The 72089-nt window shown below is 42.2% G+C and overlaps 2 protein-coding genes across 4 annotated transcripts in view; both read right to left on the bottom strand.

Moving 5' to 3' along the window:
* Positions 1 to 36801, bottom strand: part of nrn1la (neuritin 1-like a) — a 118435-nt gene extending 81634 nt beyond the window's left edge. The window contains exon 1 of the mRNA XM_047384411.1: positions 36458 to 36801. Coding sequence (XP_047240367.1) covers positions 36458 to 36515 — 58 coding nt within the window. The 5' untranslated portion in view covers positions 36516 to 36801. The remainder of the gene's footprint in view (positions 1 to 36457) is intronic.
* Positions 36802 to 38973: 2172 nt separating this feature from the next.
* edc4 (enhancer of mRNA decapping 4) lies at positions 38974 to 70609 on the bottom strand. 3 transcript variants are annotated; one of them, XM_047346611.1, is made up of 30 exons: positions 70336 to 70609; positions 66965 to 67109; positions 66754 to 66865; positions 66469 to 66568; positions 65839 to 66025; positions 65525 to 65672; positions 65249 to 65353; positions 64056 to 64168; positions 63884 to 63967; positions 63689 to 63784; positions 63206 to 63305; positions 61994 to 62174; positions 61438 to 61504; positions 60740 to 60831; positions 60014 to 60186; positions 59816 to 59892; positions 59445 to 59559; positions 55934 to 56178; positions 55616 to 55843; positions 55232 to 55333; positions 54964 to 55107; positions 54468 to 54504; positions 53105 to 53252; positions 52800 to 52955; positions 50653 to 50768; positions 50408 to 50573; positions 47987 to 48173; positions 47223 to 47442; positions 43941 to 44104; positions 38974 to 40607 (listed from the first exon to the last, which is right to left on the bottom strand). In XM_047346611.1, the coding sequence occupies exons 1-30, from the start codon at positions 70421 to 70423 to the stop codon at positions 40424 to 40426; spliced, it is 4080 nt and encodes a 1359-aa protein (XP_047202567.1). In that variant the 5' UTR covers positions 70424 to 70609; the 3' UTR covers positions 38974 to 40423. The 3 variants fall into 3 exon arrangements, with proteins under 3 accessions (XP_047202567.1, XP_047202558.1, XP_047202549.1); XM_047346602.1 differs by having other exon boundaries at positions 55934 to 56220; positions 60014 to 60183; XM_047346593.1 differs by having other exon boundaries at positions 55934 to 56220; positions 70336 to 70608.
* Positions 70610 to 72089: the final 1480 nt, after the last annotated feature.

Here is a 72089-nt window from a genome sequence, read left to right as displayed (position 1 = left end):
AAGTATTTTCTCACTTCAAATATGTTATAGTCTTTTAAGAACACTTTGTTTTCTACTCATATCAGTTTTTTTTAATGTGCTGTTAAAATTGTAAATAAATTCTGACAATAAGAGTTATAAACAATTTGCATTTAATCTTAATTTAATTCAACATGCAGAAAAAATGTTATGAGCTGCTTTATATTGTTTTTTATTTATAAGTTAATAAATGGTTAAGTAACCCTATCTCTGTTTTAATTAGTTCCAGAAGGAAGTCTATACCAAGGTTTAGTGGCAGCTTTACTTTTTGGACCTTATGCAGAACTAACTCTGTGTACAAAATAAAAGTTTCTGCTAACTCTGCCAGAAGAAATCCCCTTTGCTGAGCCTCATTATTGCTGCAGCAACACAGCAGCTCAAGTAACATCCCTGCTCAGAGCAAAACGTCAGCAAGGGGCAAACATACGTGATGACTGGAGCTTCTGTTCTCTATATAGTGGAAAGAAATCCATATTATTTTCACCATCTGACCTCGTTAGCTTACCTCACATTTAAAAAACAGAAAGTTATAGTGACCAGTTCCCAATTTTCAGCAAACTATCCAGAATAATGTAGTGTGTTAAACCTTACAGTCCAACTTTTGATTCACTCCATTAAACACAAAGTCAATGTTTTCTATGTTATTAATCTTTCAAAGTGTCACGATGTGGAATTTTGGTTTGGTATTTGTTTACATTTATTCAGTCAGGTGTTTTTCTGTTTACTCCAGTGCATGGTTATTTCATGGTTCTATGTTTCAGGTGCGTTTTCCTTATAGGTTGTCTAGGTTCTGCTTTGCTCTGTGTTCTTATAGGTTTGATGATTGTCTGTTTAGATCAGTTCCTCCTGTTTTTAGTTATGAAGTTTATTTCCTGCCCTGTCCTTCTTGTCTCTGTTCTCTCCCCTGTGTTCTGCTTTCCTGGGTTTGTTTAGTTCGTTCCTCATCTAGCTCCTCATGTTCCTGTTACTCCTAATTTGGTTCACCTGCCTCTCAGTTTCCTAGTCTATCTACACCAGTGTCTGTTTTCCCTGATTACCTGCCTTATTGTTTCATGTCCACCTTCGTTTGTATTTAAGTTCATCTTTGTCATTTGTTCCATGCGGTGTCATTAGTCTTATTTAGCCTGTTTGTTCTTGCTGTGTTGGAGTTTGTCCTGCAATCCAGAAACCAGGACAGTTATCATGAACTTTGTTACCTGGATCACCTGTTAAGCCTGCACCGGAATTTGTAAGTTGGCTCACTTCATTAAAGCGTGATCATCTCACTAACTGTCTCTGCTCGTCCTGCACCTCTGGTCCACCACCAAATTGAACTATAACACAAAGTAAACAAAGCCTATTTAAACCTTTAAAATGCTGAAAATTTAAACATAACTACAGTTGTATTTTTGAACAGTTATTTATCGAAGCTCTAGTGCAACCTCTGATTGCTGCAGCCAAGTCTACTCCAACACCCTAACACTTGATTTAAGGGGAAGCAGGTAATATATTCCTCTGAAAGCCAATATTCAATTCCATTCAAAACAAGTTCAAATTTAAAAATACTTTATTAATCCTAAAGGGTAATTAAATGTTGTAGCTCATATAATCCTGGTTTCTTCAAAGAGTCGTTGTAGATGCTGATGGCTGTGGGCAGGGAGGATCTCCTGTAGGTCTGTCTTACAGTAGATCTGAAGAAACCTGACTGAAGACACTCTGTTGTTGTAGGACAGTCTGATGAAGAGGATGCTCAGGGTTCTCCATAATGTTATTCATTTTATGAAGAATCCTTCTTTGCACAATGATCTCCAGATGTTCCAGAGGAGTCCCCAGAACAGAGCCAGCCTTCTTTATCAGCTTGTTGAGTTTTTTTAAGTCCCTGGTTCTGATGCTGCTTCCCCAGCAGATGATGGGAGAAGAGATCATACTCTCCACAACAGACTTATAGAAAATATGCAGCATCTTGCTGCAAACACCAAAGGTCTTAAGCTTCTCCTAGAAGTACAGTCATAAATATATAAATGTTATATGTATATATAAACTTTAGAGAAAATAAAATTAAGGATAAAAGATAAAGTTATGCCTTTTGCTTTTGCTGACGAGCAACGTTTTATAGTTAGAGAGTTCGGTAAAAACTGATAATATATCTATCTTTTAATTCTATTTCTAGAATTGCGCCACTCAAGGTGGCAGCAGGTTGGAGTGGCTCTGTTCCTTTTCATTCTGAATAATTCTTTTTAAGAACTGAAATTCTTCTTGTGGTGGATAAAATAGATTTATTTGGACTATCCTCTCCAGTATCAGATGCTCTGCAGCTGAAAGGAATTCAGATGTGCCTATGGTCCAGCCCACCTCAATCAAATGGCTGAATTACCTCCTCGGTATGCAGTCAGGTTCTCCAGAGTCCAGCTAATGACAAAATTATTGGACTAAGGTGTGTTGAAGCAGAGACACTAGAATTAGAGGCACTGGAATTTGCAGGACACAGCCCTTTAGGCCTGGAGTTTGACACCTGTGATCTAAAACCTGCTGGGCAGTGTGCCTGGAGGGCCAGGGTTGAAAAACATTGAACTAGCATACCTGGCTGCAGCCATTTCTGAGCAAGTTTTGAACTGGTGGCAATCCAGTCTATTGGCTGAACCCTCCTTCAGAGACCACGAAACGTTTTTACAGCACCTGGACCTGTCATAGTTTGCTGGGATTTGGTTGGACCAACGTGCAGAACACAGCATAGAAGCCGCATTGTGAGAACTGGTAATGTATGGCATGGAACACAGGCAGGTATGCAGACATAGAGCTGGGAGTTAACAGTAGGATCCAGTGGGGAGTAATGAAAACCAGAAGGTATAAATACAGAGGCAAGATGGAGAATTGACCATTGAACTAAAGAAGCCAATCAGGAGAAATGTGGAGCAGATGGTGGCAGGGAGAATGCAGAGCAACTGAGGGAGGGAGGCTACATATCACAGAAGAGCAATAACAGAGAAATTCAGGAGAGTAACATTAATAACTAAACACAAGAATGAACAATTAACCTAATTTAAATAAAAAATAACTGGAATAACAGCACCCAAAGAACATAAACAGGGAGAAAATCTACTCTTACTCGCACATAATTACAAGAATTAACAGCAAAGAGAGAACATTAACAGCAGAAAAAGGAAACCAAAACTCCTCACACCAGAGGATCATGACAGGATCTCTTTTCTTGAAATAGAAGATTTGGGGACAACATTCCAGCAGCAAGAACCCTGCCTGTGAAGTTCTTTTGATGCAAAGTGATGATGGCCGTGTATGTTTCATTGGCGGTACCCATGGCTAAACAAAGGGGGAATGACTTTCAGTATCATTGCATTTTAAAGCAACCCATGTGATCCTAATTTAAACCATTCAGAATGACAGAGTGATTTCAGCTGCCCAGTCGTGATTAAAACGTTTCTCTGAGCTGACAGTCGGATCACTGAAATGATGCTGGCAGGACTAAAACGGAGCAAATGAGGTTTCGTTAACATTGCAATAAACTCCATTTCATCCGATCACTCTTTATAGAAGCAAGACCTGCCACCATAAAACTGGAGAAGTGAAAAAGATTTCTGTTCGTCTCTTAAACAATAAGATCATTGATAATAAACATGAACAGCTAGAGAAGTACTTTAGACCTCAGTAGCCTGTATCCCGCCCTACGTAGACATACCTGATTTTAATAAATTGTTTATTAAAAGGCTCTTGCAGAACTAATTGGCAGTCTGAGAAAAAGAAAATTGTCAAGTGTGAAACTGAAGTGTGCTGAAGCAGTGATAAATCTAAAACATGCAGGACAGCGAGGGCAAAGACAGGCATTTTCCAACCTGCATTATATTGCCAAAAGTATTCACTCACTTCTGTTACTTCCATGACCACAGGCATATAAAAACTAGCAATTAGGCGAGCAGACTACTTCTACAAACATTTATGAAAGACCAAGTCGATCTCAGTACTGCAATGGGAGGCCATCTGTGAAATAAGTCCAGTTGTGAAATTTCCTGGATGCCCAATATTCCACAGTCAGCTTTTAGTGGGATTATTACAAAGCATAGGTGAGTGGGTATGATAATAACTGTGCTATAAAGGGCTAAGCCACGTAAAATCACAGAGCGGGATGCTGAGGCACAGAGGTCACCAAGTTAACAGCTAAACGGAGTAGCTCAGGAACAGTGTGTAGAGAGGTTTATTCAATGGGTTTCCATGCCCAAGCAGCAGCATACAACCCCTACATCACCAAATGTAATGCAAAGCATTGGATGCAGGCATGTAAAGCATGCTGTCACGGGACTCTATAGAGAAGAGGAGACATGATCTCTGGAGTGACAAGTCATATCTCTCTGTCTTCCAATCCAATGGATGAGCCTGGGTTTGGCAGTTGCTATGGGAACAGCACCTACCTGATTGCATTATGCCAAGGATAAAGTTTGGTTGAGGGAGAACTAAGGGGTGGGGCTGTTTTACAGGAGTTGGGCCATTAGTTACACTTAAAAGAACTCTTAATGTTGCGATACAACATTTTGGCTTGCTGTTCCAAAATGACTGTTCCAATGTACAAAGTGAGGTCCATAAAGACATGAATGAGTTTGTGGTCGGGGTTTTACCTTTGGGATGAATTAGAGTGGAGATGCGAGTCATGCCCTCTCATCCAACAGCAGTGTCCGATCTCTTAAATGCATTTCCTAAATATTGGTCATAAATTCCCACAATCCTACTACTGCTTAAAAGTTGTTAGAGCTGCAAAGGGTGGGTCTACATGTGTATGAACGCAGACGAGTGAATACTTTTGGCAATGTAGCATATTGTAAAGGGGGTTGACAACATTTGTTATCGGAGAACAATGTGTGTCGACCATGATTTTGGATCTGTATATGCTACCACCTACTTTGAGATGTGCAGAAAACAGTTTTTATATGCTGTACAGTGCTCTGTTCAACCGGCCACACCTTCAAAAGCACCAGTCAAATCTGCAGCACTGGAGTCACGTTCGTCTCTTTTCTGGAGACACTGGATTCTTCTGGGAGGTCCCTGATGTGAAAAGACTGCAGCACAGCTCTAGGGTTAGTTGTAATACGTCTCCACCAGGTGATACTGTATATGTCTGTGGCATTCAGATCAATAAGTGAGTGCAAACTGCTGGAGCAAGAAGTGAGAGTCAAAAACCTTTTTTTTTTCTTCAGCAGCTGAGCTCCATGATCTTGTGTTCTGTTTTGTCCTTACTAATTGAAATACTTGTTTGCAGTTTAATCCCAATGTTCACAACAACCTCCGCTAACTATCACCAGATAAAATCCCAGTTTGGTGAAGGATTTACTGGGAAACAGCAGTTTAATAAGGCTCTGTCTTGGCTTTAAGCTGCTGGTGCATAGCCAATTATAATGACTGGAGGCCAAACTTATATTGCCACTTGACGAGCAAACGTCAAGAGCATGATTAAGGCAGGCTGGAACACAGACAGGCTGATACCGCTGCTAACAAAGTTAAAATAATAGCAGAGAATCTGAAATAAACCATACTGGTGGATCTTTGGCAATGCTTCTGCCTCAATCAGCTGCTCTGGAAGATAACCAAGCAATTAGGAGGCAACTGAAAAAGATTTATAATGTAAAAAATCCATTCAGTTAAAATGACTAAAGTAAATTACACTCCGATGTAATTAAATCAGCAAAATTGAATGCTGGACAAGCAGAACCATCCATCCACTGTGCATTTGAGAAGACATTTGACTTGCATTTGTTACAAAGTCATTTACACACAGTGATTTTCAACTACTGACATTAGATTTAAATGAGCTGCAGTTTATGAAAAATGGTGCATACACTTTGTGCCATTCAAATTGCAAAGTTAAGATTTATCCATGTCAAAAATATTCATCCATCCATCCATCCATCCATCCATCCGCTATACCTGCTTATTCTTAAAGGGTCACGGGGGGATTGGTGCCTGTCTCCAGCAGCCATTGGGCGAGAGGTAGGGTGCAGCCGGACACGTCTCTGGTCCATCACAGGGCAACAAACAACCATGCATGCACACACTCACACCTAAGGGCAATCTAGAGAGACCAATAAACCTAACAGGCAAATTCCATGCAGAATGACATCTTCATCGTTGGTGTTGAGTTCCTAGTCTTTAAGGTCTTGCAGGCCTTCTTGCCATCACTCTGATCTTTAGCTCCCTCCACAGATCCTCCATCAGCTTCAGTTCAGGACTCAGCTCTGGGCCGCTCCAAGACGTTGTTTTCAGTTCGTCATAAGAAACATCCCTCTATCCATCATCTATGCCTGCTTATCCAGAAACACACAGGACAAACAACCATGTACACACATACTTACACCCATTGCCAGTTTAGAGACCAGTTTAGGAGAACATGCAAACTCCACGCAGAAAGACAGGAGTCAAACCTTGCTGCATCAATGGCAACAATGGTACCAACCACACTGTCGTGCAGCCCCACAAAAAACATTTTGTTCAAATTAAAAGATTATTTTAAACCTAAAACTGCCAGGTGTATAAATACTTATGGGCCTAACACTATGCAACAAATCAAAGTGTTTACAGTAAAATGTACTGGAATCAGACGTTTAGAGAGAACAGAGACATTTTTACAAGCGCAGAATCACTCTGGTGAACATGTATGACTCTCGGTCTGAACCGTGGCATAACTTTAGGTTAAGGATTTAACCCCGGGTCTCCGAAACATGAGTGAGGTATCTCACTATGGGACAAGCCTCCAGCGCCTATCCCCCAGAAGCTCTATTACATTACGCCAGTCTTGACTGGCAGGCGGAAGTGACATCCGCTCCCATGGGAGGGACTTCCTTCCAGTATAAAAGCCGACGTCACGTAGGTGATCTTCAGTTTAATAAGCACATCTCTTCCGCGCTCCCTGCAAGGAGGGTGATCTGGTGAGATACCTCACTCATGTTTCAGAGAACCGTGGTTAAATCCTTAACCTAAAGTTCTCTTTCAATATTCGTTTCGGTATCTCATTATGGGATATGTCTGCTCCCGTATTGCCAGATAAGCTCACTCGAAGACCAACAGATGCATCTTGCATTCATGGCAATGTGGAACCCACACGCAGAACCGTGTGAGCCAGTGTGGGCCCGGTGACATCCAGTTTATAGAACCTAGTGAAGGTGTGAGGGGTCGCCCAGTTGGCAGCCTCACATATTTCCTCCACAGGTATACCCTGGAACAATGCCCAGGATGAGGCCACACCACGAGTGGAATGAGCCCGCAGACCTGCAGGGGGTGCAAGGCCTCTGCTCTCATAAGCCATAATAATAGCCCCCACTACCCAATGCGAAAGACGTTGCTTTGTGAGAGGCTTTCCTTTATGTGATGAAGCCCACGACACAAACAGCTGCTCTGATTTACGAAAATCTGCTGTTTTTTTCACATATAACCGCAGAGCTCGTACTGGGCAGAGCGTATGCAGTCGTTCCTGCTCCTGAGAGGAGAATGGTGGTGGGTAGAAAGCCATTAATTCAAGGGCACGGCATGGCAGAGCCGTAGCAACCTTAGGTATAAAGGCAGGATTAGGTTTCAGTAAAACCCTTGACTCACCCAGAGACTGCATGCAGGACGGGTTAACTGAGAGCGCTTGAATGTCACTCACACGCTTAGCAGAGACCAGAGCAATCAATAAGGCCGTTTTAAAGGAAAGCACTTTGAGCTCAACCTGCTGCAACGGTTCGAACGGGAAGCCGCCATGGCTCGCCGTGTAGCATCTGAAAAATCTCCGCTAGCCAATGTTTCCCTGGCCAGCAGGGAGCTATCAGAATGAGTGAGTGTTTTCCCTCTCGCACCCTGGCGGGAGTAGGAATGATCCAGTTCCAGTGGGGGAAAGGCGTACAGTAGGACCGGCGGCCATTTGTGCGCTAGAGCATCCAGTCCAAGCGGAGCTTGTTGCTCTGTCAGTGAGAAAAACATCGGACACTGAGCATTTTCCCCTGATGCGAAGAGGTCGACCCCCGCTCGGCCGTACCTCTTCCATATCTGGGACATCACCTCGCTGTGGACTTTCCACTCTTTGTAGCGGGGATTGCCCCTTGACAGCAGATCCGCACCTCTTTTCATTACCCCTGGCACGTGAGTTGCTCTTAGCGACAGCAAGTGTGAGCTGGTCCAGATTATCAGTCTGTATGCCAGCTCGTGTAAATGACGTGAGCGTAGACCCCCTGTCTGTTGATGTAAGCAACTGCACGTGCCAGACAAGCCTGAAAGGCTTTTACTCGGTCCGCTGAGAGGCGCGCTCTGAACTCGACTGAATTCGGGGACAGGCCAATGAAGGTGATTGTTTGTACTGGGGATAAAATGCTCTTTTCCCAGTTTATTGTGAATCCCAGAGCTGTCAGATGTAAAGTAAGCATCTCGGCATGCGTCATGAGCTCTTCTAAAGACTGAGCTGCAATCAGCCAATTGTCTATATATGTCGCCAGACGCATCCCCCTTTCCCTCAGAGGCACGATGGCTCCCTCGGTGCATTTCACGAACACACGTGGGCTCAGTGAAAGGCCATAAGGAAGTACCAGGTACTCATATATCTTTCCCTGAAATGCAAATCTGAGGTATTTTCTGTGAGGGGGGTATATAGGGATATGGAAATATGCATCTTTCAAGTCTATGGAGATAAACCAGTCTCCTTGACGCACAAACTTTATCAGAGCTGCATGTGTTAGCATCCTGAACGAATACCGTCTCAGATATGTGTTCAGAGTCCGCAGATCCAATATCGGTCGCAGACCCCCGCCCTTTTCAGCACGAGAAAGTATCTGGAGTAAAACCCGTCTCTGCTTTGCTCTTGCGGTACCAGCCGGACAGCTCTTTTGTGCTGCAGGGAAATTATTTCCTCTTGCAGGACGCGAGTAGACTCTCCCCGGGCGTATGACTGTACTATGCCCTTGAAACGGGGTGGGGCTGTCACAAATTGGAGCCTGTATCCCTTGGATACAGTCTTTATCACCCAATCTGACGCTCCACACGCTCGCCACAGCTGAGTGTTGTTTGCCAGTGGACCTAAAGGTGCTTCCGTGTAAACACTGCACAACACCGGCTGAGGGATCTGCTGTTCAACTACAACTGCTAGCTGCGCTCGTCCCAGGTCTGCTTCTTCCACAGAAAAAGCAGCCTGCTGTGTTAGAGGTAGGGTGAGAGCTCCCCCTTGTGGCCTCATGTGCAGCTGCACAGCCATGTCCTGTCCGTCTGTTATTTTTAACATAATTTTCATGTTTTTGTGTTGTGGCTGCGCCCTCGGCTCCAGGCCTGGATGCGTGCCAGAAAACAACTTTATTGAACATGTTGTGAAGGGGGGAGGTCGTGTTTTTAGACACTGGCATGTGTTTGTGCACTGGTGTGTGCTTTCTGTCCACAGCTGCGGCTTCACTGAGCTCTCGGTGGCTTTGATCCTCCTCCGCTTCGGTCGGTTCTGAACGATAAGCTCCAATGTCGGCTCTGCAGGCTGTTTGAGGTGCCTGGAACGTGGCGTTCTGAACTCGAACTGGGACAGGATGTGTCCTGGTAGAGGGGGTGCAGGTGTCTGGCAGATCCTGCTCTCCCACCCCGAAGAGGGCTCCCTAGATAGCGCACCTCTTTTTCTTTGCGCTCACAGTAGCGGAAGGGGTCGCTTGGTTTCCCGGTGTCGTCGGGGGAGCGAATGGCTTCCTTCCCCAAGCACCTTTGAGCTCGGTTTGTTTCCCACAGTCCGCTGACTGCGGCTGAGGCTGGCGTTTGGGCATGCGGTAGGCCGGTCGAGCCGCCGGTCGAGCCGCCGCTTGAGCGAACGGCACATGGGGTGCTGGAGGGGGAGGAGGCTGCGCTTTCCTGGGTAGACACAGCTTTAGCGCTTCACCTTCCCTCTTTTTTTCCTCACAGCATTTTTGCAAATAAGCTCTTTGGGTCCACGGGGGTGTCGAGGAGCTGGTTCTTCTCTCTTTGAGACAGGCTAGACAGGTTCAGCCATCTAGCTCTCTCCTGAGTGACCATCAGGGCCATGGCTCACCTGGATGCTTGGACAGCGCTTCTGTGGAGACGCAGGCATAGGTCTGTCACCACGCACAACTCGTCCCACAAATCGGCCATCGGTGTGCCAGTCATCTGCTCCTGTAATTCTGCTTGGTAAGCGAGGAGAAGAGATGAAGCGTTTAAAGCTTTAACAGATGCAGCCACCGCCTTGTAGCTTTTCTCATTCAGAGCGGACTGAAAATAATCAGCTTTGAAGGGAAGGGTGGGTCCTGCCGCTGTCATGGCTGACTTCTGCGATGGGTGCAGGTGAGATGCCAGCAGAGGTTCTACGGGAGGCAGATGTGAAAAACCGCCGGCCTCCATGCCCGTCCAGTCCAGCGCCGACCCTCCCAGGGCGGGGTTCTTGGCGGTGAGAGGATTGCTCCAGGACAGGGTTGCTTCCTCGAGGCACTTGGGAAAGACCGGCAACAGCTGTCTGCTGGAAGATTTGGCTTCCCCTCATATCGAGATGTGGTAGTTTCGGTGAGGGTTTCCGGCCACTCGATGCCCAGCTTCTTTGCTGCCCTTCTGCAGACATCATGCAGGTCCGTTGCAGTCGGGTTTGGGGAACTGCAGCGACTGGTGTCATCCGTCACCGAGGGCTTTGCAACCGACTGGATGGCATAAGGCCCGCAGTCCAGCTCGTCGTCGTCAGACTCGAGACTGATGGACTCCACTTCAGATTCGGATTCAGCGTTAGCAAGAGTGCTGAAACCTGGAAGTGCGGCCTCGTCTTCCTCTGGGTCAGTCAGTGGCGCGACAGCGTCGAGCTGATCACCCCAACTGGCTCCAGCCAAAGTGGGCTCTCTCTCATCAGTACCAAGAAGCTCTGGTGGCGGGGGATTGGCTACCCCCATCATAGGATCAACCTCCGACAGGCTAGCTTGGCGTGCTAGCCTGCGCCGACGAGACTTAAGGGAGAGCCGTGCACAGTGCTCGCAGCTCGCCGGTGACGCCAACGTGTCCTGGCCATGTTGCAGCCCCAGACACGAAGCGCAGACAGAGTGGGTATCTGCCCCAACTATGAGATTGCCACATGTGCAGGTTCTAGATGGTGGTTTGACTCTGTTCATGGTGAGAACGAGTGCAAGTTACACAACTTCGTAAGCTCCGTTAAGGTTGCAGCTAGTTTGGTGACCAGTTGCAGCGCTGCTGTTTGGCGACAGACCAGCGTTGAAAAAGACTCAGAACAGTCGAGCACAGTTATTGAGAAGCGTTCGGCGACCGAGTTGTTAGCTCGCTCTGTGAACAGTTAAGCTAGCTCAAGTTACTGTAATAACCTTCTGAGAGGTGCTTCTGGGAGCGAGAAGAGGTGTTAGACTGAAGATCACCTACGTGACGTTGGCTTTTATACTGGGAGGAAGTGGAAGTCCCTCCCATGGGAGCGGACGTCACTTCCGCCTGCCAGTCAAGACTGGCGTAATTAGGGTTGCCAACTCCTTGATAAATAAATAAGGGACACCTCCTGGTAGGGCCGTCCAACCCCACTGTCTGCACCTCTACCGGCCTGGTGATTTTTTTCACCCTTTTTCTTTGTGTGAAATTACTTTGGAAACATTGGACTCAAACCAAAATATAATTCGATGCATGTTTTTGACTGATACAAATATCCATGGAAAAACAATTATTCAGCAATTTATAAAATAATTTATTCTTTTTGCAAAATAAAATTACTAGACAAAAACAAATATCCTTCTAAAATAAATAAACCACTATTGAAAAGACCTCGGTCCTGGTTAACTTAAAACAATATAAAAAAACATAACAGTATAATGCAAAACATTTTCGTAATAGTGCATTTAGTGCAAACAAAAAGTCTGTAGAAAAGTTGTAAACATAAACACTTGTGCCTTAAAGGCCATGACTGTACAGTTGTGGTGAAAAAATATTGAACTAGTGAACTAAAAAATGCAGTGCTGAATTATGTAGAAACAACCTATTTTTTCAATTTATATTTCATTTGAGCTCTTGCTGCTGCAAGGAGTTGTTCGTTTTTCAGGACTACAGAGTAAAACTCTGAGCAGGACATTTCATTAATTAGACTGACAATTAGCTCACTTCTCATTAATTCTGTAGAACATTTGTTCCTCACATCAGTCCACTTATCTATCTATCTATCTATCTATCTATCTATCTATCTATCTATCTATCTATCTATCTATCTATCTATCTATCTATCTATCTATCTATCTATCTATCTATCTATCTATCTATCTATCTATCTATCTATCTATCTATCTATCTATCTATCTATCTATCTATCTATCTATCTATCTATCTATCTATCTATCTATCTATCTATCTAAACACGTTGTTTGAGCTTTCATAGTGTCCGTAGATCTCCTGCGGCGGAACCACGGCGCGCTGGTTACGAGCGCTGAACAAGCACGCGCCTTTTTTGTCGCGTAAGCGGCGAGGAGACGCTGGGGAAACCGTATCTGATGGGAAAACGCGAATCGACGTAACAGCTGTATCTATCCTTAGCAACGGTACCTGCTGGCCAATGAGATGAGCCGAAATATTCTGTCAGCTCATTGGTCACATGAATTTACCGTAATGTTAAATATAAAACACCCCATCATTTATTGATTCTATTGACATTTTAGTGAAGATTTTTGATCCACCTAATAATACGTGCGTCCCGTTTCAGCTCAATACGGGACGCGTACTTTTTGTTCTAAATACGGGACGATTCCGTTTTTCAAGGAACGGTTGGCAACTCAAGGCGTAATGTAATAGAGCTTCTGGGGGACAGGCGCTGGAGGCGTGTCCCATAGTGAGATACCGAAACGAATGTTGAAAGAGAACTGTGTAAAGCGAAGCCCTCCTGAGACTGACTCTGAAAGGTAACTAACCTAGCCCCAACACACACTCACACACACATCCGTGTTTTACTATCTTTATGAGGACTTTTCAGTTACTTCCATTGACTTCCATTCATTTTCCTTGATTTTTAGTGCGTAACGCTGACCCTAACACTAACCCTAACCCTAACCAGTTAATACCTAACCCTAACTCTAACAATAACTCAATTCATACCCTAGTCCTAAACCTAACCCCTGTCCCAAGAACGGAATTTGAAAAAGTGAGGACCAGAAAAATGTCCTCACTTGGCGATAAAAATACGAAAAATGGTTCTCATTCAGCAACAAGTACAAAAACACACACACACACTCATGTACACAAACACACACGCACACAAGAGGATCTGAGGTGGAGAGAATGAAGCACTTATCTGAGAAACACACGGAGAGCAAAGAGACAGGAAGGAATTTTAAGAGAGGGCGAAAAACTGGGATGAAAGTTAAAGGAGGCTCTGGGGAAAGTTAGTGCAATGGAATGAGAGAAAGAAGAAAACAGGCTGGTGTTGAGGAAGAAGGACACCTTGAGGAAGAGTTAAAGGGGGGGTTAATGACTGTGGTGTGGAGTTAGATGTGAGTTTTCAGTGCAGAGTTAGTGGGCTGTGGGAGGACGGAGGAGAGATGGACAGAAAGCTGCGTTAAACAAAGATGTTCTGCTGTTGGAAGTGTCTGTCAGTCTCTGTGAGGGCAACACAAAGAGGGCAGCGATGTGTGGCCATGATTGTTCTCATTGATTTCCCTAACGGTGCTGCTCACCATTGTAACTGTTGACAGCAGGCGAGCTCCCGCCTCCGTCTCAGTCCCCTCAGGCCAAGACCGGGGTGATTAAAAGACCTCGGCTCAAACGGCAGTTGTTGAGGAATATCTGTGTGTACAAACCAGCGTGCGTATGTGTGTGGGGGGGGGGAGATGCTTTGTAACTCCCCAAGGAGTTACAAAGCATCTCACTGTACAAACAAACACACCTCAGTGACTGCTGCTCCTCAGGAGGCCGAGCATTTAATCATTTTGGCAGAGAGCTTTTTACATCTATGGTTGTGTTTTATTCAGGAGGCCTGCTCCTGTCAGTCTCTGCACTCGTCAAGACACAGCCCGATTATAAAACAAATGTTCCCACCACAAGACACCCGAGATGGGAGACATTTTCCTCTGGAAATCACAAAGAAGCCGTTTCACAGTACCAATACATCCAAGTAAGGCTTGGATGTATTCCACTCAACATGGAGCGAGTCACAGTGCTTTATTCATGGAATAAATAAATAAATAAATAAATAAATAATGGACGTTCCTGGGTTCACCAGAGACGGAACGAGTTTCAGCGGTACTTCCATCTATCCAGGAGCCAGTTTGAGGACCTGTTGCCCCGCGTTGGGGGACGAATCAGACTCCAGGACACCACCTACAGGCGCTGTATCCCCGCTGCAGAACGCCTGTCCAGAACAGGTCCAACTTAGTGCTGGCAATGCGGACCAAACTCCTGCTCCACTTGTACAGAGACTGGATGGCCCCTAATAAAGGGCCACTGAATCCGTACTACTGGAGCACCCCCCCACAGGGCACCACAAGGGACACAGTTGAATGCCTTCTCCAGGTCTACAAAACACATGTGGATCGCTTGGGAAAACTCAGATGAAGTACCCTGTAGAGGGTATAGAGCTGGTCCAAGCTCCACGGCCGGGACGAAAACCACACTGCTCCTCCTGAGGCCGAGGTTTGACTGTCGGCCGGACTCTCTTTTCCAATACCCTGACATAGTCCTTACCAGGGAGGCTGAGGAGTGTGATCCCCCTATAGTTGGAACACACCCTCTGGTCCCCCTTCTTATGAACGTGGACCGGAGGACTGGACTGGCAGACCACCCCGGTCTTCTAGTCCAGAAGCACTGTCCCCGACCGCCACACAATTTTGAAGAGGCGTGTCAACCATGACAGCCCCACGACATCCTGGCACTTGAGGTACTCAGGGCGGATCTCATCCACCCCCGAAGCCCTGCCACCGTGAAGCTTTTTAACCACCTCTGTGATTTAATTCAGCGTAACCCTAATTAAGAATATATACCGTAATAAATAAATGCTCAATAAATAAATAAGCATAAGATTAAATAATCATAAACACAGTAAATAAATGAATGTAGGCAGTAATTAAATTATTCAGTGAGACATAAATGTATATATTTAATTTAATTAGCTTCTTTATTTATTCACCTTAGTAATAATTACCTTATTTAGTTATTATCAATTACAATTTTCAACTTTATTCATTAATTACTATTTTTAATGTATTTATGTATGTGCATGTTTTAATAATTTCTGTCTGTTTTATTTTTCCTTTGTATTTTTTACTCTTTGTTCAATGCTATTTATTTGTGACTTTGCTCTCTGATATTTCCACAACCTCTACAGCAGGGGTCACCAAACCCCAGACTCCGGACCCAGAGAGCATTTTGTCTGGCATAAAAAGGACAAAGAAGAAGCTATCCGGGGTCCTTAATCGCAGGTTGCTAATGCTCCTTTTCCACTGGCTCGTTTTCACTTGCTGACAGTACAATGACTTGGCTTGGTGGTGCACAGATGAGTGAGTAAAAGAAGATGGCTTTGTCAAAAATACATAAAGTGGACTATGAAAATAACACATTTGAAAATGAATGGACAGAAGCATATGCTTTTCTTTTAACTTATGTAGGGTGTAAGGCCAGTCTGCTTTATACAGTAAATTGGATTGCACTTTTCTGTTCAGCAGATGATTTCATGGTTCGCGACCGGAAATGGGTGGCCTGTCCTCTTCAGGTTGGAGGGGAGTTACAACAGAGGAAAACATGCCTGGCAACATCAAATTTGAAGGTTTCCACTTGTATTCTGGCCTTTAGGAAAGCATCTGAACCTACAAACTCCCCCAAGGGAAACATGACTGGTCTCTGCACCGCCAGATAAAGATGGATAAAACCCATACCCACCTGCACACTACAGTATGTAAATGAATCCATGCACACACACAGGACCAGTTTTCACAGACCTGCAAAATAAAAACGACCCTTGGCCATCAGCTGGTGCATTATTCAACCTAAAAGCTTGTTAAGGAGAGCTCACAGCGGAGTGGAATGAAAGATTAATGAGATTTAAAACAGTTTAGTTAGCCTGTGTTATGTAATGCAATAAAAGAGCAGTGGGAAGATGGCATGTAAGAACAGCTGAGAAGCAACTATAACAAAGACACCTGAGAAGGTGAACACAAACTCCAAAAAAACAAAGAGAATCCCAGCAGACCACAGTATGGATGAAGCAAATGAAAATGACCCAACATTGTTAAATTAGTTCTTCAATACATGGTCGAATTACTAACTATCCAAACCAATGTCCTCTGTTTATCTGAGATCAGGTCACTGAGGTCAGACGTCCAGAAGGGGAACCCAGTTACCTGTCATCTTCTCAGGATCCAAAGGTATTCCCAGTCCAGCAAGTTGTGGGTCTGTCCCAGTAGAACATCACAGTGGAAAATCCACAGGGAGGCTTGATAAGAGAAAAATAAAGCACATTCACTGACTCTTTGTGAAGCAGTGAACTAGAGGCTCTACTCTATGCCTCCTCCAGACCATGGAGCTCCCTACCTGATATCTACAGCAGAGCCCAGAAACACCAAATGGGAAGCTTAATATGGTCTATTATTATCTGGTGTATCCAAGATACAATTTCCTTTAACGCGTAAAACAATGAGTGAGAATTCATCATCTGCTTGAGTCTGTACATGTCTTTCCTTTGCTTTTGCTGTGAACTGTGAGGTAAACTTCTTATGAGAATCCTGTTGAAAAGGTGGAACCAAAAACAGAACAAAGAAGCATAGTGGTGAGGCCATTAGGAGAAGGAAAACCTCAGGGAGGAGTGCTTTCAGGAGATACATTAAACTCCTTGAGAGAAAAAACTTGTTTTTTCCAAAACAATTTACAACTAGCGAATTCTTACCAGTTATTGAAGTATAGCCTGATAGGTCAAACATCTTGGCACAGCTGACCTTAATTTACAATAAATACAGCAGACAATGACTACCTATAGTACAGTATAGAGAAAGGGAAGATGTGAAGAGAAGCAATATTCACAAAACAAAGCGGTGAATGAGTGAAAACGCAACTCAAGTCTGAATCAGAAAGCCTTTAAGGACCTTCAGACAGCCTAGAGAAATATTGGTAAAGACCCCTTAAAAAATGACAGGAAAACAGGCTGATTAGCAAGAAAATATATAGAAACCAGACATGACCCAGGAGTTTTTCACAGTCATGTATCAAAGGTATCTGGATTTATTCCATCTATATGAACCTCCACCAACAGACCCAACTGTTTTCTGTTTGCATTGATTAAGACGTATTTTGATTGTAAGAACAGAGCATGACCGTTTCTGACACGAACTGAAACCAAACCTCAGAGATGGGATCATCAGTGAAATGCTTTGTGGTTATTAACACTCGTTCTCACTGTAAATTCATGCCGTTTGTCTTCTTTCCTAAACTCTGTCATCTCTGTTTGTGTCAGAGGAAATGAACCGTGCACTCCCATTAAACCAGCAGCTTATGCACACACACACGCACACTAACACACACACGCCTCCACCATGTGAGGAAGACAAAGTGAAAGGTATATTATGGTGGACAGAACCACTGACCCTCCTGTTGAGTTAATGAGCTTTTATTGACTCCAACACCTGAAGCTGCTGCTGTAACTTATCACAGTTAGCACCTCACTCCCCAGACACATAAAACACTCGAAGGGTGAACACACACACACACACACACACACACACACACAATCAGGTTATGTTTGCAAAAATCCATGGAGACCCACGCACTCATTGATGGCAGTCCTTTAAGCCCTCTGTGGTATAGAGACACAGCCTCGCAAACAGGATTACATACTAGGGACAATAATAACATGAGCTGGCCAAATGTGGTGTTTCTGCTGTTTTAATTAAACCTCCAATTTAGTGTCAGAATGGGGTTCTTGCCTCTGAGTAATGTTTTAATATTAAGGGGGTTTTGGTATTAGGACATAATAAAAATGATCTGATCTTCACAATTTCTCTCCATTTGTTTAAATTGTGGCTGCACAGTGATGCAGTTGGTAGCAATGTTGCCTTGCAGCAAAAAGGTCCTGGGTTCGACTCCCGGCCGGGGGTCTTTCTGCATGGAGTTTGCATGTTCTCCCCGTGCATGCGTTGGTTCTCTCTGGGTACTCCGGCTTCCTCCCACAGTTCAAAAACATGACTGTTAGGTTAAATTGCCCTTAGGTGTGAATGGTTGTTTGTGCTGTGTGTTGCCCTGCGATGGACTGGTGACCTCTCCAGGATGTACCTGGCCTCTTGCCCGTAGACTGCTGGAGATAGGCACCAGTTCCCCCGTGACCCACTATGGAAGCAACGGTACAGAAGATGAATTAATGAATGTTTACAGTACCTCTAAGAGCACAAAAATACAACAGATTCCACATTAAAGTGGTCCTGCTGCTGCAAAGCATACCTAAACTATCACACAGGTTATTTTCCTGAAATACTGTATTTGGTTTATACCAAACATGCCCTTGGTTCTGGTGTCCAAATAATTCAGTTTTAGACTCATTTGTCCAAAGAATAATATTCCAAAAGTCCTGCTTTCACCATAAAAGCAGGAGTTTAGTCCGTTTTTTTGCTCTGGACCATACAGGTGTGTATTAATAAACTGTCAAGACATCAGAAATGAAGCAACTGATCTTGTCCATCTAGCTGTAAAGGTTATAAGTTAATTTTCAAACGATTTGCGGACTATGATTCTAAGGTCGCTTTTCTTCCCAAGACATCCCTGAAACTCCACCCCAAGGTCAGACTGTACAATCAACAGAAAAAACAAAAACTTAAAAGCTCTATCTCTCTCTACAGGCTGTCGTGATAAATTAGCATGGTAGATGTCAACATTCATGGGAGAATAGTTAACATATACCTAACCTGACTAACACTACCAAAGATGCATGTGAATAAACTTCCCAGAAAGAAGAACCTAGTAATGTCTTTAAGTACAGATATAATAACAAATGCAGGCTTTAGCTGTATTTCAGTTTTTTCATGGAATAACGGCATTGAATTTCCACAGCAGAATGACTGGGACTGGGAAGGAATGGGACTAAAATTCCCAGTCCTATTCATGTGATGTTTTATCCCAGAGTAGACGGAATAAAAAAGGCTTAGTCTTTTCATTGCCTGTCCAAGGAAAAATAACTGCTGTGATTTCTTCCTGCTGCAGGTTCCTCCCTAAACACATCTGAGTTCAACCTTTCACCGCGTTATTATTTGGCATTATTAATTTTTTTTTTACCCAATTTTATACTGGAGATATGTTTTAATCTTTTTTTTTTTGTGTGTACTTTATTATTTGTGTCATTCAGAAAGAAAGAAATTGAGATTTTCCCTTTAGGAGAAAAATGTTGACTGCAGTCAAAAAATTTACCTGAACATTATTAGAACAAAATCAAAAAGCTATTGAAGATAATTTTATACTGAAAGTGTCAAGTTTTAATTCATTTCTGAAGAGTTTTTATATTGGTTAAGACTGTTTAACTTCAATATGCAAAATAAATTATTATTTCCAATAAGTTGGGGCTATATTGTTATAAAACTGTGTAAATTTATATATTATTCACATGATTAGATGCTTTCTCAGACTTAAAAAATTTGATAAAACTAAAAATGAATAAATAAAAACTATCTTAATAGGACCAAGATTTAGGCAGCTAACTATTGCTATTTTTCATTACAGAATGCTGTATATTCGTTATAGTATGTTGTTTATTCCAATGTAAAGAAAGGCCTTTTATTTATGCGGTGACTTCATTATGAATTTATGTCACATGACACTAAGACTGACCCTTTCTGCAACAAACCCTCCGGCTGGGTCTGGTGTAAAACAAATCATGAGTATGTGGAAAAGCACCTCATATCTACTGTTAAGGAAAGTGGAGGGTCTGTGATGCTGCTGGCGTGTTTCTCCTGGCATGGCCTTAATGAACTTTTTTAAATAGCAGAATATTTGAAAAACAAATCTGGTGGCCTCTGGTAGTAAACTGGACCCTCATCTGGTCTTCCAGTAGAATTAAAACCAATTAACAGATCAACCCAGGATTGGATCACCACACCTAAAATCAATCTTCTTCATGGACCAATAGAGTCCCCAGACCTAATCCTACAGAAAATCTTCAGCAGCATTTATTATAGATAACACATCTTTAACACCCTGTGCTCCTGTTTCAGTAGCTGAAATACTCAACTGAAATAAATGTTGTTCTTCTCCCTATCTCTATCTCCCCAACCTGCTAAAATGGCTCCTTCAGACCCTCAACACTGAGTCCTCCAATGAATCTCTAATTCAAAGGTTCACAATTAAGTTACAATGTTTGCTGGAAAAAGTAGATTTCTTTCAAGTTTGATCCACCAGACGGTTTTCTAAGACGTTTTTATTTGTAAACTATAGGAGAAAGTTATGTAAAGGTCGCAAGCTATTGAACATCTGTGATATCCTGTAGATTTCTAAATGTCTGTGTAGGAAGAGTTTCCTGTAAACAACCAAAGCGGACAGTCGAGTCTTCCTCAACCTTCAACCTCTGGTCTGATTTTCTCATCAGCTTTCTATTCGCTTCTTCTTCTTGCCGGTGCTGGGTTCATCTCCAATGTTTGGTTTCAGGAGGAGGCTACGGTCGATTCATTTTTACTTTTTTTCATCTAAGAGCCTCAAAGCCCTGCAGATACCTGAGCTCTGTTCACTTCACCCTCCTCACAGGCACTCGTGTGTTCAAGCACACAAACAGCTACACGTGGACTGCTCCAGACCTGCATATATGTTCATCGGTAAAGGCACAGACATGTTTTATTAATGATCAAGTCATGTTACATATGCGCTTAAAGCACATTTATTCATACAATCTGATCTGTAGCAGAACAGAAAAAAAACGATGTAACTGCTAAAGATAAACAATTCATTGTTTTAACTACATAACTCAGAAAATGTGTGTAATTATTAAATAATAAACTTTTTTTTTAACAGATTTGAAATAATATAGTCATTGTCATGATTCACACCTGTTTGTGTTTCTGTAAAATAAACACCGGATTTCAGTTAATCTCTGATGTATTTTCCTTTTCACCCTTAAATGATCCAGTTGTGGATGTCTATATAAAGTGAAATATTAATGCTTTGGTCTGAACTCCTTGTTCTTGTAGCTCCACAGGCTCCTCTTTTACCTGTTCTGAGGTCCGTTTGAGAGCTACTCGTTTTGGTGCCGTCTCTTTAAATGCTATTGAGGCACTTTACACCCTGCCCCCCTCCAGGTCAAAGAGTGTTCCGCTCCACCCATTTTTGTAGTTTGATAACAGAAATACAACTATCTAGTGGCGCAGAAACATGACAAGAACAGCAAAAACAATGCTAAACTGTTTATGTAATAAAATTATTCAAAACACGCAGTACGGTTCTGTCCTCCAGGAGCTACAAGCAGCATGCAGCACTAACATAAGCAGAGATGCTACTGCTACCAGAACAATGGCCAGGACATCACATCAACACAATAAATCCATGTCTAAAATAACGTTTGCTGTCATTTCAGGGTTATTTGCTGCTTACAGCTTTGCTGTGTCCGTTGTTTCCATAGACAGAAAGAACTGACCCCTTGATCAGTTTTTCAGCAAATATTTCTTGCTACTGGTGAAGGTTGATGAAAAACTCGTCCTTGAAGTGCCTTGCGTCAACAAATAGGAATTTCTCCACTGATGTGGGTACATAAATAAAATTTAAACAGGCACTTCGAAGGGGATCTGATGCTGGGGGACAGTGTGGTGAATTGTGTGGGTTAATACACCTAACAACCAAACATTTAGACTTATCCACTTGCAGCTTCGGCATACTTGAGCTTGGACTACAAAGTAGCAGTGAGAATTGAAAATGGCAGATATGTGAAATTGGTCAGCCGGAAGTCCATGAGCTTGTTCAACTGTTCTGCAGCAAATACTGTGACATAACAGTTAAAAAAAGCACCTGGGGAGACTAAATTAAACTTTTCAGCACTCCTACAGACTCCAAATGCACAATAAAATGTATTTAAGGGCTGAAAAGTAGATTTTGCATGATATCTCCTCTTTAAGTCCATGGTTTCTGATCCATCTATGATGGGTCGTCTGTTATCATCCCCTGATTCCTGTGCTTCTTTCATTGTCCTGTGAGTTTTCATTAAAATGTATATGTCCCCAGTGCATCTGCCGATGTCCTGTTGTCACTTTGGTCCTTCACCACCACACACCATAACAGTATGACCTGAGCGAAAGAAGTACCAGGCAACAGGTGTGGAGGTCATCTTGTTCGAGAACTTCCTTTGGCAGGCCAGTCAAGCTCCATGATTCTGTGAAGTGAGTACAGGGTACAATAGAGGACGTCGGGCCCTCAGGTCACCCTCACAAAGTCTTTTGCTAATGGTTTGGTCAGAGTCATTAATGCCAGGGGCCTGCTGGAGGTCACTTTGTAGAGCTCCAGCAGTACTCATCCTGTTCCACCTTCCACAGAGGAGCAGATACCGGTCCATCCTGCTGATAGATTGAGGACCTCTGACGGCCCCATCCAGCTCTCCTGAAGTAACTGCCTGTTTTCTGGAAACTGCTCCATTCTCTCCAAACTGTGCTGGAAGACACAGCAAAGCTTCCGACAATAGCATGTATTGATGTTCCTCCTGGTGGAGTTGGACTGTCTGGACTGACTCCATCCACAAGACCATTCCTGTTTTTAGAGTTGTCTCATTGTTACCCCTTTAGTGCATCAGTTTTTAGTTTCATTACCACCAAAACAGCTGACTCTGATCATCACAGAAAAACAGTGGAGGGCCACTGTTAATTCAGAGCTGCGTACTTTAAAGCACAGTGTTAGAAAATTGGATAGAAAATGGCGCTCTACACACCTAGAGGATTCCTACTTAATCTGGAAAAATAGCCTACTGTTGTATAAAAAGACACTTCACCAAGCTAGAACAGCTTATTTCTCATCATTAATAGAAGAGAACAAGAATAATCCTAGGTTTCTCTTTAGTACAGTTGCTAAACTTAGTCATAGCTCTGTTGAGCCATCCATTCCCTTAGCTCTTAGCAGTCATGACTTTATGGGATTCTTCTTAAATAAAATTGATTCTATTAAAAAGAAAATCTTTGCCATACTCCTGAAGATGATTACTTCATCCTCAGCAAGTGAGACAACATTGGAAGTAACTGCAGAACCTGATTTGTATTTGGACTGTTTTGATCCTGTGAAGCTTCCTGAGTTATCAGAAATATTAGCTTCATCTAAACCTTCAACTTGTATGTTAGACCCAATCCCAACCAAATTATTTAAGGAAGTGTTCCCTCTGATTACCAGCCCCATTTTAGATATGATTAACCTATCCTTAGTAAATGGATCAGAACCACAGGCTTTTAAGTTAGCTGTAATTAAACCTTTACTTAAGAAACCTTCGCTTGATCGAGATGACTTGAAAAATTACAGACCTATATCCAATCTTCCATTCTTATCTAAAATACTTGAGAAAATAGTTGCTAATCAAATGTGTGAACATTTATACAGCAATGACCTGTTTGAAGAGTTTCAATCAGGTTTCAGAGCTCATCATAGCACTGAAACAGCTCTGCTGAAAGTCACTAATGATATTCTTATGGCCTCAGATAATGGACTTGTGTCTGTTCTGGTTCTGTTAGATCTCAGTGCTGCATTTGATCCAGTTGACCATAATATTCTCTTAAAAAGGCTGGAATATGCTGTAGGGAAAGAGGTAAAATGATCAGGCAACATGTGATACATTTTCACTTACGCTGATGATACTTAGCTTTACTTATCCATAAATCTTGATGAGCCCAACCAGTTAGATACACTACAATTATGTCTTGAAGACATAAAAAACTTGGATGACTTTAAATTTTCTGCTTGTCGTTGTTATCTTTGGTCTTTGAAGAAGAAACTGCTTAGTCAGTCACTTAACCTGGATGGCATTAAATTGACCTCCGGTAATAAAGTAAAAAACCTTGGTGTTATTTTTGACCAGGACATGTCATTTAAATCCCATATTAAACAGGTTTCTAGGATTTCCTTCTTTCACCTCCAGAACATTGCCAAAATTAGAAATATCCTGTCCAGGAGTGACGCTGAAAAACTAGTCCATGCATTTGTTACTTCAAAGCTGGACTATTGTAATTCTTTACTATCAGGATGTCCACAAAATGTAGTTAAAGCCTTCAGCTGATTCAAAATGCTGCAGCAAGAGTTATTATGAAAATTAAAAAGAGAGATCATATTTCTCCTATTTTAGCTTCCCTTCATTGGCTCCCTGTTAAATCCAGGATAGAATTTAAAATTCTCCTCCTCACATATAAAGCCCTTAATGATCTAGCTCCATCATATATCAGAGATCTGATTGGTCCATATGTTCCTAACAGAGCACTTCGTTCTCAGACTGCAGGTTTACTGGTGGTTCCTAGAGTCTCTAGAAGTAGAATGGGAGGCAGATCCTTTAGTTATCAGGCTCCTCTCCTAGGGAACCAGCTCCCAGCTTTAGTCCGTGAGGCAGACACCCTGTCTACTTTTAAGGCTAGGCTTAAAACTTTCCTTTTTGATAAAGCTTATAGTTAGAGTAGCTTAGGTTATCCTGAGCTATCTCTGTACTTATGCTGCTATAGGCTTAGGCTGCTGGAGAACATAATGACAACTTTCACTCTCTTCGCTACATTCTCATACTACTCTCCAATTTTGCATTATTTGCTGTTATTTAAGCTTTTAACTTTGTTCTCTCTCTGTTCTCTTCCTAGAAGCTACACCTGGCCTGACTCTGTGTCTACCTGTGACACCTTTCTGGAGAGGGGCATCGTCCGAGCTTCTGCTGGCAACAACTTAATGCTCACCTTCTACAGATGATCCACATAGCCCTGTCTTTCAGTGTTTAACCCTTTCTCTCTCCTAGACATAGCTACTGACTGAGCTTCTACTGTAACTAACTCTATGTTCTCTCTTTCAGACACAAACCTTGAAAACTGGCTCAGAGTTTATCTGTTCTTTCTTTCTAGGTGAAACGACTAAAGGAGCTACATCCATTAACATTTACGTTTCCTTCCCATAGAAAGCACTCCTGAGATCAGTGCTTCTGTGTTCTTTTTGTGTCTCTGCTCTGTTCTCTCAAACCCCCAGTCGGTCGTGGCAGATGGCCACTCACACTGAGCCTGGTTCTGGTTCTGCTGGAAGTTTCTTCCTGCTAAAAGGGAGTTTTTCCTCTCCACTGTCGCTACATGCATGTTCAGCATAAGGGATTGCTGCAAAGTCAATGCCAGTGACTGTCCACTGTCTCTACATGCTCATCCAGGAGGAGTGACTGCTACAAATCTCTGACTCGATGCAATCTGCTGGGTTTCCTTAGATAAAAAAACGTTTTATCCAATTTGAATAAAAAACGGAATCTCAGTGCACTGTATGTACCTGACTTAAAATCTATATGATTCGATTGAATACCACTGCCTTCTTCCCTCCCTGTTGGATGGAGTAAGGGGGAGTCAGGTTTAGCCTAAACCGGCTCAGTTATGGTTGAGGTCCAAACACACCCTCCATTTCTGCTACCTGTATGACCCCTTCTCTTTTCCAATGGTTATAATCAGTCTGACAGAGAGAGGTATCCCAATCCTTGTGGTTTTTAGTATAACAATGGCCACCAGTGGGCTCTAGATGGACAAACTTTATCAGTTTATTATTTTACTTAGTACAGCTACTCATAGCCCATTCTAAAATGTCCAAACTCTAACACTCAGTAGTTTAATCTAACCTCTCCAACAACCTCGCACCATACCAAACCCTTTGTGAAGAGCCTTGAGACGACGTGTTGTGAATTGGTGCTATATAAATAAAACTGAATTGAACAACCCCTTCTACTACGGGACTGACCAGATTAATGATCCAGAAGTTTAACTGACTTCATATTATACTGTGATTAAAGTGTTTTTTTAATTTTTTGAGCAGTGTATACAACCACAGTGACAGAATATCAGAACCAGTCCATAGTCCTTGCCCATTACATTCTATTGAGGAACCAGAACGTGTCATTATAATCAACGAACAGCTGTTGCATCTGGACAAAAACCAGTCCAAACTCTTCATGTTAGACTTTATTAATCATTCAGGTCCAATCGACTGGCCGAAATCATCTTTATTTGTCTGCAGTAGAAGCATTCATGAACCAGAAGCTGTGTGAAAGCTTTTTACCCGAGCTTCAGTACTGCTCTATCTAGCTGATGAGCATATTTTCATCTAAAGATGCTACATTATCTCGACATTTATTGCTTTTATAAGTTCCATCTCATTTCCAGCCCATTTAGAGGGATGCCTGATTACATTTTCACTGATGAACATCATTTGCAACAACGCACCTCCTTGTCTCTGTTTATTTCCTCATAACAAAATCCTACCTCAAGCCAAAGAGTAAAATAGATTTCCAACCTATTTCTTCCTCACAAAGTTGCAAGTTTCGTGCAATAACTGCGTCTCAGTTTTCTGATCCCATCTACACAGCTCTTCGGCGGCTTTTAGTCAAAGTTTCCAGAGGTGGGGCGGACCACTTTTGTCGGCTTCAGATCACATTAAATTGAATTGTCCAGAGGCTGCGGCCAGTGATCCATGATGGTCTGCCTTTTTTCCTGACAGCCTTGATAAATACAGGTCCTGAACTCTCTTTGCCTCGCTCCCATCCTCTAACTTTCTCAGTCACCTCGATGAGAAGTCGCTCATTCCATTATTACTTTGGTTTAACTGTGGATTGTTTTCTTCTTATTGATGAACATGCAAACAATATTTATTGTTGGTTTATTGTATGAGAGCTTACATACATTTTCATTGGCTTGAATCTAATATCGCATTATTTTAAGGCTACAGATGATTTATTTAACAGAAAATTGTCCAGTAAACCAAACTTGTGTGATGTTTTGAACAACTGAATTTAAAGATAATCGTAGAGAATTGATGCGTTTGCCCCACTAATATTTAGTTAAATGTTTCTCAGCGAGCTGCACCTCAACCACATGCTTTTAGCAGCCATCATCAAGCTTCTAGTAATCATACTGGCTGGACATTTGACCACTCTTATGCCTGGTTCACACTGCAGGATAATTATGCTGATTTTTGACCCAATCCTCCACTTCCGACATGCCTCGATCATAGTTATCTCTAAAGATAATCTTATGAGATATTCCTGCCGTGTGTGGTGCTTTAAGAATGATCTAGTCTGCTCGGAAGGACATCAAGACTGCTCCGACCACAAATCAGAGATGTTTAACATGTGTTCCCGGAGGACAAATGAGCACGCAATCAGAAAGCGAGGTGACGAAAACACGGAAGGGAATCCCAACACTGAAGACAAAACAACTGTCATGATGCACCAGAAATCTATACACGTTTTAAACATGAGGAAACTTACATTTAAGGAATGGACTGAATAAGGGAAGCAAAACAAAATAAAACACAACACAAAACTAAAGATTATGACAGTTTAAACAAAATCGCCTGCAGTTTGAAGCAGCATTTATAAAGCAGTGATGTAAAAATATCTGTTTGCTATGATAACAAGATCAATAATATAATTTGAGTGGAATAACTGCCTTTATGCACCATGATTTCCTCCAGAAACTCAGAGGAATAATTGCATGAAAGAGAAGATGCATCCCAGCAAACATGACCACACATTTAATGTGTGAGATTCATTTAATTAGTCATACGGGTAGAGGACATTTTCTACTTTAGATGTGTGTGTGTGTGTGTGTGTGTTTGTGTGTTAAAAAGCAGCTGCAAACTGTCTTTTTATGCCTGACCTTGAATTCTGTGGCTATGAAGAGTTAAGACTTGTGTGACCGATGCAACTTAACACTTTTTTGGAAATGTCTGAATCCAAAACCTCAACCTCCAACTTCTACAGTTACGGTCAAATGAACCCACATCAACTATTTACCCGAACAACATTCAGGTGCAAATGTTACCTGTTTTGCTTTCAGTGAGTCTGTGTTTAGCCACTTATCATTTATACAGTGGTGGGGGTTTTAGAGGAAGATGAGAGGCACACTTAAGAAGAGACGAGGGAGGAGATAAAAGGAAGAATGAAAATGTTGCATAACAGGGTCTAAGAAGAAGCTGAAGGATAAAGACAGAAGGAAAACAGGTAGGATGCATCAAGCACTTGTTTCTGTAATTATCCAAACTCCCAATGATATGGAAGCAACGATATGCATGCAATTCTGCAGCTACATGTCAGAAGAACCCATTAAAGTTCATATAGGACACTGGAATAAAATATGTTAAACAAAACATGACTATTGGTGTATTTCGATCGGATTTTTGCCAACAAAACTTCTTTAGGATCGCTAGTAAAATAAAAGTATTCAACAAAGTCTCTTCAGGGTGAAAGGTCTTTGAAAGACTGGAGGAAATTGTCTAGACTGATTGGAGCAAACATAAAGGCTAAAAGATATTCTAGTAACTGCATATAGTTCTGTTTATTCTGTTCAACCTTGAAAGGAACAAGCAGCATCTGCTGGAAACCACATTCAGATCAACTTCTGTGTGGAGACACAAATCTGAGACACTCACAGGGGGCAAAAACCTTTGAAAATATTAATTTCTGATGAAGATGGGTCAACATTTTATTGTAGTTTTATCTTATACAGCAAAGTAACACCTAAATGCAGCTTTTGTATCCTTCTTTTTTATTAGGAATTGCATGGATAAAATATTTTATTGTCTATTAAACATTCATAAAATGTATTTTTATTTCCTTCAGGATCTAACAGGAAAAGCTCATTTAAAACTCCAAAAATTCACAAAACATTAGTTAAAATAAATAGGTTAGCAGTGTTCCCAACAGGTTTGTTGAAAGAAAGACATTTTTGCAGTATTTCCTCATTTGAAGGTATAAACAATGTCTTAAAGCAGTTTTCTGGGGTCGTTGTACATTGAGGAACACAAACAGCAGCAATATCATTTCCTGTCCTAATCCACAGGTGTTTGTGTTGTTTGTTTATCTTCTAGAAGTCTTGCCATATACAGTTAATTTCTCTGTTAATTATAGTTAGTAAGGTGTTTCCATACTAGTTCATTCCTCTGTGTTCTGTTCTCTGTGTATTTTTAGATTAGTGTTAGTCTTTCCATTGGTTAGTAGTTTGTTTGCGTCTTAATTCAGCTCCCACTGTGTTAATTAGTCTCCCTCCCTCAGTTTCACTGCTTTGATTCTACCACAGCTGTTCCACATTTCCACTGATTAGCTCCTCGGGTTCTTTGTCATGTTCTACCCAGGCTCAGTATTTAAGCTCCTGGTTTTCACTGTCCGTTGCTGCATTCTTCTGTTTCTCCGTTTCACTGTCTATTACACTGCCAGCGTCCATGACCTGATCTTTCCGCGATCCAGCAATTGATCCTGTGATTGTTTATTGTTAAAGAACTCTGTTTTGCCAGTCTATGTCTCAGATTGGTTCTCCCAAACCTACTAAATATGGTTCCTTTTCTGAAGCTGAGTAAATCCCTTCATATCACAATGGTTTGAAATGCCAAGCCAGGGTCATCTGTCTAAACTGGGAACTTTTTAGGCAGAAAAGTAAAAAAAAAAAAAAAAAAAATCTAAGAAAATATCCTCAGGAATCAGACTTTTTCTGTAGCAAGAGCTAAAGAAGGCCACCAAGTTAAAAACTAAAAAGAGCTTTTTTTTTTATATTGGCTTAAATATGCGGACTTGTCACTGTCCTTGGTCAGATCAATGACAGTGGTGTCATCCAGTGTTTTTAATTATTTCACAGATGCTCTCATATTTTTCTCAAGCACCCTCACGTTAAATTTCTTTCATGGTGAATTCTGATGGTGAGCAGGTCAGGTCCTGCTATGGCAAAGCATCCCCAAACAATATATTTACACTCCCATACTTCACATTAGTTATGAGGTTCATTTTTGGGAATGCTGTTGTTGGTTTATCCTCTGTTCTGGTGTCCAAATTATTTTGTTTTTGGACTCATCTGGGCAAAGAACATTATTCCAGAAGTCCGGTTTTCTGTCCATCATGTTTTTCTTTGAGAACAAAGCTTTCCTCTTCGCACACCTCCCATAAAAGTTAGCTTGTTCAGTCTCTATCTGATTAGACAAACATTAAGTTTCACACCACCTGCAGCAAGAACCTGCCGTAGGTTCCATGAGGACAATTTGTAGACTACTTTTAACATCTTGCAGCCTAATTTCACGATGAAATTGCTTGGATGTCTAGGCCTAGGCTTGTTAGCAGTTGTTTCGAATGTCTTCCACCTGCAAACAATTTCTGTCCAGTGGAACAGCTGATTTCAAACTCTACCTCTTTAAATCCCTTACCAGACTCAAAACTACAATCTTCTCTCTGAAGGCCTAAGACAGATCTTTGGATCTCATCATGATGTTCACTCTCCAGCAGTTAGGAATCAAACTAAATGTCTGAGGTTTAACACAAGACAAACCTTTAAAATGGTTCAGGTTTTTTTATATTTATTTAAATTCATTGAATATTTCCACTTTGTTAAAATTGGCACTTATATTCACACCCACAAATATGTCCACAAAACACAGGTTTTTGTCGTTTTTTCACAGCTGTAAACAAATAAATAAATAATTGATGCAAATCACCAAAGCTTGTGTTTTACACTCTTAAAGTCATGCATAAAAAGTATTATGCACATAAAGCTCTCTGGTTAGTGTCCATTTCAGACAACATAGACAGGACTGGCGATGATCCATGCATACCCTCACACCGAAGCCCATTCAAATTAATCTAACACGCATTGTCTTGGACAGCGCAAGGAAGTCGGAGTAGCTGGAGAGAACTGAAGAGTGCCCAAGCTGAAACATGCAAACTCCACACAGAAAGGCCCCAGCTGGGATTTGAACCCAGGATGCTCTTGTTGTGAGGCAACAGTGCTACTAACCACTCCACCAAGCTCCACTTCTCCTGTTTTAGTGTTTCCTCTGATTGCTGTCACTCCTGATGCATGCAGTTACGTTCTGCCAAGACATATTATGGTAAAGAAAAATTAGGGCAATTTTATTCTCTCCAATGATTTTCTGTAACCCCCTTTTAAACTATGACAGTAAAATTAAAAAGATAAAATATATACTTTGTAGAATACTTCTGTAAGTACTTCACCTTTTCAATTATTTAGAAGTGGTTCAGGGTTATTGTTACAGGATTTATCAATATTAGAAAATCCATGATTAAAAGGACAGAAGGAAGCGAGAGGGACCAAAATGAAATCATGAAAGAAACAGAGGGGGGAAGATGAGAGAAAGTTTGAAATTATAGGATGAATGTGGCTGTGGAGAAATGCAACACGAGAGCGGAAATATGGCAAAAAGGAAGAAGGCGGGCAGATTTTCCAGTGACTTTTAAATTGGTTTTAATGAGGATTATTTTTTCACACTTGGAGGTTCTGATTTTGTGAATTAAATCAAAACATGTCAGAGCCCCAAAAATCCCTCTCTCTTTCTCTGTATATATATATATATATACATATATATATAATTTTCTCCTAACATCATCAAGACGTTTAATGTCATTTGTTCTGAAAATCCTCTAAAATGCTACTTCCCCAGATTCATATGCATCACTGCATTAGTTTGAATCATTTTAAATTGAGAAATAGCATCACAAAATACACCAAGAACAACATAACTTTTAAACAGCTTCAGGTTTACCAGACTGGTTCCACCTCAGGCCTGAAAGTATTTCTGGTTCTGTGGATATTTAACAGTCTCCTGTGACAAAATATAACAAAAATGCTTCCTGACAAACTCTGTGAATGTTGGACAGAAAGCAGCAGCAGCAGAGTTTCCTGGTCAGGTTTGTATTCAGGGCACTGAGGGGGTCTCCGGAGACCCTGCTGAACAGAGGAGGGGGACAGATGTGGTTCATTTATCATTTATCTCCATCGGCAGGAATTTTTTCCTGCCTCCTTTTCATCCCACTGTGCCAGCGTCCCATGGGAAGCTGATCTACGTCCTCTGTTCTCTGACGTCTCCAGCAGAACATCATGAAGATTAATGAGCACAAAGCAGAGAGGTGCAGTGCAACACTGACCGCTGGATTGCAGAAGCTGAAAATCTTTCTTTAAAATGAGAAGAACAAATGTTGAGCTTATAAATCGTGCTTCGATAAATACAATGCAGCATTTAAAGTTCCAGATTAGAGTCAGAAAAATTCACACTTGATGTCATGTTCTTGCAAAAAGAAAAGAAGAAATTCAGGAATTTATTTTTACATAATCCATCCAATCATCCGGTCTCCTGGGTAACCGGCACTCACCCTCTCATTCTGGGGATCCCGAGGTGTTCCCGGGCCAGATGAAATATAGTCTCTCCAGTGGGTTCTGGGTCTGCCTCAAAGTTTCTTCTCAGTCAGATGTGCCCAGAAACCCTTCAAATGGAGGCACCCAAGATCAGATGAACGAACCTATTACAGAGCCTGTCCTTCACATGGAGGAAGCTCATTTTCAGCTGGTTGTGTCTGGTATCACATTCTTACAGCCATGATCCATATCTGAACACCACAGGTGAAGATCGAACATAAACGGTAAATCAAGAGCTTTAATTTTAGGCTCAGCTCTTTTGTCATCATAGCAGACTGGAGTCATGTCTACATTACTGCAGATGAGGTCCCACGATGTCATCCTACTGTTGCTCGTAGACAGGACAGCAAGATACTGGAGGTCCCAGATCTCCTCCGTCTGAGGACGAGACTGACCTCTAACCTGCAGGGAGCAGTACACTCCTTTCTGATTTCCATTTTACTAATAGGTTTGAAAAATTTACTGAAAAAACATAAAATGCAAGACCTCTTATTTGTCTTCTAATTTTAAGTGAAATAGTCACAGATATTTTTTAAAAGGTGAATTTTAGGCCAGAGAAGAAAAAAAGTTGAGTTGTTTGCTGAATCCTGCACCACCTGCCAAGCATAGCGGTGGCAGCATCATGCCATGGGATTGTTTTGCTGCCAGTGTTGAATTGCACAAAATGGATGAAATATTGACTTTTACTGCAGGTTTAAACTAGACGCATGAACATGGCCGTCCCCATCCTGCGCGTGGTCTCCGGGTTTGTCCCAGCAGACAGAAATTTACCAACCCTGATAAGAGTGGTCAAATTTCCAACCAGTAGCTTGCTGATGGCTATGAAAACTTGCTAACCCACATTTAACCCAGTATTAGTATGGGTGTAGGTATATATTTGAACTAGTATGTCAAACACTGACCTGTTTTTATTTGAAATATTTCAAATGGTTTATCTGGGAAAAGCATCAATAAAAACATGAGATTAAAAAACATTTTTCACTCTGCTTCTATCTTCTTTCATCAAATGATCGTATTCCCACAGAATGTTAGTAAGGTCTCCAATTCTCCATAAAACATCTGAAGCTGTGTAATCAGAAGTCAAAGTCCAACCACATTCTCTAATGAGTCCTCCACAGCAGGTCTTCCACGTGATGCTTTCAGGGGTCAGAGGTTCACAAGGATATGGCATGCCATTTTAACATCAAATCAGCTGCGTCTGACTATGTTTAGGTACTTTCTGGATATCTAAAAATGAGTTCTGATTAGTCACAATTACATTTTGACTATCCAGATAGATATCCGTGTTTACATTCAGAGGATATCTTCAATCACATTTTGACGAATCAAAATGCCTTTAAAGATACCTCAAATGACATCCTGGATTCATCATTTGAAGGGTCACACATCCATAATTACAATTCAAGATATCTCAGACTTAATTAGGAATAGTCAAAATTACATTTTCAGATATTTGAATTAAAGAAATTACACGTAATTAGTGCTGCCTCTAAGCAAACTGTGTAATTTTGCAATGGTGCTGGCTGTTTTGGAAAGAAATGTCAGAAAAGGCCACAATATTGAACGAGCTCAGCAGTATGGGTGAGGAGAAATGAACTTCATATACTTGAAGACTGCTTAATAAACCTACTCTCTCCCGACACATTATATTTTTCTATAACCACCATCTATTGTGACTCAAACAGAAGACGGGCTTTTCCCAGGGCAGCATTCATGCTAGAACCACTACTAGTGGTTCAGAACATAGATGGACCACTACATCCAGAGCTATGCTTGTGGGCTCAGCCTCCCCTTCACCATGACAGACAAGAGCAACGCTTCTGTATCGAACTGCATAAACCTTTTCTTTAAAACATGTTCAATTCATAAATTTTTTCTGTAGTTAAATATGTCACATACATGATAATCAAGCCTTATTCAAAAGGTTTAGTTTTTTCTAATTCTGCAGGAGCTCCTCAATGACCCGTTAATTTAAATCAGGTAAGCAGGAGCAGAGACATCAAAGTCATCCAGCCCTGAAGACGAGTCTGCTTCATTTTATCTGCCTGCCGAAAAGAACAATGATATCAAACAAAATACATCCAAACCCTTTGAATTACATGTTAACAAGGTTTCTGTACACAGAAAAATATCTGAGTTTGAAGGCTCAAATAGCTCTAACCTTTTAATCCCCACGTGTCCCAAAATCTGCTGATGCTGAAACCAGTTTCTGCATCCAGTCCAAGCACTGGACCCAGCACAAGGCAACAATTCAACAGAAATCAGTCAGACAGTCGTTAAATTGATCCTAACAGTTTCTGTATGAATGCAAGTTCTTTGATTTCAGGATCTGTAAGGAAAGAGAAAGCCCTCAGCGGAGAACAAACACATGCAACGAATAGACGAATCAATGATTACTAACTCGACGGGTGCAGGCAGCTGTGCTTAAAAGTCTCGTAGAAATCCAGGCGGTTAAAGGAGAATCCTTCTTCTCTGCTTCCATCACAAACAAACCTAAACAGGACCACAATCTGGAGTTTTTTTCAGTGTTTCACAACATCTGGCAACGTTTTAGTTGTGGATGAGGGGATATACGTTAGGGACATGAAAGCTCATCAATAACCTAATCCAAAAGCAGCCAAAGCTTTGTGAAATAGGAGAAAACAGGAGCTTTATGATAGTCAGCAAGAAAAACAGGGACATTTATAGCAGACATCTACAGTGTAAACCTTGTTTTCTCCTTCAGAGATTCAGTTATGACAGTTTTCAGCATTGTGAGAAGAGAGGGTCTTAAGAGGTTTGGAATTCCAAAAGTGCCACAATTTTGTTTTATATCAATAAATGAATTACTTAATAATTTCAGATTTATATCGTAGTGGGATCAAAACTGAAAGCAAATTAAGTAATAGATAATTTAGTGAAATGTTATATAATTACTATTTTTAAATAAAAGGTATTTGATGTATGAATGTCAGTAGTTGTTAAACCATCTAATGCTAACATCCTAAATTAATTTTAATCTGTCATCCAAGTCGTGGGAGGGGCTAAAAGTCCTGTAGGTTATCCAATCAGGTATTAGGGTCTGTTTGATGAGCCACACTGGCAGCTGATATTATTTTATAGTCTTCAAGTACAAAGAGTATTAAAATATAACAAATGCATTTTTAAATTAATTTCTTAAACATTATTGGGGGATGCAGTTGGTAGCACTGTTGCCTTGCAGCAAGAAGGTCCTGGGTTCGACTCCCTCCCCGAGGTCTTTCCACATGGAGTTTCCATGTTCTCCCCGTGCATGCGTGGGTTCTCACAGGGTACTCCGGCTTCCCCCCACAGTCTAAAAACATGGCTGTTAGGTAAATTGGTCTCTCTAAATTGCCCTTAGGTGAGAATGAGTGTGTGCATGGTTGTTTGTCCTGTATGTCTCTGTGTTGCCCTGCGATGGACTGGCGACCTGTTCAGAGTGAACCCTGCCTCCAGCCCATAGACTGCTGGAGATAGGCACCAGCTTCCCTGCAACCCACTATGGAAGAAGCTGTATAGAAGATGAATGAATGAATTATTTAATCAGTGTTCGCATTCGACCTATTGAATATCTTGTTATAATTTTATTTTAATTCAAATATAAAAATGTAATTACCTAACAATGGATTTGTGGCACATTTGGCTTTCCGTAATTCTGTGCAGTGTGGGGAATATTAACAGTTTGCTCCAAACCTGCGTTACTTTTGGTAGCTATTAAGTAGTTACTGCCTCGTTGTGCGCAGTTAGATCTGAACTGAACATTTATCACTTGAATTAACTTTTAAAACGCGGAAAAAGTAACAGTTTGCCGGTTCAGTCCATGCAGCAGCTGTTTGCACGGTTCAAAAAAGCCGAAGGTCCTCCTTCTCCTCCTCCTGCACCAACAACCATGAAGCACCTGCAGCTTTTTAGCGTCCATCTCAGCGCGGATCGCTGCGCAGCTGCAGCGCACCACCAGCAGGATGCAGCAGGGAAACGTGGGAAACAACCCGGACCCCGTTCCGCTGTCTGCAGGACAGAGCCATGGACCATCCCGGTCCTGTGTCTCAGCGCTCCAGGACCGCACATTCCAAAAACTACTCCCCAGCCATCCCTGCTGCAGAAGGAAGTTCCGTACTGAAACCCAAATCACTCTCTAACAGAACCAGAACATTTTTAGTACTCACTGAGAAGCAGAGCAACAGGCAAGAAGATGAGGCAGGCGGAATTCAGCAGAGACGCCATGCCGAACCGAAAGTTCGTCCTCCGAACTCACAAGTTTCAGCTTTGATCCTGAACTCCAGAGTGAGTCTGTTCCTCAGGGAGGAGGAGGAGGAGGAGCCCGCAGTCCGGCGGCTGGTCTCAGAGTTCTCCTCCTGGAGCTGCAGCGCTGTTCTCCGCTCTGAGAGCATCCACTGCTGCTGCTCATCCGCTGAAAGGAGGAGGAGGAAGAGGAAGAGGAGGAGGAAGATCTACAGCAGAGTCCCTGATCAGCTCAGAGCTCTGCGTCCTTCTGGTTTTCTGCAGGTTGATTTGGACTTTCGCTGTTTTTCCCACCCATACCTACCTAGTCCATGACAGAAAATGGAGGCAGAGCCGGCCCAAAGCATAAGCGAGCTAAGCTGCTGCCAAGATCCATCTAAACCATCAGGGGGCTTCCCATAAATGCTTGAATTTTTAACACAACCAACTTTTTAGATTTGTTTGAGAGTGAGAATACTATTAAATTTGATGGTTTCAGGATTCATAAACTAAAAGATTTTAAATTGTTTCAAATTGTAATTTAGGATTCATACAAATTGGCAAGTTACTTTGTAAAAGTGCAAAGAAAATCATCATTTGATTGTTGTGTTACCATAGTTACAGTCTGATGCTACTAGTTTAATCTTTTGTTAGTTTTCATAAAAATAACCAATTATCCATGATTGTTTTTAGCTCAGCCCCCTCTCCCACATTCCACCAGATCTGCACTGAATCGGTTAGTGGAGGCGATGTTCTCAACAGCAAGAAGAGCCCAAAATCAAATTCTGCTCAAGGCTCCAGAACACCTTGGCCCAACCCTGAATGCAGGTAAAGGACCCGAACCAGGGGCACCTTCAGATATTTCCCCAATAGGTGGCCAGACTCGGACCGCTTATAAACATGTAGTGGAAAATCCAGACCAAAGCCCAGAATTTAATGTTAGTAGTTTAATGGTTGATTTCTAAGGGTGTCTGGGTCAAAAGAACAAAAACAGTTATTGATCTTCTCTTCAAAGTCAACATTGATGAATTGAACATGTTGGTTCCTTCTGTTGTTAACAGGAACTGGTTTTCTACAAGAATCTGACTAAATAAACGTTACAACTTAGAAAACAGCAAGATAAACGAACAAACTGTGTATTCATCCAGGTTTGACCCTCTGAGATCAGTCATATAGTTTAACATTTATTTGAGCATTAAAGTAACATTTAAAGAACATTTTATATGATTAAATAGCTTTTATTAGTAAATAGAATATAAGCAAACAGTATTTTCAGCGTTCTTCAACTCTGCCCGCCTGCTGGATATCAGCTCCTGGACCAGATCTTGACTGATGGTGACCCATTCTTGACTTCTTAGAGCTTTAGCTTCTCCACCTAATTTTAGAGAAAATGTTCTGATCTTTCAGCTTCGTTATCACCTCAGGCTTGTTGGCACAATGCGTCATTATGCTCCAAAGGTCCATAGATCACCAACCTGTTCCTTGTTGAAAGTTGCTCTTGTGTTTATTGGGGAGGAAGACTACCCCCCTCATTCTGGAGCCACATAGGACTGCTAGTAGCTCTGAACCTTTCTTCTCCAGATGTCCCAACCAGTCAGGTGTAGGAATCATCACAGAAAATAACTGCAGCACTGCTCTGCCGTCCAGCCCTGTATGTTTATCCTCAGTTTCTTCAACAGGTGGCTTTAATGTTGCGCTTTATGCAGATGAAATTACACCCACCTGCTGCCGACACTGAGCAAGCTCTGAACAGGTGGCAACATTATGTAGCTACCTCATCAGGAGGCTGAAAGACGTCACTTGGAAGCCTGGATGATCCAGAAAACTTCTCTTTAAGCTGCAATCTTCTCAGCAGCAGTTGCCTGCATGTGAGGCAGTTCAGATGCAACGCGACGATGGCTTCTGATTTTCTCTAAGGTACCCACTGGCAACGCAAGAGAACGATTTCAGCACAGCGTGTTTTCAGCTGGACTCTTTCCCAGCTTCACAGGTGCTGATGATATGACGGCACCGACATGAAGTCAAAAGATCATTTCGAACAGAACTGTAATAAACTGTAACCTAAAACCAGCAAACAGAGTCTGTAATGTACATTTTTGGCCTCAGCTGTGCCGACATGTTCACTTTTTTCACTGAGATAAACAATCGGCAAAGCTTAGGTTTCATTTAAAGGATCATGCACACTCTAAATGTGTCAGAATAATCACAGGAAGATGTCCTGATCTGAAGGCAAAATGATCCTAAATTTCAGTTTAGAGCTCCTAAAACTGAATCCAAGATTTCATAAATGATAGAAATGCCTCTTTGTTTGAACAACTGAACCACATCAAATTAAAAGCCTTTAAAGTTGTTTAGACATTAGTGAGAGAAACCTAAAAATGTCCCTGAAAAGGTTTAAAACGACAAGAAATCTGAATCAAACTTTGACCAGATCTGACATGTTTTCAGACACAAACACTGGCCTGTTTATTTTCCTTTATTCCAAAATGTTTGAGCGTAAAACAAGCTATAAACAGCAGAACAGAACCAGAGGAAACAAACAACAGAGAGAGCAAGAAAACTTAGCGTCAGGACAGCAGCAGATGAGGCCAAACTGCTAGTAGTCAAAAAAAAAAAAAAAAAAAGTGTTTCTCTTTTTCTCCAAGCCTGAAACCAGCGCTCAAATCTGCATCTCAACAGAACATGCAGGTTCTCCTCTGTGGGTGACAGTTTAACCTTACATGTTGTCAGAAACAGATAAAATACAGTAAGGCACTTTCTAGACAAGTCCAACAGATCCTAAACACACAGAGATTAATATTTTTTTTATTTTACAACCAGCAACAACGTAAATCTACCCTGTAAGTTGAACATTTAACCTTTGTGTGAATGAGCTCCACTATTTAAACAATGTGCATTCACAACCTAAGGGCAGAAAGCAATAAAATGGGAACGATTTCAAAACCTAAACCTAAACATGTAGAAAAACAGGGTCTGACTGAGTGCTGCCTCCTAGAGCCTAAGAGGAGTAACTGCACATTAAGTTCACAAACATCCTGGTAAAATAATGTCAGTATTAATCACGTTTGTTTATTAAGCTACTCTGAGAAAATTTAAAGCAAATTTAAATGGTTTACAATTGCTAAATGCTCTTTATAAAAATGGGGCTAACATAGTGAAGAAAACAAGTGGTGGACGGTGGCCTTAAACTAAGAATTACTCTGCTTCATCATATCAAAACCGCTTCTTTTTCAGCTATTTATCACGTTGGACCCTATTCTCTCTCACCTTCTACCTTCTCTGTAGGACAAATCCTGAAAACAGGAAAACTATCTTCATGAACATGAGCAGATTCTCTGGTCAAAGACTCGGTGGGGCAGGAATGTCACCTCCAACCCATTAAGAAATAACCGAGAGGAAACATACAATGTCTTTGGGATCTCTCATACTTGTGGGTTGTCCTGATTGGCTTGAGAAATAACTGAACTGAGAGCAGAATGACCCGGTGAATTCCCCGTCGGAAAAACAACAAAGAAAAGGCCAGCTGTTTGCTGTTAAGGCGACATTTTCTTCAGGCTGCGCCTCGGACGGTACTCCGTCTGCATCCCGACACGTCTGGCTGAAGGTGGGGGTTTGGATACATGACGAGAAACTGAAAGGGAGGATTCAACTGGTCTTCTGATGGTTCACAGCGTCAGAGACGACAAAAATGTCAACAGTGAACGTAAAAAATCCTTCTGTCCTGATTATTATCGCACAGCAGAAAGGAAAAAAAAATCTTCATTCTTCAATCAAAGATCAGGAGGCGATGCGGCAGGGAGCCGACGGAGATGGAGGTGGAGTTTTGTCTCAGAAGCAGAACGATGCGTTCCCTGAAGCTTCTGCCATAAAAAAACAACAACAAACAAAACATTTGTTTGGGGGGGGGGGGACTAGTGGTTGACGAGTCCCTGCAGCATCATCAGCAGGCGGCGCGCCCTCTTGGTGAGTGGGCTGTGGGGGTCCTGCTGCAGGAAGGTGATGAGCTTCGGTCGGACCTGGGCCAGCACCAAGGACATGTGGTCTCTAGTCAGGGGGTCACTGTGATCCAAGTTCATCAATGCATCTTCCAGGTAGCTTCAATGGATCAAAAAGAGACAAATATCAGTATAGAAAATATGAACATTTACCTGCTTGAACAGAAACCTTCACTGATGCAGATTCTGTAAAACCCCGTTTGTGATATCCGGCAAACTTATTCTGGTGGGGGAATAAAACTCATCCACAACACAACAGCTTTAGGAACCACAAGTCCATTTCAAACTGAGACCAAAGAAAATGGCCCCATTTTGTTAATATTGGGATGAGCGGCTTTCAGCCAGTAAGTCAGAGCCAAAGTTCTGATGTTAAAATCAAGGCGTAGCAAATCAAAGGTAAAGCACGCCTTACTGTTTACGCCACTGATGATTTTTACCTGAACAGAACTAATGTTTTACATGTCTGATAGAAAATGACTTTGACTGGACAATGTAAAACCAACTGCATACACTGAGCAATATTAGAAGGAAGAGCCTGGAAAACCAAACAAGTTTTCATCCACACCTAGAAAATTCTAGAAGAAAATCCCATTTTTTCCAGACTTTACCGTGACTCAGCTGAACTTCCTGTATTTATTGTTGGTTCTCCTGCCCCGGACACATCCGATTAATGAACAGACTGAACGTTCCCGCATGGTTTATAGCCATGGGTTCTGGTTTGCTTGGAGTTTTTCTTTATGTGGAAAGAAACCAAACCACCAGAAAAGGTTAGGAGCTCTGAAACTCATGAACTGATTCAGACCAAAGCAAACCAACTACAGGTGTGAAAATGCACCAACAATGAAGCAGCCCAAGCTGCAGAGAGTCGCTGGGAAGTGGGATGTTTGGGTTTCCCTTTTGAACCTGTGAAAACATGTCCCCTCCCACATCTGTTATAAAGACAGCAGAGAACCCAGTAGTAGTCCTCCAACGCTCCGCTGCCCAACATTTAACTTCTTAATTAATCGTTGGGGTCGGACATCTGGTGGGACAGCACAATGTAAATGAAACGTTCCCAGCGTGCCTGCTGGTTTCCTGCCAGGTCACCATCACAGGTCTATTAAATCCCCTGCAGCAGAGCCAACACACGCTTTTAAAGAGGCTTTTAATGTCGCTGCACAGACACTGAACTGTCCTTCCGCCAGTTAATAACTCATCTGCTCGTAGCCGTGTTCGGTCCAAACCTTTAAAACACACACAGAATCAGGTTTAACTGCTGCTCGGCTTCCTCGCTTCATATTATTCTCCTATCCGTTTTTACAACAGCGTGTTCCCTCGCAGCCAGATAATGACCCAGCTAAGATCACCGTTTCTGTGGATAACGACGCTCTCAGATGTCCCAAGAACCCCCTCACACCTTTTATGAGATCTTTCTAATCAAACAGCGCCTTTATCTGCAGATTATGATTTACTATCACATGCTGAGCGCTTTATTACATGATTTCTATCTCTCTAAGCATGGAAGGCTTTCCAGCATGATTAAAACTCAAATCTGCAACTAAATTAAGGAATAATTATGTTAAAAACTGTTGGTAATTTAGGTTTACCTCTAATAAATTCTGTTAACGAAAAAAAAAAGGCTCAAACTGAGGCACACCCTGCTGCCTTTCTTTAGAGCAACTCCAGAGAGCCAAATTAACAGCTACAGCGTCCACTCTGAAGAATCTGAACAGAAACGGCGCAGCGAAGCAAATCAGAGAGGAAAGGAGGATTTCTGGGGTGCAGACAAGATGCAAGGAAATACAAGGAAAAGTCCACTGAACAGAAAGCTTTTTATAGGACACAATAAACCAGAGAAGAACAAGGACAAAGCAAGAACAGAGCAGCAGAGAGCATCTAAAAACTGATGCTATCAGTGGGACCGTGTGAGCTCCCCGGACAGCAGTGCAGCAGACAGAACCGCGTGATGGGGTCAGCACTTTAACGCCGGTTCGCCCACAGGAGACTATGAATAATAGTCATACAGTGGAGATTAGATGTGGGGGAAATAATTTAGTCAAAGGCTGGGCTTTATTGCTGATGGAGTGCAGCACAGGCACCAGTGTGAGTGGGATAGAAGGTGCAGGATGTGCTTCAAAACCTGTAATGAAGACATTTCTGCTTCTGCAGCTCACAGGTTTCTGACTAAAACCGATGACCTTCAAACCACTAGTGGCTGAAATTATAAGCCAGCAGGACGATAATACCACAAATTTAAGGCATTCTGCAAAAAATCTAAAGAGAGAACATGTTACAATAAGAAAAACATTTATTGTATACATCAGAGTGGAATACTGGTTTAAATTTTAGTTTGTGGTGTGCAACAAATGTCAAAGCTTATGGCTAAAAAGGAACATGAAATAATGACATCTTAGTCCTGGTGTAATCATTTGTTCAGAGATTCTGTAGAGCAATCATAGCTTTACATTTATACTCTAATCCTCACACAAACCAAAGAGACCCATACATATCAGTTGGTGGCTGGGTTCTACCATTTAGAGGGGTGGAACCGCAACTCCGTGAAATACATCAAATATTTCCTTCAAATTTACTTAGATTATTCACAACCTTCGTTCGTTCGTTCGTCGTCTTCCGCTTATCCAGGACCGGGTCGCGGGGGCAGCAGACTCAGCAGAGACGCCCACACATCCCTCTCTCCAGACACCTCCTCCAGCGGGAGCCCAAGGCGTTCCCAGGCCAGTCGAGAGACATAGTCCCTCCAGCGTGTCCTGGGCCGGGCCGTCCCCTGGGCCTCCTCCCGGTGGGACGTGTCTGGAACACCTCCCGAGGAAGGCGTCCAGGAGGCATTCGGTATAGATGCCCGAGCCACCTCAACTGGCTCCTCTCAATGTGGAGGAGCAGTGGCTCTACTCCGAGCCCCTCCCGGATGGCCGAGCTCCTCACCCTATCTCTAAGGGAGATAGGGTGAGGAGCTCACAACCTACTGTACAAAAATTAAACGAGGAACTGAGAGGTTAAAACAAAAAAACTAAATTTATGGATCATGGTTCTGCTCGTGACAGGATACGTATGGCTGAATTAACACTGAGGTGGTTCGCCAGACACAAAATCAACCTTTCTCCATGAACACCTCAGTCCTTACACCTAAATCCCATAGAAAACCTGGGCGCTGAGCTGAGGAGCAGATGGCATCAGAACCAGGACTCTGGATGATCATGAGTTCAAAGATCTGTCACTCTATGTAACAATAATTCTGGCACACATCATTTCAAGTCCTCAAATGAAAGACTGGATCATATCATTCCACCATTATTTTTATTCACTTATTCTCTCTTTGTTAAGAGTCACCGTTTCTCCTTAGAACAGCAGAACCATTTTTAAAATCAAGGAATAACTGTCGAAATACTTCATTACCTAAACCATGACTGCGTTGCAGGAAGGGTGGTTTTCTCACCTGATCTTGAGCTCAGAGCGGGTGGCGAGGTTGGAGGAAAGCTGCTGGATGAGTGAGAGCAGAACAGGCTGGCTCAGAGGGCACGGGGTCTGCCCAAACACCTGCTGCGAGTCGATGGTCTCACAAACATACAGAACCAGGTTCAGATCAGTCGCTGACAGAGCCTGCAGGAGGAGACAGACAGCGGGGACTTAATTCTGATTCCTTACAGAAATCTGTCAAAATTCATCATTATGTTTAAATATGAAAGGATTAGCACATGACATCAAGAGTGTTTTGTCTTCATTAGTAATGCAGGGACTTTGCTTCCTGTCACACCAACTCTTTTTTTGGCTAAGACTCCTCCTTCCTGCTCTAATGTCACATGTGGACAGGACTGAAGCTGATCTGGGTTTGATGCAGTGATGACGCAGTTCTGTGCGACCGGCCGGCAGGAGGACTTAACGGCCTTAACAATAAGCAGGACAAATATTTACACACAACAGTTAGGCCTGTTTGAGGCGCTCAATGTGTTTGAACGGCAAGTAACAAGGATCTGGATAAGCTCTTCCACCGATGTTAAGTCAACAGCAATGTTTCAAAGGAGATGATCACGTGAAGATTAATCCTGCACACCAGTTCAGCCCAGTTATTTTCCTTTGAATCTGCCATGGCGGCTTCACAACTCCATCTCCCACACCACCTAAAGTGTGAAAAGCTTTGGTTTTTTTCCCCCAGTATAGTGTTCCTCTGCTTCCACCAGGTCCAGAACCGAAAAACCACTGCAACTGCAACACCGGGCCTGAGAACTGTTCTAGTCAAGAGCCACAGGCGGGCCTATGGAGAACAACACATTAAAAAGCGATTTTTAGACGACGTTTAGAACTCTGTAGTTTGTCTGCTCAGGTTGAGACAGACATGAGCTTGGCCCGGGTACTGGTACCAAGGTATTTAAAGTCCTCTGGTTCAGAGGCCAGAGAAAGCGGAGTGACCAGAGTTGACTTCAGCAGCATGGAGCATACATACTGCAGAGTAATGCAGCCATGCCCCTTCCCATCTGGTGCTGCACATTGGTGGTCAGCTGGCTGAAATACAGACCCTAAACCATCAGTTCTGAAATTTGAAGAAATATTTCCGATCAAAAATAAACCCAGGACACTGTTGTGGAAACTAAGTGTAGCACCATCCATCGCTGTTATTCAGATAACACAGTTTTAAAACTACAGTTAGTAAACTACAAGCAGCATGTCTGTTAAACAGCAGACTGCAGGCTAGCTACCGAGCTGATAACCCAATGAATTAATCAGCTGACATTAGCTTCTTACATTTGTGCTACTTTAGAAAACGGGATATTCTGCACAATAAGCAGATAAAACTACTGCTAAATTTGTTCCATGTTTTTGCTTGAGTCTATTTATAAAAATCAAAAGTAGTAATTATTATAGGTAAACATTGTAACAGTAATTATCAACGGATTGTACTATTCTAGCTACCATGAGGAACAGTTGTTTAAATGAAAGCAATAAGATCTTGTTATAAATTCATGGTTTTAATTGCTGTATCAGTACCAAGATCCAGTTATATTATTATGAGAGAGAATTGGAGTCCGATACTAGCCCATGTCTAGTTCCACATAAACCGAAAAGTACAATTATCACTTATCCTGCCTTTTCATCTGACGGCAGGGATAACGAGGCAAACACAAGTATCTGTGGTAATTAAAATGCCTCTCTGCACAACAGAGGCAGTTGTTTCTTTCCACTGTCACCGCACGCTTGACCAGCATAAGGATTGCAGCAAAGTCACCGACTGCGCTTTAAGCTGGGCTTCACTGGTTGGCATTATCTGAGGAACTGAATCTGAGTGAATATTTATGACTGAGTTGGACTGTATGTAATTGGTTCTGAATGTGGCTAAATGACTGGATTGTAATGGAATGGTTTGATTTCTTCATAACTGGACATGAACTTGACCTGTTTGTGCCTTCAGATCACATCTGTTGATATAAATCAAGTTTACTACACATTTTCCAGTCTGAAATGACAAGATTCTTTTTTAGACTCAAATTACTGGAGTTTGTCATTTTTTTAAATAAAAAGCTTAAAATATGAGTTCCAGAAACCATGGAACAACACAATTCTGACGGTTATACTACATTGTAGTGTAATCTACTACATTATTTTATCACGTTAGTACCTTCATGTGTTTAGAGATGCAGCCATCAAGCTTTTTCTGGGTCTGTACTGGTACTGGTTTACAGCATTTATTCGAGGGCTGACCTGCCAATTCAGATTTTGACTGATTTCAGTCTTTTATTATAAGCACTATAAACATGTCCCGCAGGATCTCTGGTAGTTCAGAATTCAGACTACAAGATCACCGCCATGTAGGCATTACAGAATGACCTTAACCTTTACCCGACTCTTCAGTAAGCCTCAGAAAAGTGAATCAAAGTACAGTCTGCGGGCTGATGTGTTCACAGACCCATTATTGGTGGAATATCTTAGTGTTGGTGCATTCAATGAATGGAAAAAAGCTGATTTTTCAGTATTTGACACAAAGACAAATTGATATTGACCCATTTCCAGACGGTTTCTAACAATTCAAGTTGCAACCTCATTAAAAGATGAAACAAGTCATTTAGAAGTTTTAAAGTATCTTTTTTTAAGATCTAGCTAACAGCATGAGAAATTAAGTCTGTGTGTTTTTTTTCCCATATTCTATTATTTTTTATATGAAATCACATGTTATAATTTTCCAGAATTTCCGAAACTGAAAGAGCCATGATAAATAAAGGAAATTTATTTTAGGAACAATTTAACTGTAATTTAACCACATCTTTATATCACTTAAAACATGTATGTTTTAAGTGATATAAAGATGAAGTGAACCGAACCAGTTGGTAGCTGCGTTCTAGAACCAGCTCTGACACCAAGCATGAGTTATGACATTAAACATTTACACAAAGGATGTTTTCCAGCTGCAGAACATGACAGGAAAGTCAGGGGTCTAAAAACATATGAGCTGTGAACAGATTTCAGAAGAGCCGTAAGAGGTCAAAACTAAGTTTACAGTTAAATGGGTTTCAGGCACAAAGCAACATGAGGGGGGGGGAGCATAATGAATACCTGCAGCTTTACTTTGTCCCTGCTGAGTCTGTGAGTAAATTGTACTTTAAAGGCTGTTGTGCTGTTTAGACCAGGCGGCTCCTCAGTGTACACGCCTATCAGAGTATGACTGCAGTCAGTGAGTCAGAACAGGAAGGCAGAGTGAGCGCTGGGCACCGGGCTGAGGCTGCGTTACCTGCTGGAAGGCCTGATTGAGCTGGCCCTGCTGGAGGAACTGCAGGATGTTGGCCTGCTGTGTCTGGTAGTCCAGGTGCGCCGTGGGGACGGGCGTTCCGGCTGCTGACCTCATCGCCTGCATGATGCTGGAGGTTACGACCGCCTGCTGCTCCTTCATGGCCAGGCTCACCTCCCCTTTGACGATCCGCTGCACATGGCTGAGAATAGACTCCTGCAGACTGGAGAGGAGAAGAACAGAAAGTTATCCTTAAGGTTGAAAAATTTCCAGAGTAATGTCAGTAAAAGAAAAGATTCAGGAAGGTTTATTTGCTGAACGGTCTCTTAAATCACTGAAGAGTGAAGTTGTCAATTCATTTCCTAGACGTTGGGAGTATAAGCTAGCTGTCTACTTCTCCTCTGCTCCACCCCTCAATCTATAAACTCCTGAGGCTGGGAAATTAATTGCACGGGGAACAAGAGACCTGATCGAATTCAACTCTTACATTATCCTCAGGATGAAGCTTTGCTTGTTTTTACTCTCCAGGTCATTACACATCAGCTCAGTAGGTCCCGTTTATGGCCGTACACCTGGAGCTGCTGATTTACATACCTGATGTTTCAAATGAAGCGCACCGGTCGATTCTTTCTAATCAGCGACATCAGTCAACTAAAGGAGTGTTTTTAAAAGCTGGAGCTGCAGTTTAAAGATAACATTTTTCAGCGGAGCCTCAGTTTCATCCTTGGCTAATAGAACAATCGATGAGGGACGGCCCAGGTACATACTTTCCCACCACCATCTGCATCTGGTGCTGGACCTCGGCCCGGACGGTCGCCGAGATGCTGCTGGCCAGCTGATCGGTGGAGCTCTGGAAGCTGTCCATCATCTGCTGTAGCTGGCCGATCATGGGGTCCCGCGTGTCCTGTTCTCTCTGCTTTCTGTTCTTCATGTGAGTCTCCAGCTGCTGGATGTCTGCAGAAACCCGGGTCACAATAAAGACAACTTAACCTTCTCTCACTCGAACCAGAGGAGCAGATTTTCATGGTACCACTGAGTGAGAAGGTTCAGCAGAAGAGTGGACTGGCTTGATGTTAACTTTTGAAGTTTTTCAGCTTTTAATTGAATAAACATGTCCAGTTATTATTAACCTTTCTAGCAGTTTAACACCTGCAGTAAAACTAGAATGTTATAACTGCAACATTTTAGTTGAGAATGTTTAGTTAGACTGATTGCCATAAAAACAATTATCACGAGTGGGAAAATCTCAGGTTTCTGCTAATTAAAACTGGCTCAGCTGTCCTCAGATCATCCTAGCTTTGTGGATCCTGAGGAGAACCAGGAACTGAACACATCGGTTCTTGTAGTTTTTATCCAGGTTCCTCAAAGGTTCTTTACATCCTGCTGTAAATTAAGTTTATTGGTAACATTGTATAATTATTATGGTGTTTCTAATAAACAAAGTACACAAGAATACTTTGAAAAGGTAAAATAGATGCAAAGATTCAATTCTAAATCATGTTTAAGATTAATACTGGAGTGATTCAAGCCCCTGAGCAGAAATGCTCAGGAAATTCAGGTGTGGTCTAGAATTTGATTTCATCCTGTTCCAAGTCTGGATAAATATGGAGAAATGATAAATAAATGTGGAAATAAGGTTATACAGACTTTATATCTTACTTCATCATCTAAAAGATTGATTTACCTTTAGATGGGGACCCTAAGTTTTATTTAAGTTTTTAAGTTACTAACAAAAAGAAAGAAAAAACAAGAAACCTCTGTCCACTGCCGTTAAGACACTGACTACTAACCACTACCCACAGAAACAGACTTCCCTGAACAACTCCTGAAAGACAATCTGCTCTCATAAGCTTCTGAATCACATAATGAATATTTAATCGATGAAAAGAGATGATGTGTTAAACAGGATGTTTCCCAAAGCTGCTTTAAACAGTTAGATGAGGATCAATATGCAAACTGATCACATTTATGTGAAATAATTGCCATCATATGATTAAATAAGTGATAGTTGCGGCAGGTCCTGTATGATGCAGCAGTGCAGATGCTAATGCTGCAGTTTCAGTCAATATTTAATCATTACACCCTGAATCTGATCATGGATTAAATGTAAATGGGAGAGAAGCAGCCTCATTGTGCGCATCTTCCATCTGTATGTATTAAACTTCAGCGCTTCACTCGGTTTGAAAGTAGCATCTTATGTTATTCCATCACAGGATCTTGTGTCACCTTGTCTTCTTCCTTTCTAGCAAGAGTTTAAAGCTGCAAGATGTCTACAGAGATCAGAATGGAAAGAAAATCTAAACTTCTCTAAACACGAGGAAACAACCCCAAAGATACTGACAGAAAAAGCAAACCTTTACTGTAAAACTGAGGAGGTTTTCTGCTCTGCGGACACATGGACACTTATCCTGAGATCACTCTGCATCTTCAGGGCTCCAATCTACACCAACCTTTACAGAAAACCTGGTTTGTGTGTGCTTAGACAAGCAGAATGATCACAGCACGCAAGAGGAAAGCGCAAAGAACTTCAATATAGACCCTGAACTCAACACAATACAAAGAGAACCCCGATCAAGATGAACAACAGGTTTCTGCACATTGTTGATATAGAAAATCTTTCTTTTCCACCTTTAAATTTCCTGACACCCTGGTCCTTTTTGTTGCAGCAGCAGCACTAGAGGCCTTTATTTTTTTCTATTTTTCCGACAGTAGGCAGACAGGAAATAGTGGCAGAGAGAGGGGGAAGACATTCGGCAAAGGTCTCCGGGACTCGAACCTCAGACAGCCACTTCCAGGACTGTAGCCTCTATACATGGGTCACGTGCTTAACCCCTACGGCACCAGCGCCGCGCCCTCCCGGTCCTTTTTAAGCCACATTTTCCAACCATTAATTAAAACCAATTTGTGCAGAAAGCATGCAAAACCTAGACTGGATGGACGGGTTGGAAGGACAGATAGACAAACATTTTCCAAGGTGTATTTTCTTATTCCATCCTTATGTAGATCTGGAAAACATTTCGATCAAATTCCAGACTCTTCCAAACTCTGAAGGAAGCCTGGGCGACTTACGAGTTCTCCCAACACCGCCAAATAGATTTACAAGTCAAAATGATGCCTTTACAGAGCATTTTACACATAATAATGTCCTTCAAACTGCGAGTGGTCCAAGTGGATGTTTGCTGGCTTACATTCATGTGTGCCCTGTTTGAAGCTGTCGTTGATTTGCTGAAACATGGACTGGCAGCCTCTTTCAAAGACAGGCAGCACGGTGCTCTGGAAGGTGTCTTTGTACGCAGTCTGGATGGGCCCCTGCATGGCCTCGGCTGCAGCTCGACCGATGGCGTCTGTGGTGTTCTGATGCAAAGGGTGAACTAATTAGAATGAAATAATAAGAAATGACAAAGGGGGAAAACCAGTAGCACCTGAAACCTACCTTGGATTTGACCACCTTGACGACGTTGTCTTTCAAGGTGACCTCCACTGCGGCCAGTTTAGCTGAAATTGTGCTGTTCAGCTGCCCCGTCACTGGTTCCAGACTCTTAGAAATTGCTGAAAAAAAAAAAAAAATGAAACCAGGGAGAAAGATTAGCAAGATTAACTCTATAATTAGCCTAGTGACACCGGAGTGAAGAGAAAAAGGAAAGACCTCTTCTTTGAATGCGAGGCCAGAAGAGGCGAGGCGAGGCATGGAATCATTCCTCCAGAGATTGCAGCGTTTTAGTCCGACATCAGCACACCTCAGCAGTCTTTGCTATATTTAATTTTACTTATGCTCAGAATTATGTCAAGCATTAAATAACAATCATTTATTAATGCACAGCTTGCTCTGCACTTCGACTGAACATCTCAAAGTGACAAAACAAAAGCTCAAAAAGCAGCTCAACGAAGGCCACATGCATTTATTTTAGATTCCTCCTGGATGCAGTTTATCTGTTACAAGATTAAAGCGTCCGTACGCCGACGGTGGTTATGGAGATCAGGTTCTGGAGGAACACCCAGACCCTGCTCTCCTCAGCTTATTCGGTCGGATCTCAAGGTGTTGGCTGATCAGAAGGGATCGCTCCAGGTTCAACCAAATATTTACACATTTGCAACATTTTTACTTGTTTTATGTCGGATAGGATTATAAAGGTTTTATGGATTTGTTAAGCACCAGAATATTAAACAAGATCATTTTCAAAGAAGGTTTCGTAACTTTCTAATAAATTCAGAAGTTTACATACAGTAAGATTATTAGGTTAATGATAATAATGATAGATTAATTCACAATGTTTGAGTTAAATAGAGGCAAACTTGTGGATGTGTTTTAACACCTGAAAAATACTGACTCCTTGTGTGACATCATCATGGAAAACATCAAATAAAATCAGCCACGTTAATGGGGAAGGTGCCACATTTATCTGTTTAAACTATGCACTATCACACTGTTCAGGAAGGAAACCGGTTCTGTGACCTAAAGATGAACAGGTTCTAGTAAGAAATATGCAAATCAGCCCAGAAAACATCTCATCGACCTCTTGAAAAACTGAAAAAATAACAACTGTGTTTTATCTAGGGTTGCGCTATATGGACTAAACTTTTATTCAGCTGTTTTGTGTTATTTATTGAGATAATGATAAAAGCATTAAAGTTCCAGTTTTTTCTGGAAAGACTCAAACAAATGCTGCCTCAGTACACTAATTAGGTAGAGCAGCTGTACCACAAAACGGCACAACAATTATATTTATTCAACTTTGTAACTTTACTGATATTTATTGATACTGCTACCAACAGCATCAAAGAGTAACAACCCAACTATCCTGTTATATTTTAATGAGTGCAAACATAATAAATTAGTTTATTGTGATCATGAATCACAATTCTTCTGACAATTATATAGTGAAGTCAATTGATTTCATTTTTCATCTAACAAGATTTTTTAAGTACTCAGAGAAGAAGCTTTGGGTCAGTTTTAGATGTTCAGGACTAATCATCCAGAAAACGTGAACATTGAGCTTTCCAAGACGCAGCATGAATCATCATTTTACCTTTTAAAGCAAATATTTTCCCAAACTCACCACAGCGGTTCAAAGCCTGACAAAACAGAACTAAACCTGAGGGCCATAAATGCGAAAACTAGAAAAGCCAAAGCCCTGGATGGTCCGTAAGAATGAAATCTGTTTCATTTCAACAGCAGTGAATAGGCAGGTTTCATTTTTATTGGACGTTAGCCTTTAACATTTACTCGGAAACATTTAAAAAAATCGAATTTCATTTTAATCAGTTATCATCATATATAACTAACTGATCTAACCCCAGTCTTTTCAAAGCAAGGCTGTATTCATTGGTTTGCCTCTGATCATTCTCCTCTGCTAATGGCAGACAATTAAACTGACTCAATGTCGCCCTCATGTGGAAAGAAAAACATCTGTTTGGAAGGTTTCTCTGGAATCTCCTGGAGTTTAAAGGAAATCTTCAAGAACAAGATGCAGATCCTTCAACCCTAAACGCTCATAAACAAGAAGAAATCATATTGTACTGGAGTTTAAATGAACTATACAAAAAGTTAGTAATTTGTGGTGTGTGTGTGCGTGTGATTACTTTGAGGGACAGTTTTCTTCAGCTCGTCTCGTAGAACCTTGTCCATTCTGTTTGTCAGCGCTGAACTGAGGGTGTGGCTCAACTGCTGGGTGAGCTGTTCCTGAAGCTGCTGCTGGTGGTTCTGACTCTCTACCAGAACTCGGTCCAGTCTGCGCTCTGAGGTCATGAAAGGTCAAGGTTCAACAACAGACAAAGCTGTTGCTCCATTTGGATCCGATTCATTTCCTAATAGCAGCATATCATATTAGAGGAGGAGCAAGCAACAGAAGGACTGAGTGCATGAGAAAAGACAGAATGAAGGATACGTTCCTGCTCCTGGTGCCTCATCAGCACGTGCTGCATCTGAGCCATAATGGTACCCGGCATGGTCTCCACCAGTGACCACAGTTCGGTTAAATCTCTATGCTGGGTGCGCAGCAGCATCAACAGCTCATCCTGAGCATCTGCGTTAAACTGCCGGCAAAAACCAAATAGTTAAGGCAAAAGACACCAAAGCCAACATGAAGATGACTGTTAAATCTGTGACAGTCCACACTGAGGGGACTCAAAAAGAGTTTAGATAAAAACAGAGACCATCAGGAAACATTGAACTTGAAACTCTTCAAATGTTCAGCTATGACTTTAATCAAATGTAAGAAGAAACTTCAACACTATTTAGAAATCTGATGCTAATTGTAAAAGGTTATTTGTCCTGACTGATTTTATGTAATCCGAGTTCCCAAAACAGAAAGAAACCAATTCTATGAAAGGAACAGTAAGTAAGCAGGACTACTGGTGCTGAATTAATGGTACAACGTGTTTATAAGGTTAAAACATGTCTGAATAGATAGATCTGCAGGAGATGACCTTATAGTGGGAATTTCATTTCAAACGTCACAACCAGTGAAACTCCTGAGCTCAAAGTTGACCCGTTTTTAATTGGTTTATCTTGCTGCCCCAGAGAGTCAATAATAAACAATATGCTAAATGACATCTTGAACAGATCCTTTATTCCATTCAGAATCAAAATGACAAACCTATTAGAACCTGATAGGATCTCATTTCCTTCACTAACATTTCTTGGCCCACTTAGAGACGCAGCTGCTGCACTAGAACTTGATCCTTTAATCCCTCCATATTTAACGCTGAGACCGTCCCAGTCAACAGCTGTTTTCACATCTATTGTGTTTCTGCACACTGAAGTCCTGCTTGACTTTGATGATCTGTTTGCCTTCAGCACAGGACGGGACACCAGCTCAACAGTGCTTAGCAACATTCATGCAAAAAAACTTATCCTTAAACAGCCAAGTGGCCTTTTATTCTAATATTCCTAACGCCATGTATTAACACACAGCCTACATAGTTCTGTTTATTTTTTAAAAAGTGTAGCTAGATGAGAAAGAACATTTATTTTCTCTTTATGCACATTTACTCTTTTATCGTCCTGTTACATAAAACAGCAATAAACGGCAACATATATACTGCCTTATATTATTATTTGGAAAAAATAACAGCAAAAAATCTCATCTTTTTAAAACCATCCTAAGTAGACGGATTATTGAGCAGGGAGTCATAAACATCCTACTGGATATTTCAGGAATATTGATGTTTGGTCTGTTTAAAAAGCAATTCTTTTCTTAAAGCTACAAAGTTTCTGCAGAGATGCATCCATTCTTGTTGGTATCTTACCTGAGCAGGGTCCATGTGGCGGGGCTGAGAAGAATCACTGGAAAAAGAACATTTAAGACAATCAGCGTCACTGCGGCAGTCTATAAAAACTGATATGAGAAAAAAGACCAAAATATGAAGAAATAAACATAACATCAAACACCAAATTAAACTTAAATAAATGGTTATTTTAAGACATCAAGTGATTATTCTACATTTTTGTGGTTTTTCATGGCTGAAACTTTAATTCAATTCAATTCAAAAATACTAAATAATAATAATAATTATTATGAATTAAATAATTCAAAAATTCCCAACTCTGCTGCTCATAAATCCATTTCTTTACATCTGTAGCACCAAAGAGAAATAAGCAGGTTTTCCAACAATATAAGATTTATAGCCAGGAAGGATCGATGAAAGAAATAATCAACCAGATAATAAATCACTTGAGGTTTTGTGCCAGTTGTGATCTGAAAGGCCCTCTACCTCTGTGCACAGCACTGAACTCAGAACATACCAGTCATCTTTCTTTACTTTCCTCTTTAGTTTCGGCGAGCTTCGCGGGGAGCTCTTCCAGTCTTTCACTGGTATCCTGTGAGAGGAGCGAGAGCCACAGTTCCCAGAAGATGAAGCCAGACTGGCAATCTCATCATCAGGATCACTGAGTACCAACACAGAAAGGTCAAAGGTTCAAAGAAGGCCTCTGTAATCATCTAATGACAGGTGAGTAAAACTTAACCGTTTAATAAATGACTGTGCTCGTTTAAATAGTCGGTGGGTGTTACCTCTGGTCAGCACCAACATCCTGACTGTCGTTCTGTGTGAGGAGGTAGGAGCGCCGGTGGTAGGGGGAGCTCAAACGGCGCTCGCTGGACTCCTCTCTCGAGCTATAACACAAAAAATTAAACTAATTAACAAACTGAGCACTGCTTCAGCTTTAAAGCCAAAATAAGTCATTTCTTCAGGTTTTTCAAAGTTGCTGATATGATAGACTGATTCACCATGGAAACCTGACAGAAACATGTGACACTGATGTGTAGGAGGATTCTGCAGAGAATTCAAGCAAACTCTGCAAATTTACAGATTCACCTCAAAATCCTGTCAAAAAAGCTGAATTCTGACTGCATGCAGGTGACAGCAACACACCGCCTTAAAGTGCTGTTACTGACCAGTCTCCCAGCCCATTGTCCCTGAGGCTGTTCCTGGTTTCCCTGGTGATGTCTGGAGCTGCCGGCCATGACGTGTGGCCAACACTGCCATCCGATGACCCTCCGCTGGCTCCGGGGTTTTCCTGCGACAGTGTATTCTCCAGGAGAGACGGTTTATTACCGAGTCTGGACTCTGAATCTACCCCGATCGATGACCCTTCGACGCCTCCGAGTTCAAGAGGCAACAAACTACGAGAGGAAAAACAGATTGGTTGTACAGGTTGGTAAAGATAGCTAGTGCAGATAGAGATGCGACCGTTAAAGAATCGCTGCTCGTACCCGTTGTTGTTGGCAGCGCGTGGAGACGTCAGTAGGTGCAAAGCACAGGCAGCAGAGGCCATGCTGTCTGTCTGAAGAGCAGGAAGAGGCAAGGCTTCCAAGCCGTGACCCCGCTGAAGCTGCAGGGTCTGCGTGGCGATCTCCGGCATGTCCTGGGACATCACCGTGGAGGCGGAGGAGATGACGTCTGGAGAGCGGGCCCTGGTCGGGGAGGCTAAGGGAGGCAGCAGGGGAGAATCTGGGACCTGAGGGGAGTCAAGAACCAGAGGGCCGCTGGGTGCCAGAGCCTGGAAATGGAGACAGACTGAATCATTTGAAATCCAAAAATATCCTTTACTCTGAGCAGTCACACTAAAAGTTCTGATACTTGAAAATGAAACAATTATGCATAATTGATTAGCTGTTTATCTTGATGCTCACTGCAGTCTCAAAGATACAGTCATAACAAAACATGTATGCCATCTAATAAATACTGTTTTACAAATTCTGCAGCTTCAGTTCATTACAGGTCCTTCTCAAAATATTAGCATATCGTGATAAAGTTCATTATTTTCCATAATGTCATGATGAAAATTTAACATTCATATATTTTATATTCATTGCACACTAACTGAAATATTTCAGGTCTTTTATTGTCTTAATACGGATGATTTTGGCATACAGCTCATGAAAACCCAAAATTCCTATCTCACAAAATTAGCATATCATTAAAAGGGTCTCTAAATGAGCTATGAACCTAATCATCTGAATCAACGAGTTAACTCTAAACACCTGCAAAAGATTCCTGAGGCCTTTAAAACTCCCAGCCTGGTTCATCACTCAAAACCCCAATCATGGGTAAGACTGCCGACCTGACTGCTGTCCAGAAGGCCACTATTGACACCCTCAAGCAAGAGGGTAAGACACAGAAAGACATTTCTGAACGAATAGGCTGTTCCCAGAGTGCTGTATCAAGGCACCTCAGTGGGAAGTCTGTGGGAAGGAAAAAGTGTGGCAGAAAACGCTGCACAACGAGAAGAGGTGACCGGACCCTGAGGAAGATTGTGGAGAAGGGCCGATTCCAGACCTTGGGGGACCTGTGGAAGCAGTGGACTGAGTCTGGAGTAGAAACATCCAGAGCCACCGTGCACAGGCGTGTGCAGGAAATGGGCTACAGGTGCCGCATTCCCCAGGTCAAGCCACTTTTAAACCAGAAACAGCGGCAGAAGCGCCTGACCTGGGCTACAGAGAAGCAGCACTGGACTGTTGCTCAGTGGTCCAAAGTACTTTTTTCAGATGAAAGCAAATTCTGCATGTCATTCGGAAATCAAGGTGCCAGAGTCTGGAGGAAGACTGGGGAGAAGGAAATGCCAAAATGCCAGAAGTCCAGTGTCAAGTACCCACAGTCAGTGATGGTCTGGGGTGCCGTGTCAGCTGCTGGTGTTGGTCCACTGTGTTTTATCAAGGGCAGGGTCAATGCAGCTAGCTATCAGGAGATTTTGGAGCACTTCATGCTTCCATCTGCTGAAAAGCTTTATGGAGATGAAGATTTCATTTTTCAGCACGACCTGGCACCTGCTCACAGTGCCAAAACCACTGGTAAATGGTTTACTGACCATGGTATCACTGTGCTCAATTGGCCTGCCAACTCTCCTGACCTGAACCCCATAGAGAATCTGTGGGATATTGTGAAGAGAACGTTGAGAGACTCAAGACCCAACACTCTGGATGAGCTAAAGGCCGCTATCGAAGCATCCTGGGCCTCCATAAGACCTCAGCAGTGCCACAGGCTGATTGCCTCCATGCCACGCCACATTGAAGCAGTCATTTCTGCAAAAGGATTCCCGACCAAGTATTGAGTGCATAACTGTACATGATTATTTGAAGGTTGACGTTTTTTGTATTAAAAACACTTTTCTTTTATTGGTTGGATGAAATATGCTAATTTTGTGAGATAGGAATTTTGGGTTTTCATGAGCTGTATGCCAAAATCATCCGTATTAAGACAATAAAAGACCTGAAATATTTCAGTTAGTGTGCAATGAATCTAAAATATATGAATGTTACATTTTCATCATGACATTATGGAAAATAATGAACTTTATCACAATATGCTAATATTTTGAGAAGGACCTGTAATGAACTGAAGCTGCAGAATTTGTAAAACAGTATTTATTAGATGGCATACATGTTTTGTTATGACTGTATCTTTGAGACTGCAGTGAGCATCAAGATAAACAGCTAATCAATTATGCATAATTGTTTCATTTTCAAGTATCAGAACTTTTAGTGTGACTGCTCAGAGTAAAGGATATTTTTGGATTTCAAATGATATTTTGAGAAGGACCTGTATACTTTTAGATTTCTGTGCAAAGCAGAGTAGTTTATCCCCAAAAAATTAATAGATGTACTTTAGGGTAACAAACTATGAATCACTATGGATCCAAGTAGCCGACTGATGGAGGACATGTTCTTTGAGTCATCAGCTCCTTTTCATAAACCGGCGAAGATGAGGCACCTCTAGAATCACAGGTGGACACAGTGTGTGACCGTCTTATTTAGCTAGTCAGGAGGTAACGTAGGGGGGCTTACTTCTACCCACCTCACAACTTTGGGCCTTTCACAGAACACATCTAGTGGTAAAGAGGCACCATCGATACTTTGCCAGAAAACGGCATGAGATGAAGAGATGTGCTATGAGAATGAAGCTGCTGAAAAAACTCAGATGTTCAGACACAGAGGGAAGGCTTCAGGATGTCCCAGAGGGTCCAGAATGCGGTACCAAACCATGCTGCAGTGAGATGAAGGGTTTTGGACAAGGAAAACAGCTAGAACAGACTGAAATTCTTAGAAAGGTGAGCGCTACCACCAAGATGCAATCCAACTGTGGGGCTGCTTCTCATCCAAGGTAGAGAGTTTCTACCAATTGGACCAGAGAACACTGCCATGGATTAAAAAGTGGTATCAAAAACATTCCAACAAGTAGAAGTTGTTCCAAAGATTCACAAACTGTGGTTGATGATCTGTGAATTTTCCAGCATTAAGGAGGACCATGTCACAAGGCTGAAGTGATAAAGTGGTTCAAAGTTCTGACACTGAAATGTTGGACCTATGATCTGGGAGCCCTGCAGATCTGAACCCTGCTCGGTTCTCAAGAAGCACGTGGAGAAACAGAAGCTAACGGACTGGGACCAACTTCAAGCACTAAGACAATAAGACTGGGTCACCATTAGCCAGGATCTGGTGGTGAAGTTGGTATCCAGCAGGTCAGAAGATATGAATGTATTTGCTTATAAAAAATGTATAAAACTTTGAAAATCTTTTTAATTGATCATCAGTAAGATAGATAAACAACATAATTTATGTCACAGGTAAAACGTTTGGACTCGATATGTTCCTATTCTGCATAATACCGTACATTATAACATTCTAAGATTAAGTCCAGAAAGAGAGACCTGACAGGAACTGTTAAAAAAAATGCCACTTTATACCAGGAATTTTCTACTAATTCCTAGTCTGGGTTACATCTTACCTGCAGGTTCTCGAGTCCAGGCAACAGCACTGCAGAAGAAGCTCTTGGGCTGAGTCCCAAACTACTGCTGCAGTTGTCTCCTCTGCTGGGACTCTGACTGACATCGTCTATAGCTCTGGGAGAAACGAAGACAAGCAAATAATTATTAATTGGACGTTAGCTAAATCTGCATAGGAGCAGGTATAAAAGTAGCTAAAGGAAAACATGCAGGAAGGGATCTGCGCTTTTAAGAGGTCTACCTGTAAAGATCACATTATTGCACTGGGTAGAACATTACTTGCAGATATTGTTTTAGATATTTCTCAACTCATTTGTCTACAATAATAATGTTTTTGATCTCCTTTTATACATCCAATCACAGAAAAGCTCACCTGTTTGAATCAGAGTTGCTGCTGATGGCTGTAACAATAGTCAGACTGCTGGCGCTGCTACCAGGAGATGCAGGTACCTAAAGAGTTACAAAAGATTCATCATACTGCTGGGTGACAAATAAACCCTGCCTAATACATACCAGAAAACTCCTACAAGTTTTGTTTTTTCCTTTTATTAGACCATAAAAAAATCAATACCGAAGTGCTTGGTGTCATGAAGGCATCAGGAGTCATCAGCTTGGGCATCGGGCCGCTAGCGGATCCCGAGTTAGACAGGAAGTCAGAAGGAGCAGGAAACGAGTGGATCTTTCTCAGGTCAGTCTGTGAGCCACTTCCAGAGTCCTTGTCGGAGCTCTGGTCTGAAAACCCTGCTGGGAACAACAAACACAACATATGAGATCATTATTGTATAAATGTTTTTGTTTTTTTGCATTAGCAGGTTTCCAACAGCAAGAATCTTGCTTAATTGTGGCTGAATTATTGTTTTTTGCCTCAATTAAGAGGTTTCAGAGGTTAAATGCTCGAAAGCCTGATTTTCCTCACTCCTTCTTTATCTTTATTCAAGTTCTTCAGCTGCTTATTTTACTTTCATATACCAAGCTAGTCATAGGGAAGGCATTTTCCAATTTCTGCATGGCAACCTCATTCATTGTAAGGAGGACAATCCTGCACTACAAACAGGAAATTTAGAGCAGCTTCAGAATTTTAGGAATTCAGATTTCTGGTCTAAACTTTGAATAATTTTCATTCAGAAAAGAAAATATCAACACAACACACTGAAAGGGATCCAGAAGTAATGGTCCAATTCAGATACAATAAACCTATAGTTGTCTCATTCTTACGATGAAAGAGCTGGACTTGGACTAAAACTCATCTACTGCATCAGTAGATATAACTAAAGTTTACTTTACAGCATTAACTTACCAAAACCATCTTGGGACTCAGAGTGCGGAAGAAAACCTGACGTGTTGAAACCCATGTTGGGCTGAAACCAGATCTGGACGTCTTGCAAACTCCTAAAAACAAAAACATGCAAACAACTAATTAATTTCAACTCTGATTAAACCTTGTTCAATGTAAAGACTGGCTACAACCAGAGACTTACTATGTGGTTGTTATTCACCCAAGCACTTCAGAGCTGAGATTCTTAGCATGACGACAACACAATTTCACTAAATGAATTATTTCAGGGTGACACCTGAGTCTGCTACAGTGGAAACAGGAGCAGATGGAGAAAATGTCCAGACAAAAGTGGCTAATTTCAGCAAAAGGCTGTCACAGATGTTTTCTTTCAGAACTACAGGGCAAGAGCGGAAACTGAAAACATACAGATGCCAAAATCTGCTGCTACTTCCTACATATTTATTATTTGTGAACTGTTGTGATCAGCATCCAGTGGGAAATACTGGGACAACAGACTGATGCAGTGAAAGTTGGTCACTGCTTCAAAAACACTATAGGTTTTATAAGAAATAGTCACTATTACCTGTTTTAGATTTAAAAACATAAACTAATATCTTTTAAGCATTTGAATACAGGCACATTTACTTAAAAATTCTGGGTTATTGTGTTTCACCCAACGTTGTTAACAGCACCCTGACAACAGACAAGAGAAAACTTACTTTGTGTGGACGCAGTAGAGTTTAATTTGGATTCCAGATTTGGACTCTGCAGGTCCCTGAGTGCCCTCTAGAGGAGAAAGAAGGAAAGCTGGGTTACATCAGAACCATTAAGTGTTAAGTGTATTCTTTACTTTAACAAGAACAGTTTGGAGCAAAACACTTTAGGGCCAGTTGAATCTTCTTGCTATACATCTTAGCTCCATTCTGTGTGTGTGAATTGAAAATAAGAAGGACAGTGTTAGCCATCCCTTCAAACTGAGGTGCCTCAGGGTCTCACCCTCAGTATGACGCTTCAAATGTTGAAAGAGAACAGAACCTGTTTACAGCAACATGAATTAATCTATAATATTCATGTTGTCTAGTACGTTAGCTAAACCGAACTGTTCTACGACCATTTATATTTCATTCAGATGTTCTTAAGGAATAGATAATAATTTAGAGGAGAAAACCACAGGTGACATTTCAGTTTCCATTTCCATTTAGAGGAATTAGGAATTCCAGCTCCAAACAGGATGAAGACAAGCCTGATGGGATTGGGAATGTGCCCAGTAAGTACCTGTCGACATGCTCTCGCTCTCCTCTTCCGCTGTGAGGACCTCGGTGTGTCTCAGTCGGCTGTGGGTGACGTCTCGTACCCCGAAGCTGAGCACAGGGTGGGTAAGCAGGAACTCCGACACGGCCGTGAAGCTGGCTTTCCCCTTCCCTAGATCCTGCCGCAGCTCCATCACATAAAGGACCTGAAGGAGGACAAGATGAATGAACTATAAGGCACAGAAACAGGCTGGTTCAGAGACAAACAGTCCATCAACAACCCACAAATCCTTCCATCCGTCCTGAGTTTCTGCTGCATGTTACCCTTGGAGAAATTTACCCCAGAATAAGTTCCTGATTGGGAGGAAGTCGTTTTTTAACTACACAGGAATATCTGAACAGCCGTTTTTAGGACCGACACCACAAAGCATCTTGAATTGGTGGAGGTTTGTCTTTCAACCTTATAACTGAGTCGGATCAGATCAAAATAGTTAAAAGCTCAAATTTTATGTGAACTTTAACTGTAACCGATTTTTAAATCGAAGATGTCTGTTTCCAGCTGTCAGTGGTAAAATGAAATAAATCCTTCATTCAACGTGATATTTTTAAGGTTTAAACCATTTTTGTTCTGAAATTAAAACATCTTCTGCAGATCACTGAAAGATTTCTTTTAGAAATTGGCCACTGCTGCTGCACATCTCTCATGCTTGATTTATGAAATATCTGTGAACATTGCAAACTTGATTATAATACACCTTCATAGTGTAGTCACTGTCACATGATCACAAGTTATGGTTAGACCACCGACCGCTGCTGCCTTAAAAGCAATAGAACATAAAAGTTCAAATCAGCACACCTGGTCACTGTGACTGGATCATAGTTATAATACTGATTATAGTTTTACGGCTTTAAAACATGACTTAGTGAGTGAGATTATGGTCAACACTGCTGCGGTGGGAGGAGTTACTTTCTCAGCAATGTTTTAGACTCAGCAGCGGAAACACCAACAAAAAACCGGGCCAGGATTAATTAAACTTCCAGGGGGAATAAGAGTTCTGGTTTTTACAGTCGAAACATGCCTGAATGCACAGGTAAGCCATAAAATATCCACATAACAGCCTCATATGGTCCCAGTTATTAGTTTAGGACATTCTTGCTGTGAGGCAACAGTGCTAACTGCTAATCCTCCCTGTTTGATCCATATGAATTAAAACACACCAAACACTGCACCACTCACCTTTCTCTGCACATCAGTGAGGATCAAGTATTCAGCAGAAAGATCTAAACTGGCCTTGAGACTTGGCAGAACCATAGAGTTGAATGGATCTGGAGAAAACCTAGAAGAAGAAGACAGACTATGGTTAGCATCAGTGTGAAAGGATCGAAAGAAGAGATTAATAGCGTCAGTCTCATATCTGTAGCAATTACTCCTGAGAGCTGCTCAAGGAAAAGAAGTCTGATATATTTTAAAGACGTTGCATGGTGGGCCAAATATGTTCTTTCTTTATGTATAATTTTAGACCACACAAGCTTTGCAAATTACGGTATTTTCCAGTTTTTTGGAGCCAAAAGGAGCAAATGAAGCAAATCTCTCTTCTTATCAAACATCTGTGGTTTGCAGTGGATACACACCAAACATTTGCAAAAGCACGTGCCCAGCTGCTTAAATGGTGCATTTTCAACCACATCACTTTATCCATACTATTCTTTTTTACATTACCTGATGGTCTGCAAGCAAGTCCAGGAGACCGTGCACCACATCTTTAACTCCTGGTTCTGGTCTGCTCCAGTTATCAGAAACCTCCAGAAAGGAACCCTTCAAACAGAAGGGGATAAAGATGAACAAAACATGAGTATAAATCCAAACGGCACACCCCATACGAGGGGGTTTGAGTCAAACTGTGAAGGAACTGACTCTGGATCCTGCCGCTTGTGGTTGTCACAGAAGAGAAGACAGGAGAGCGGACGTCCTCCATGAGGCCGTAATTCATGAAGACATCTAAACGACAGAGCAAAGACGTAAACAGAAGTGACGATGCTAAAAACAAGCAACACATTAATGAAAGTCAGGGATCCCACTCTCCTACCTGGGCATGTCTTGTCCGCCTTCTATGTAGATCTGCCAGAACTTGATGTATCCGTCATGGCTCGCTGTGGCTAACACGGTTCCATCAGGTGACAGAGCACCTTCACTGACTCTCTGCAGGAGCACACATTTAACAACAACATGAAATGTACTGAATGTGAAGAACTTATCAGATGTAGCAGAAACTATGCAACAAAAAAACATTCTTCTAATGTCTAGAAGGTTGGATTTTACAGTTTTCACTGCGTAAACAAACTGTTTGGAATAGGGAGGAGCGACTATCGTATTGTTTTTTAAAGTCCAGATCGCCCTCGCCTAGGTTGGACAACAGGCACTTTCAGGTGGCAAGTGGTTCCTGATGTATTCCAGACATATTAAGGACAATTACAACCCACCCAGGAAGGGCAGCAGCAACAGACTCCTGAACAATACGGCTGCTTTATTTTACTCAAACACATTTAGTTAAGAAACATCCCTGTAAACATACAGACTATAATCCATCCAAGAAAGAAACTCTGAATATTTAAAAGAAACTTCATTAAAAAAAACCTTGTAAGTCCTGTGGAATAAAAATATTTTCTTTATTGTTAGATACAAGCAAAATGTCTTAAAAAGAGGCATCTACCCAACCCACCGGCCTTGCCGTTACAACCCTTTACCGGATGCAGAACCATATTTGTCAACCTTATTGACCAAAAAAATATCATCCAAAGCAAAAGCCTTTAAAAATCCTCCAAAGAAACTCTAAGGTCTAAACTTTTCATTTCTAACTACTGCACTATAGGTTTGAGTCTTGCAACCCGAGACACCATATATACTCCACATGCATGCAACTGCAGTTTTTAAGATTTATCCCCTCAGCATACCGAATGCTTGAAGTAACTCCAGCAGGAGGGAAGGGTAACCTATTCGGTCATTAATCAGCTAATCTGACCACTTGGAGACACTCAAACTGTGTACAGAAGGTCAGGCCATAATCATCAGGAACGAGATCATGGTGATAGCACAGTAAAAATGACCTTACCCCTGAATGTACATTTAAAACCTTTACTCTATTCCTTTCTACCTAATGCAACTTTAACTGGAATCAGTTTCTTTGTGTTTACACCGCCCCTGCGCCTGGACTCCCTGGAAGAACAGACGCTACATCTCAATGGTACAGAGTGAAATAACAGAAATATAAAATCCAGATACCTGGGTGTGACCTTTGACTGTGATGAGGCCATCTTTGAGTTCTGTGGCATCAACAGGCCAACTGCTGTTATTGGCTCTCAGAACTTCCAGATCCCAGACCTCAGCCTAGAAGAGAGAAAGTTGAAACAAACACGAGAAATTAGTAAAATTTGAAGTGAGATGTTTATTTTTTTTAAACCACAAAAAGTTTGCAGATTTTTATAGGCTTATGTAAGAGAATTTTCTAAATCTGTAGTGTCAGAGAAATATTTTCAGTTGGGTGTACAGCACATATACCCTGTCTTCATGTAGAAGAGCCAAAGTCTGGCTGATGTCGTCCTGGTTCTCGTCGCTTTCATCCATGATGAATGGGCACCAGATGAGGCGTCTATGGGAGTTCAGTGGAGTGTCTTCTGGCCGCTGAATATGAACCACTATCTGATCCCTGTTTGAATCTGGGTTAAAGAAAACTGTACAAAAGGAAAACGAGGCAAATATCAAAGCAAGAGTGAAGATTAAAGTTTGTGCAATAGTAAATACAGGTTTTGGCTTGACTAAGGTGTTGCATCAATCAACAAGGCATTTTCTGCTCCTTCCTAATGTCAGGATACAGTATTTTGCTTCCAGTGAGTGTGAGCTGCCAGACCACCAGGTTGCCGGCCTCGTCCACACAACCCAACAGAGAGGAGTCGAGGTGGGCAAAGGCCAGATCCGTGACGGCCCCGGTGAACCCCTTCAGTAAGGAGCGCTCACTAAAGTCCAAACTCAGAACCCGAATCATAGCGTGGTTGTTGGCTCCTAAACAAGGTTTATTTTAAGAACAAAGACACAAACAAACAGAAAAACCATTAAAGAACCCGGATCCATGAAGAAAAATACTTGCTAAACAAGGATAGACATAGGGTCAGTTATAGAGGTCATAAGTCAAGAACAACATGCACTTCTTTAGATGGGATTCCATTCAGTTCTTCTAGTGAGAATATCAAGAAAAAAGCCTTTACTCCGTTAGACATGGGATACCAGACTCAGTGGGAAGGTTTACTTAAAGGTTTCAGTTCAGATTTAAAAAGAACTTTATCGATGAGGGATGAAGCTTTTTCATTTGGATAACCAATGAGACTGACCGATTTACGGACATTAAAGTCCTTTCATGTGTATTTGCCTTCATTGGTAAATCAAACCTGGCTGACATTTGGTTTTTTTATAAGGAAAATAACTGAAATGTGTTCTTTGAGACTCACCTCTGATGGCGTACGCCAGGAAGGAGTTGGACACGGCGATCAGTCTGCCATAGTAATACTTGTGCTCCCAGTCATATTTAGCGACAGGCTGAATTTTAACCTGAACAAAAAGGTTAATTCAGACACAAATGAGAACCATCTGTCCACAACAAAAATGAACTTTCTGTCAAATCATTAAATACAATTTACTCATGAGCACAACAGAATTTATGACAGATGAATGTTCTGATCCATTTACAGCTAACAAACCTTTCAAGCAACTCCACACACGATTTGGTTTCTCACCTTGTTGCTGCCCCGTGCCTTGCTGTTGATGCCAGAATCTTGGCTCGCCACAATCTCAACGTTGTTTGAGGTGATGGGGATACAGGTGCTCCCATCGTCACCAGTCAGGCAGCTACAAAAAGAGAACATCCCTTTCGTTTGACTAACTTTCATATCTGTACACATACTCTAAGAAAATAGTTTAATCGTGATCACAGCTCGTTACACTCACATCCTCTGACTCTCCTGGATGCTGCCGTCAGTGGAGATGGGTCTGGTGGATTCGGCCATGCTGCTTCCCAGCAGTCCAGCTCCCAGTAAGCCGTTCAGCTCTCCGTTGAACGAGAGGTTTCTCTGATCGTTATTTGACTGTACATCTGAGGAAGCCAGAGAAAGCTACGTTTACTGAAGAAAAGGGAAGGCAGCAAAGCGACCGGATGTTTCTGGAGTCTGTCCATCGTGACTGGATATGAAAGCTCATAGAAAGTTCTGATCCAACCCTATTGGAGGCTTGCTGAAAGTTCACTGCTATTTTTTTCACATTCCCCATGGACAAAATATTACTGTAACAGTTTAAAATACTTAAATACAAACTTGTTTAAAATACACAGCAATCCAATCTGCCATAATTTTTATTTACCTCCAAATTGTGAGAAAGGTGCTGCTGTATTTTTAAGTTAAAAAGTAGAAGAAAATTTCCACAAGGTGATCATTTATGTAAAAAACCTTAAGCCAAAGAAACGACAGCAACAGAGTCTGAATATTACTGGCAGATGATCCAGAATCTGTTTCTTCTACAGAATCTGTACAATTAGGATGGGGATTAGTGTCATATGGTTTATTCATTGACAAATGAAGTCCTGCTACCAAATTTTAAAAAAACATTTATGAAAACAAATGGTTTGTTCACCGTCAGGTTTTCAGTGGTTAGTTTTAAACTGATCTTAAAATACAAACCTGGCCTGTTACTTAAAAATGTGTCGAGGATGTTTTAATTGATTATGGCACTACAACCATACTGGCTGACATTTGAAACAGACGTTTCATTTTTAGGTTTGTTTTGGATGTTTATGCTCGTCATTTCATACTTTTACCCCCTCCTTGAACTGCCACCTTAACGGGGTGGAGGGGTTTGAGTGCTCGAATGATCCTAGAGGCTATGTTGTCTGAGGCCTAAATGCCCCTGGTAGGGTCTCCCATGGCAAACAGGCTCTAGGTGACGGGTCAGACAAAGAGCGGTTCAAGAATCCCTCATGACGACTGCAAAATCGAGGCACGTGACGTCGCCCGGTACGGTGGAGCCGGGGTCCCACCCTGGAGCCAGGCCTGGGGTCGGGACTCATCGGAGAGCACCTGGTGGCTGGGTTGCTCCACGCGGGACCTGGCCGGGCCAAACCCGATCGAGAGATGCGAGGCCATCCCCCAGTGGGCTCACCACCTGCAAGGGGAACCATGAGGGACCGGTGCAAAGAGGATTGGGCGGCGGACGAAGAGATCTCGGCAGCCTGATCCCCGGATGCTTAGGCTGGCTCTAGGGACGTGGAATGTCACCTCGCTGGGGGGGAAGGAGCCTGACCTTGTGCGGGAGGTCGAGAGATATCGACTAGAAATAGTCCGGCTCGCCTCCACGCACAGCGTGGGCTCTGGAACCCATCTCCTCGAGAGGGGTTGGACTCTTTTCTACTCTGGAGTGGCCCACGGGGAGAGGCGGCGGGCTGGGGTGGGTTTGCTTGTCGCCCCCCAGCTCAGCCGTTTAGTGTTCGGGTTTACCCCAGTGGATGAGAGGGTCGCATCCCTGCGCCTTCGGGTTGGGGAGACGTCTCTGACTATCATTTCAGCCTACGGGCCGAGTGGTAGTGCAGAGTACCCGGCCTTCTTGGCGTCCCTGTTGGGGGTGCTGGATAGTGCCCCTCTCAGGGACTCCATTATTCTGCTGGGGGACTTCAACGCCCACGTGGGAAAAGACATTGACACCTTGAGAGGCGTGATCGGGAGGAATGGCCTCCCCCATCTGAATCCGAGCGGTGTTTTGTTATTGGACTTCTGTGCTAGTCACGGATTGTCCATAATGAACACCATGTTCAAACATAAGGGTGTCCATCAGTGCACTTGGCACCAGGACACCATAGGCAAGAGGTTGAGGATCGACTTTGTTGTCGACATTCGGCTGCATGTTCTGGACACTCGGGTGAAGAGAGGGGCTGACCATGTTCTTCACATCTATTTTCGATGCTGCCACCCGTAGCTGCGGCCGTAAGGTCTGCGGTGCCTGTCGCGGCGGCAATCCCCGAACCCGGTGGTGGACACCGGCAATAAGGGACGTTGTCAAGCAGAAGATGGAGTCCTATCGGCTGTGGTTGGCTTGTGGGACTCCTGAGGTGGCTGACGGATACCGTGAGGCCAAGCGTGCCATGGCCAGGGCGGTGGCAGAGGCAAAAACCCGGACCTGGGAAGTGTTCGGTGAGGCCATGGAAAAGGACTACCGGTTGGCCCTGAAGCGATTCTGGCAAACCGTCTGGTGCCTCAGGAGGGGGAAGCAGTGCTGACCTCAACTGTGGACATTATCGGGCGGTGGAAAAAGTACTTCGAGGATCTCCTCAATCCTGCCATCACGCATTCCCTGGTGGAAACAGAGGCTGGGGACTCGGGATTGGACTCTTTCATCACCCAGGCTGAAGTCACCGAGGTGGTTAAAAAGCTCCACGGTGGCAGGGCTTCGGGTTTGGATGAGATCCGCCCTGAGTACCTCAAGTCTTTGGATGTTGTGGGGCTGTCATGGTTGACACGCCTCTTCAACATTGCATGGCGGACGGGGACAGTGCCTCTGGACTGGCAGACTGCGGTGGTGGTCCCCCTACATAAGAAGGGTGACCAGAGGGTGTGTTCCAACTACAGGGGGATCACACTCCCCAGCCTCCCTGGTAAGGCCTACGCCAGGGTATTGGGGAGGAGAGTCCGGCCAATAGTCGAACCCCGGCTTCAGGAAGAGCAGTCAGACGGATCGGCTGCCGCAGTAATGGTGACGCTGTGCCGGGCCATTGTGGTGAAGAGAGAACTGAGACGAAAAGCGAAGCTCTCAATTTACCGGTCGGTCTACGTTCCTACCCTCACCTATGGCCATGAACTTTGGGTCATGACCAAGAACGAGATCCCGGATACAAGCGGCTGAAATTAGCTTACTCCGTAGGGTGGCCGAACGAGTTTACAAGACATTTTTAAGTTATTTCTTATGAATAATTTACATACAAATTCAGAGTTTAAACAGCAGATAATTCGAAGAAAATGCCGAACACATTTTTTAAATAAGATTTTAAAAAATGGCCCACATAGTAAATGTTTTGGCAGTAGGGGCTCATTTTTACCTGAAATCATAACTGACACACAAGCTAGCAGCTAACAGTGAGGCCGACGCAGAAACGGTTCTTCGCAGACTTTAAAAGGTAAAAAAACGATATATTCACTGATGTTAAAACTGTTCCCTCCACTATGGTCTTCTGTCAGCAGCTAAAGAAACAGCTGTTGGGTAAACTCTGTCAAGGTAAACTCTGGGGTCTAACCTCCGTTAGCCTGTGCGGCCTAGCAGTGCAGCAGTCCCACACTTACCGGCGCTGCTCCCCGGGCGATCGAGCCTCAAGATGTCCCGGAGGTGCTGGGTCGCCCCCTCGATGTCTATGTTAGAGTTGGACGCCATGGGTGAGGGAAAGGGGGATTTGGGAAAACACTGAGGAAAAATATTTATTTAATTTGATGCGATGCTGTCACAGTTCACCCAGAGAAACCGTCTAAACTTCCGTTCTGTCCGTGCCTTCTGTTCCGAGTGCTCAAGTTCTTCGCTCATTGGTTCCTACCTGAAACTGAGCTGAGAGGCCAACTCACTAAATGGATAGCGCCATCTACTGTACAGTCATGTTTAAAACAGTTTCAGATTATTTTGCAGCAATGAAATTCTTAAGAGGTTTAGCAAACTCATTGCCGTAAAAGAGGATGACATGGCCTTTAAATCGCTGCCTTCTTTTGTTAGCAATGTTTAGAAGAAAAGTGCAGCATGCAGAAAACTGCTGAGAATATTTCAACTAAAAAATAACTTTCTAGGTCATTAAGAACTTCAAGGTGAGAGGTTCAGCTGTAGAGAAGAAGCTTTCATGAACTCCCAGCAATCACAAACTCCAACAAATTTCCAACTGTGGCTGGTACAACCAAGTCATTCTGCTACCAGAGTAGAGCTTGTTAAATATTGGCATCAGGTGAGTTTGATTGCATCTGCACACACTGTAAGCCAAACAATTCATACATATTTCATTTTGTCAAGATTATTTTTATACATTTGCTTAACATTTAGGTCACACTTGTGAATGAAGTGTTAATTTAAGAAAGTACCCTGTGCTCAGAGTTGGGAATGCCTGGGAAGTTTAATCTACATGCCCTGAATTTTAGCTGTGCAGAAGGTTTGCCTCCTACAGACTTGGACTGTTCTAAATCGAGCTCCACTGATGACCTACACATTAAAATAAGGCTTAAATTGGGGAAAAATATCTGAAGTGTGTATCAGTAGCTGCTGGGCAAGATATACTGGTTTTCTTTTTCAGCTCTGATGACAAGTTATGCAGTAACTTTATTCCTTGTACTTTAATGCTCTTTTAAAGCAAGTCTCATAATCTGAGGTAATAATTAATCTAATCAATAGTACACGTTAACTAGTCACGGGCCAGTTGCAAGCATCACGGTAAAACAAGATTTGAAAGTTTCGTCAAAACTGCAAACATTTCCCGTCTTAATCTTACTACAATTTAAGACACGGGTTGGACAATGAAACTGAAACATCTGTCATTTTAGTGTGGGAGGTTTCATGGCTAAATTGGACCAGCCTGGTAACCAGTCTTCATTGATTGCACATTGCACCAGTAAGAGCAGAGTGTGAAGGTTCAATTAGCAGGGTAGGAGCACAGTTTTGCTCAAAATATTGAAATGCACACAACATTATGGGTGACATACCAGAGTTCAAAAGAGGACAAATTGTTGGTGCACGTCTTGCTGGCGCATCTGTGACCAAGACAGCAAGTCTTTGTGATGTATCAAGAGCCACGGTATCCAGGGTAATGTCAGCATACCACCAAGAAGGACAAACCACATCCAACAGGATTAACTGAGGACGCAAGAGGAAGCTGTCTGAAAGGGATGTTCTGGTGCTAACCCGGATTGTATCCAAAAAACATAAAACCACGGCTGCCCAAATCACGGCAGAATTAAATGTGCTCCTCAACTCTCCTGTTTCCACCAAAACTGTTCGTCAGGAGCTCCACAGGGTCAATATACACGGCCGGGCTGCTATAGCCAAACCTTTGGTCACTCATGCCAAT

The sequence above is a fragment of the Girardinichthys multiradiatus genome, chromosome 2 (genome assembly GCF_021462225.1).
Source record: "Girardinichthys multiradiatus isolate DD_20200921_A chromosome 2, DD_fGirMul_XY1, whole genome shotgun sequence".
In the NCBI taxonomy this organism is placed as follows: domain Eukaryota; kingdom Metazoa; phylum Chordata; class Actinopteri; order Cyprinodontiformes; family Goodeidae; genus Girardinichthys; species Girardinichthys multiradiatus.
This window is presented reverse-complemented; position numbering and strand designations above follow the sequence as displayed.

Coding starts and splice junctions, on each gene's coding strand:
- edc4 (XM_047346593.1), bottom strand. CDS start 70,423: ATGGCGTCCAACTCTAACATAGACATCGAGGGGGCGACCCAGCACCTC. Junction 54,505..54,963: donor AAAGTAAAGAAAGATGACTG/GTATGTTCTGAG, acceptor TTCTTTTTCCAG/TGATTCTTCTCAGCCCCGCC. Junction 50,769..52,799: donor GAAGAAAACTGTCCCTCAAA/GTAATCACACGC, acceptor TTTTTTTTTCAG/CAATTTCTAAGAGTCTGGAA.